Genomic DNA, 57,931 nt, shown 5'->3' on the forward strand with positions numbered 1-57,931 from the left:
CATGGTTGACATCCTCTTCCTCAGCAGGTTCCTCCCCATCTAAGTCTTCCTTAGCAGACGCTTCTCCTTCCCATTCATCATCTTCTCCATTATGACGCATCAGAATTTCCCTCCAGGTTGAACGTTGGCCATTCTCATCTTCCATCCAACCTTCATGTCTAGGTATCATAGATACATCATTTGAAAACTGATCTCCCTCACCTTTATTCCTCTTATTACTTCTTTGAAGAATGTCAAGTTCTTCACTTGATTTGCCAGGATTCTTCCCATGATCACCTTTCTCTCTCTCACTCATCGCTCAATCAAAAAGCATTGCAGATCTTGTCTTTTAAATATTGTTTGTGTGCCGTATCTTTAACATTAGCATATATCTTATGTGTGCCGTATTTTTTTTTCTTTTATTTTTGAGTTTTATGACATACCCTTTTATTTTTGTTAGATGGTATATAATATTATATTCATACAATTGAGCATGTTTTATCTCTGTAATTATTTATATCAATTTTTTCGTTTCTCTTTATATTTTTTCTATCACTTGGTCACTTTAAACAGATAATTATAGGAAATATTTATAAATAAATATTTACATCACATGAGGAAGGAAAACTTTATATTGATACATATTAATTTTTAAGTCATTAGAAATGTATACTTACATTACAAGTGAATAAAAACTTTATATGAAATAATATTAATATATAAATCATGATCAAATATGTACATCACACCGAGGTGAATATTTTACATAAAAATAGAATAATATCAAAATCAAGTAGATAAATATTTGCATAATAAAGAAATGAACAATTTATACGAAACCATAATAATATCTAAATTACAGGGACCACTATTTTACATCACTGTGAAGGTGTATTAGTTTTTTAAATAACATGAATAAATATTGATATCACACGTGAATAAAAATTTTATATAAAAACTTATCAATATTTAAATCGTGACTATATATATGCATCACACAAAAATGAAAACTTTATATCAAAACATATCAGTATTTACATCACTGTGAAGGTGTATTATTTTTTAAATAACATGAATAAATATTTACATCACACGTGAATAAATTTTTTATATAAAACCTTATCAATATTCAAATCGTGACTACATATATGCATCACACAAAAATGAAAACTTTATATCAAAACATATCCGTATTTAAATCATGGGTTAAAAACTTCTCATATATGAGAAAAATACATTCTCCTACACACACAACAAATATATGAATCTCATTAAAAAGAAGAAAGAGAAAAAAAATTAATAAAATATTTACTGTATATGTAGGAGAAGAAATTCTTTTTATATAAGATAAGACGAGTAAATATCTAAACGACACGATTAAAATTGTATATGAAGGCATATTAATATCCAAGTCACGGAGGAAAATATTTATACCACATTAGATGAAAACTTTACCTGAAATCAAATTAATATCTATTATGGACCCTCCTCATGTGTCTTATAACTCCTACAAGTAACATATTAAGATAAATGATAAGTATAAGAGATAAGTGATATGATACCTTATCTTATCTCTTAATAACGTGACTCCCATTAAGACTTTTCACATACAGATATATAATCTCTTCTATAAATAAATAGTTAAACCTCTTAGATATATATTCTCTAATTTCTAATCTCTTAGTTGTTGTACACAATGTTATCACCCCTTGTGGCATTTCTTTTATAATTAGCACGAGCGTATAAATCCCATATATTCCTCCATTCTGAATTCTATTGAATTGATCAATATATAAAACATGGGGGTAAATATTTGTATCGATCACTTTGGAGAGAAAACTTTACATCAAGGCACATTAAAGTCCAAATCATGGATATAAATATTTGCGTTGATCACACAAAGATAAAAACTATACATGAGAACGCATGAATATCTAAATTACGGGAATAAATATTTACATATAAATAAATAAAAAATTTACATACGTGTATTAATGTCTAAATCACATGAATATATATTTGAATTGTAGTAGAATGAAAAAGTATTTATGTCGAAATCGTGAAGGCAATATTTATGTTTTATGTCATATATGAGTTATGTTTGAATATATTCATTTATTATAAATTAATTTCTAAAATAAAATATCTATGTCGAGCATTATATAGATAGACAGTACCCACGCTGAAATAGAGTACTTATAAATTATAATAATTGGGGGCATGTGTAAGTCAATGGCATTAAATTCAACTAACACACTTCGAGGTGTTGTTAGTGGCAGCGGATAATGATTTAGCCATTGACGCGCATGCTAAGGATTCTGGAAAAATAAGGGTAGCGAGTCAACATATATATATATATATATATATATATATATATATATATATAATATATATAAGATATAAAAATGAATTTTTTTATGTTAAAATTTTACATTATATGATGATATAAAAATTTTGGTCCATCTCTTTTTATTAATGATAATTAGATCTCATTTATTTAATGTATATAAAAAGAATATATAAATTTTGCATGACTAGATCATATAAAATTTCAACTTGATAGTATCTACTTCCTTCATTCATATGGGAAAATATTTGAAAAACGATTCTTAAATTCTACACGTACGTTGTGCTTAAAAAAATAATTAATATATCACGAAATTGATTGTCACTCTGCCCAAAGAAATAATTAAGGGTTTTTGATTACGTAAAATATTCACTTAAATTTATATTTGTAATTCTATTATTATTAGAAATTAAATAGATTTATTCTTTAATTTTAATTACTTGGAATTATACCATATATAATATATTTGACTATTTTCAACTTTTAATTTTTCGCTTAATTTCTGATGTTCTTTCTCGCCTTTTAAACCCCATCCAATTCGTATATAAGCTTCAATTTAGCCCTTAATTATATGAAATTAAAAGCGTCTATTAACATGTTATTAGCTCATCGTCATTTCCAGCTAATTTTTTCTTTTGTTTCCTCAAAATGACTTTTGTTAAATAATTGAGCTAAACTAGTTATTGTTACTTTGTACTTAATTATCTAAATTTCGAAATATGTATTATAATATTTAATCATCCAAATTATAGTAATATTATCCTTTTTTTCAGAAATAAGGTGCCTTATGCAAAATAAAAATAAAAATGAATACTACAGTACTAGCTAACCTACTTAAAAATAAGAATATAGTATTATATCTAAAAAAAGTTAATTTAATACTACTCTTTAAATTTAAAAAAGAAAAATTAAATTATAGATATTTTAATTTTGTGAAATGATAACATAATGTACTATATTATAATATTATAAATTATTTTTATAAAGAAGATCGTCTTTACAAAGTAACTAATCTTCCAATGTTTCGGTGTTCTAATTTGTACAACGTTTATAATTTGATAAAAAATATATTTATAAATTAATTTAGAAATCGTTATTTATGTATTTGTGAAAATATTTTATGAGCTGTTTTATTAATAATAAATAATTTTTCCTTTGATAAGACAATTTGTGATTCGAATATTTATTTAGTTTTTGTTCTAATACATAAATTTTCTATTTGTTATATACAAATTATATTATCCGTTTTTGCTATTTTAAATTTTAAACATAAAGTCAATTCCTCTTTCTCTTGAATGAAATATTTGACTCAATTATTCAATATACTATTATTTTTTTGCACTATTTAATAAAAGGCATTTAAAAAAATGGTTGACAAAGAATAACAATGAATATATAAAAATGACATAAACACTCTTTATGATATTATACAATTTGCAAATGTCAGTTTGGCATAATGTGACGAAAGTATATACTTAGTCTAATGAAAATATAACACGTATGAAGATATTAGTACAATTTTTTTAATAATATTTAAAATATTAATAAATTATAAATAAAAATATGAAAATATTTAATTTTTCAAATGATAGTGTGTATGGTAAGCGTGGGAACAGGAATATTATTATTTATGTACGTTTGGAATTCGAACATTCCTTGCCCAAGGTAGGAGAGTGGACCCCATCTACTCCATGCAAATAATGCTGATTTAACAAAGGTTTTATAAGAGTTACGTTGTAGAAAAAATGATTGTGTAATATTATATTATAGAGATTTATTTTGAGTGCCTTAATTTTATTTTATTTTTGTTGCTTTAAAAATGAGGGTCTCACAAAATGTTGTATGTAAAAAATTTTGTGATGTTATATTAAAGGACAAACTATAACCCCTTCAACAAATTACTAACGTATTAATTTTTTATTTTTTTTGGTGAGGGGGTAATGTATTACTTTATTTGTTTTGATGTTTATCATATTATTAAAAAAAATATTTTTTACACATATTTAAAAATATATGGAGTTAATATGAAATTATGTGAAAGATAAAGAAAAAAATATAAATTCATATAGTTTTATGTAAGCATAAAAGATTAAGTTCATCTCCTATTATATGAAAAATATTAAATGTTACTTTATTTTGTATTATTTCTATTATTTTATTTTATTTTATTTTGTTCTCTTTAATTTTATTATAAGGTATCATGCTTTGTGACTTTGTGTTGTAGTGCAAGTCACCTTTTTATCATTTTCATGTTGTGGATAGGTCTCCGTCTCTCCCCTCAACTGAACTCACTATTTATCATTTCCTCGAAACGCGGCGAATGGATAAGACCGGCCCCGCATCCCCTCTTTCAACAACCAATAAGGCATCGTCATCACGTGCTCGCCACGCGTTATCACACCAACGTAAACGACCCCTAACCTCACGAACGGAATTTTTTTTTAATATTACGGAAATACCGACCTGTACTCCTTTTTATTAAAAATGAAAATTTTCTTTTCATTTTAATCCATATTTTTTTATAATTTTTTTTAATTCCTAAAAACTTTTTCTTTTTGGCATGGATATACCTACGGTAAGATTACTAAGGTTTTCTCCTTATATGAAAAATAAAATAAAAAAAATCTGAGGTTTTCTCCTACGAACGGGTACTGGGTCGCACCTTACACGTGCGATTCTATTAATATGCTTGACAGTTAGAACATGCGTGTCAGCGCGTGATTTGTACGCGCGTGCATTGGTGGGTAGTGTACTTGCTGGGACGAGGAAAATGGCAAGAGCCTAGTATTTTATGATTTTATCCCGCTTTCAGAGTTCACATAAACAAGTTATAAAATGATTTGACGTGGTGTCATATTGAATGGTCTTGATTTGTTTTTATTTTAATTATGAACGAATTAATTTATAAATTGGTAATGGTGACTACTTTTTTTTTGGTCAAATAGAAATGATGATTAAAAAAATTAAGTAAATATATTTAAAGTAAAACTATTAATGTTTTCATTTAGAATTACACTTAATTTTCATTATATCCAGCTATTGTTAGATAAATAAATAAAGAAGAATTATATTTATGAATTTTTTATTTACAAACTCTTATAAATTATACAATATATTTTTAAAAATACATTAAATTACATTATATATTCAAAAATATATAATATGATTTTAAAAATTTATAAAAAAATTATAAACAAATCATTTCTCGATGGTAAAACCATGAATCGCCCACCGGATTACCTTTTGAGAATTGACTAAAATGTTTTAGCCACCGGATTACCTTTCGAGAAAATTACTTTTTTTTTCAACCGCAAAAGCACTTCATCCTGCAGGTTACTGGCACCATAATTATTTCAACACTAGCCATTAGTCGTTATATGGTATATATTGTGGGTTTTACTTCTCTCATGTTGTAGGAGAGAAGCTATCTTATGTTGTGAGATAAATTAAGTGAGGTCTACTAATTTTTTTTAAAAAAGAAGAAGAAAGAAAAATGAGGCACGTCTTTTTATGTGAGTGTAAAATGAGAGTAGAGTCTTATGTAATATAAGAGTATAATTTTCCATATATAGTTACATACGCTAGTAATTTCGGTAAAAAAATCTCCATTTTCATTGGGAATGTGAGAGTTTAGAGTAAACCAAGTCCTATTTTTTATTTTTTAAAATGAGTAATTAAAATATCATATTTAACATATTAGACAGGTATGTGATTTTCACGTTTTTATCACTCAAGGCCAAAATTACATATACAAAATTATATGATTATCTTACATTGACATAAGAATAAAAAAATGTATCTTCATTTTAGTCCTTGAATTACTTGTACCCAAAACTCAAATGACTAATAAATTAAAGTTATTAAATATAAGTAAAATTAAAAATTGATTAAAAATATAATTTATACTAATATAGATAATTTTATTTTTTACATACACAAAAAAATATGTGAAGTTCATATTATTTCTTTATTTTTTCATATGAACCCACATAAACACACTTTTTTGTATATATAATAAATAAGGAAAATGATCTTTTTACAATTTTTTTTTTAAATTTTGTACAAATTACACTATCTCCTCTCGGAAGAACATAATGTAATCAGTGTTCTCCTAAAAAAAATATAATTTATAAAAATTTATAAACAAAAAAATTTATAAATATAATTTTTTTTTTATAAATATAACCTGCTCCAATAAATAATTTTATCAAACCTAAAGTTAATAAGGAAAATCCATTTTAGTTGGAAAGTGGGAGAAAGTTGTGGCTGTGTTAAATGGCGTATGGTATATGAGCATATGACAAGCTTATCGCAAAGGCAAGTCATAAGTGGTGCATTTTGGGGGGCAGTGGCGTGCTGTGTGACTCAGCTTCTCACGCTCCACGACGCGTATTTTCATGCCCTGTTTCTCGTTGCACGAGTTTCCAGCTTTGCCCCCTTTTTTAGTGTCAAATTTTGCGAGATCCAAATATGTAGTTATCTTATTTTTTTACCTAGCTGGCATTTACTTGCTCCCAGCTCATGTCCCATTTCACTTTCCAACTTCCCTTTCCCTCTTTTCTTTTTCTCTTTTTTTGGTAAATATTCTCTTTCCCTGTCCAGTTACAGGAATGATTCTTTAGGTTATATAAATTTTAATAATACTTAACTTATGAAGATGAAAATATGCATAATATATTGTATGAAATTCAGTAAATAACAATCATGTAAGATTATTAGTTCATTTGAGGTGGTTGCGACATGTGACTTTTATTCATGAACATACTATGATGGTGTGGCTGTTACCCTGGGTAATGATTTTAGTATAACATTAACATATTAGATAAGTAGTGGAATCTAGAAGTGGCAAAGTGGGCGGTCCGCCCTATCCCGTCATCAACTCACCAAAAAATGAGTCACTTCGCCCTGCTCTGCTTTTGAAAGCGAGCTGAAAAACTCATCCTACCATGTCCTGTTTGGCAGGTTGGGCCGGTTGGTCTGCCAACCCGAGCCTATTTTACACTGATCTGCCTCGATCCATCTATGTCCGCCGTCAACCCGTCAAAAAATGAGCCCGCCCAATTCCGCTCCATTTTTGAGATGAGTTGAAAAACTCAGCCCGTCCAGATCCGTTTGACAGATTGGACAGATTGACCCACCAAACCGAACTCGTTTTGCCAGTTCCAGTGGAATCTTATCATCCTCAACGGCCGTAAAATGGGCCACATGATATATCAGTTTGCGGTGTTAAATCAACATATATGCATTTCATGCAGGGCTAAGGCCAATTAAAGGCTAAAGCAGTAGTTCCTCTCCCCACATAAAATGTAATTAAATCTGAACTGGTTAAAAATTGGTTGCTATGATAATGATTGATTTGCCTAAAAGAATTACTTATCCGTATCTATATAATTGAAGGGGCTAACATAATTTTTTGTGGTAATTTAAATCTGAAGAGTTGTTTAGCCGAAATAATAGGAGGCTCTTCGTGTGTTCCATATTCGGATTTTTGAAAAGTCATTCATGACGTGTGAAACAGAATCTAAAACTCAGCATTGTTATGATAATTAACTAATATACGTTAAAAAATTGTATACTTTTGTGTTTTAAAATAATCCCTGCAAATTATAAGAACTTGGTTGATCCGATAATAATATTTGAATAGAATTTGACAGCGACTTTAAATGAATTCTATCGATAATGTCAGATATTTGAATCTTAGAATCATCATTTAAAAAAATGAAAAACTTAACTACTATATTGGACATTAAGAGATTAGTCCCGTAGTAATGTATAGTGAATATTTTAGTCAAAGAGAATAAAAAAACCTTGGTTAACAAAGGATTATATATTTAAAAGCCAATTAACAATTTTCTATAAAAGATACTAATTAAAAAGGACCACCACTATGTGGTTCTATGAATTTGACAATATTTTAAAATTGTTTGAGTGGGTTTAACAATTCAATAATTAAATTAACATGGCCAACACATGCCGCGTAGTAAAGAGTATATTAAATGGACGAATGGTGGATAATGTTTTTAAAATAAAATGTAAGGTACCAACTAGAGAAAAGTAGGTGGTGGTGTTGATGTGTGTTTTTTTAGTATGATGAACTGTACTTGCAACTCAGAATAACATAATTCAACCACGCTTATTGATAAGAATGCAGAGAAATGATCATTTAACTTGACATAGCATTGTATTACTACAGGGTCTTTCATTTTCATAATAATTCAATTATCATGTTAGCCAAAAAAAGGAAATCATTAATTTTATGACCAATAATCGATGCAAAATTCTTTATATATCTACCTAATCTAAGGTTGTAGAGTTTGCGAGGATTCAAATTTAAAATTTTACATATATTAATTGTAGCAGGCCAAGTGGCCAACTAAACATTATTAGGCTTTTATTATTTTAAAAATTAACCGGAAGCATTATAAGCAGACGGCTAAATCACTATTAATATTGTTTAAGAATAATTAAATATTTTTTATTACATCATTTTTACTTTTAAACATTAAATGTATTTTTATTTAGGAAAAGGCCTATTATTAAGATTGGTTACAAAGAATGTTCATATCATTCATATGAGACTTTTTTTTGTTATTTTAATTTGTTAACTAATATCCCTAAAATTAAAAAAAAAAGGACAAATCAGACAATTGACAATTGTTGTAAAGAAAAAGAAAAGGAAAAAGTGCATTATCTAATCCAGACATAAAACAAAAAGAAATTTTTATTTATTTTTATATTGAGTAAAAAAAAAGAAAAGAAAAAGAAGAAGAAGAAAATTATAGCCACTGAGGTCTACAGTGACCCCGTGATATAAAAATAATAGCTGTTAGCAATAGCATTCTGGTTTTACTTCATTCTCTAAAACTCTCTTTCTCTCTCTAAGTTCGTTTCGTTGTAAGTTGTAACACAGCCTCCAATCCATTTCCTTAACTCCGTTTCTGACTCTCTCACATCACTTGTTTCTTATTTCGCAACACTAACTCACCGGAATCTCGCCGTCAAATCCCTCACAATCACCGTCAAGGTGATCCTCCTCGAATCCCTTCGTTGCTTAACTTCGTTTTTCTTTTCTAGGTCTCTGCTCTGTCTGTTCTTTTAATGGAATCTTATTTTGGTTCTTTAAAACTCTTAGCACTTCTAGTTTCCTTCCTTTTACGCCATTCCCCCCGCAGCCAAACGCCTATTTGTTCCTGATAGTTCACGTTTTGAGCACTCCTTGTTTTTTTTTTGGTTTATGGTTTATTTTGCTCTTATTTTTTTTATATTTTTTGTGTGTGTATGATTTATTATGAATTTGATATTTCTGGCAGGGAATTGATGATTGAACAGCGTTGAAGTCTGGTAATGTGGTGATTCATAGCTTGAATTTGCTTGAGGTGCGAGTTTCCTCCAGTTTTAATTTTCAAATATCATGTCTCTAATTATTTATATATTATTATTATTATTTTTAGGGAAATGTTATAATTACGGTCTTTTTTCTTATTATTTGTTACTACCAGATTTTAACAGTTGATTTTCGCCAATCTAATGATTATAATTTATTGAGTCATATTTATTAATTAATTATTAATTTTAATAAATTATAACCGTTGAATTGATGGAAAACAATGATTAAGACTTGCTAGTAACAAGTAGTAAAGAAAAAAGTAGTAGCTATAACCTTTCCCTTGTTATTGTTATTGTTATTGTTATTTTGGTGGAGTATATTTTCTTCTATAATGATAAGCTTATTTTGTTTTTTGCATTTTTTTTTGGAGCACGCTCGAGTGATTTCTATTTTTTTATTTTTTTCCTATTTTGGCATGATTTGATTCTCTTGGGTTTGATACGGCTCTAAGCACTTTTTCAATAAAGGGCGTGTCGCTTCCATGTTTGATTTGTCTTTTTTATTTTTTTCCTCCCTATTTCAAGTTATGCTTATGTACCTTGTAACATTGAACATTTACGTTTCTGTTCAAAAATAATCTTAACTAATGTATTTTGGTTTAATTTTTTTGGACCGATATATATTATTACTTGAATGTGGTTATCATATTTCATCATACAGAATCAAGGGGTTTCAAGTTATTGTCATTTTGTGGTCCTTTCTATTCCACGCATGTTGTAAACTCATTTGAAATCTTAAAACAGTTCTTGCCTATTACCTGTTGATAATTGTACCGGCTTTGTTGTTTCAGCCGCGGAGTCAATTAGAATGCGCATGCAACAGTGTTATCAACATCTGTGGAATAAAATCTGTGTGCATTGCTATTAAGTATTAGCTGTTAAGTCGTGCCTATAGATAAGACAAAGATGTTGTAATCATTTTCAAAGTCAATCTGTATGCTCTTTCCCGTGTGATGATTCGTGATTTGAGATGTACATTTAGAATCTATTACCATTTCAGTAATGTCTTCTCTCCGTACTTGCCTTCACGGAATTCTTTGTTTTGAATGCCAAACATTGTTTTCTAGTTTCAGTACTCAGTAATGATGAGGTGCTACGTTTTGTTTGACTCTCATGCCAACGATATTCCCTTTTGGTAGATTAGCAAAGTTATGATGTCTCTCCATCTAGTGGAAAAGTTGCATCATATATGTAATAAATGGTCCATGGTTAATTTTTCTTTTTGGCCTTACTTTCCAGGGTTCACAAATACAGTTAGTTATTTGTTCATTTGCTTTTATTTTTCTTTGGGGAGCTGAGATGGAAATAAATGTTACCAAGAAAGTGCTAATTGCTTGTAGAGCTATATTGTCTTGTTTAGAGCAATGCTAATGACCCTTTCAATGTTATCTAAACTGTATATTCATATAATCCATTTATCAGTGTTAGCATTCCAGGCCGAATTATCGTTAAGCACCTTCTGGTGCATATTGTTCGTTAGTCTATGATTTGAACTACCTTGATTATGATTGTTCTGTTTTGAGTATCTTATGCTCTATGTTATGTACAAATATTTGAAGCCTGGAAATCCAAGTTTTAAGTTGTGACATATTATTATTATCTGCATCAATGAACGGTTTACTAACTCTTTTTAGCCAAAAGGAAATTTTTTTTTGCTAATTGCTATTGTTGAAGTAATTTGTCCAAGAACCTTTATAACTCTAAGAACCAAGCTAGCAAATGTGCCTGGAATGAATCACAAGTGAAAGTAACAGTAGATAATATCTGCACAATTATCTGTTAATATCTTGTATAATGCATGATGCCTTTGCCATTTTTTAGTTGGAGACTTGAAGGTCAATGGTATGCTGTTGTTAGGATACTGGATAGAATATATATTGTCTTCTTCCAAGTATTTATTTATTTATTAGCTAATTTTTTTTTATGGGTATGAATTGATACAAAAAAAGACATAAAAGAGAAGGTTCCCTTTGATCAGCATGGCATCCAGATCATATGCTACTCTACTAGACTTAGCTGGAGGTTTACTGGATATTCCTCACACCCCAAGAACTATTCCAAGGATTATGACAGTTCCTGGAGTTATTTCTAACCTGGACTTTTGTGGTAGAAATGATGGGGATTCAGATGTCAGCTCTTCTGGCTGTCTGGAGCGGAAAATCATTGTGGCAAACATGTTGCCATTGCAGGCTAAAAGAGATATAGAAACTGCTAAATGGTGTTTCAGTTTGGATGAAGATTCAATTTTGCTACAATTAAAAGATGGTTTTTCTTCCGATACCGAGGTGATCTATGTGGGATCTCTCAAGGTTGAAATAGATACCAGTGAGCAGGAAGAAGTTGCTCAGAAATTACTGGAGGAATTCAATTGCATACCTACCTTTCTACCCCATGATCTCCAGAAAAAATTCTATCTTGGCTTCTGCAAGCAGCAGCTTTGGCCTCTCTTTCATTACATGTTACCTATGTGCCCTGATCATGGTGACCGTTTTGACCGCTTACTTTGGAAGGCCTATGTTTCTGCAAACAAAATATTTGCAGATAAGGTTATGGAAATAATCAATCCGGATGATGATTTTGTTTGGGTTCATGACTATCACCTGATGGTTTTGCCAACATTCCTAAGGAAGCGGTATAATCGAGTTAAACTAGGATTCTTTCTTCACAGTCCTTTCCCTTCATCTGAAATTTACCGAACTTTGCCGGTAAGGGAAGAAATTCTGAGGGGATTGTTGAATTCTGATTTAATTGGTTTTCATACGTTTGATTATGCTCGTCACTTCCTCTCTTGCTGCACTAGAATGCTAGGTCTGGACTATGAATCTAAGCGAGGACATATAGGACTTGATTACTTTGGCCGGACTATATTTATCAAAATTTTGCCTGTAGGCATTCACATGGGTCGGCTTGAATCTGTATTAAATCTTCATTCTACATCCACTAAATTGAAAGAGATTCAGGAAGAATTTAAGGGTAAGAAGGTGATTCTCGGTGTTGACGACATGGATATTTTTAAGGGCATCAGTCTGAAGCTTCTAGCTGTTGAGCAGCTGCTGCAGCAGAATCCAGATTTGCGGGGCAAAGTTGTCCTAGTTCAGATTGTGAATCCTGCTAGGGGTTCTGGGAAGGATGTTCAGGAAGCAAAGAAGGAAACATATTTAATTGCCCAGAGGATTAATTATACTTATGGTTCAAACCATTATCGGCCAGTTATTCTCATTGACCGTCCTGTTCCTCGTTTTGAGAAGAGTGCTTATTATGCTGTAGCAGAATGTTGCATTGTCAATGCTGTGAGGGATGGCATGAACTTAGTCCCATACAAATATATTGTCTGTAGACAAGGAACTACACTGCTGGATAAAGCTTTGATTAGAAAAAGTGATTCTCCTCGTACAAGCGTGCTTGTTGTGTCTGAGTTCATTGGTTGTTCTCCTTCTCTAAGTGGAGCAATCAGAGTCAATCCTTGGGACATAGATGCTGTTGCTGATGCTCTGTATACAGCCATTACTATGCCTGATTCAGAGAAGCAATTGAGGCACGAGAAACACTACCGGTATGTCAGTTCTCATGATGTGGCGTATTGGGCACGCAGCTTTATGCAGGATTTAGAGAGAGCATGCAGAGATCATTACACCAAATGGTGCTGGGGAATTGGCTGGGGCCTAGGGTTTAAAGTTGTTTCTCTTTCTCCTGGTTTTAGGAAATTGTCTGTTGACCACATTGTTTCAGCATACAAAAGAACCACTAGAAGAGCTATATTTCTCGATTATGATGGTACTCTTGTATCACAATCTTCGATAAATAAAATCCCCAGTCCTGAAGTCATATCTCTGCTAAATGTTCTGTGCAATGATACTAAAAATACCGTGTTCATTGTGAGTGGGAGGGGAAGAGATTCTTTAAGTGATTGGTTTACTTCATGCAAAATGATCGGACTTGCAGCTGAACATGGATACTTTTTAAGGTGTGTATTTAAAATTTAGGAAGATTAGGTATCATACACTTCGTATCTCTCCCCCACACCCCGTCCTTCTCTACCATAAACAATAAATAAATAAAAATTATGGGTCTTCTTTTTCTGGTTGCAGGTGGACTCAAGATTCGGAATGGGAAACCAGCCACTTGTCTGCTGATCTTGATTGGAAAAAGATTGTTGAACCTGTCATGCAGTCGTATACAGAGGCAACTGACGGATCTAGTATTGAAATCAAAGAAAGTGCCTTGGTGTGGCATCATCAAGATGCAGACCCTGATTTTGGTTCTTGTCAAGCTAAAGAATTGTTGAATCACCTGGAAAGCGTGCTTGCCAATGAACCTGCAGTTGTTAAGAGGGGCCAGTATATTGTTGAAGTCAAGCCACAGGTACAGTTTTTTTAATTCTTTTCTGTCATCTTCTTCTATTTATATTTTTATGCGAAGATTATAGGCAGTTTTGCTATATTTGTTGCAGGGAATAAGCAAGGGCTTGGTAGCTGAAAATATTCTTTCCACTATGGTTAATGGTGGAAATTCACCAGATTTTGTGATGTGCGTTGGGGATGATATTTCTGATGAAGACATGTTTGAGAGCATATTAAGGACGGTCTCATCCCCATCATTGCCGTTAGCTCCAGAGATCTTTGCCTGCACTGTTGGTCAGAAACCTAGCAAGGCCAAGTACTATCTTGATGATCCTGCTGATGTTGTGAAGTTGCTTCAAGGCCTTGGTACTTCATCTCATCCTAAGCCCAGGCATCTAGCCCAATTCCAAGTTTCTTTTGAGAGCACAATTTGAGTTTGGACAGGGCAAGACATAATTATTGGTTCCTTGTGGCTTCTCTAATTGCGAGGATTCTTCGCCTGTGAATAAGGGAATGTTATGTTAAAAATCTTAACCTGACATATGGTGGGACCCTGGTGTTGCAGATCTGGTTCTTTGCACCTGAACCAGTTTGCATGGCTTCTGGAAGCTTTGTTTTTTTTTTTTTGATCAATTGTGCGGTTCATGACGAGCTGACAATTCTTCTCAGGTACACGGTAACATCAGTTGTATTTGCTGGTGCCACGTATAGCTGTAGTTGTGCTTAGTGCTGTAGGCCAATAGATGTTCGCATTGAAACAATGGGCACCAATAACTTGTACAGTTACACTGTTTTTGTTAACTATACATAATGCCAAGATGGTTTGAGATCTCTTGCTTCAACCTAATGGTCATTGGTCAATGGGTAATCCTTGACCTGACCATATAAAAAAACTCCTAGGAGTAATTATTAAATTACGCCCTTGGAATATACTTTAAATTAAACAATTGTAAATACATAAAAAGATTTTATTATTATAATTAAAAATTAGTAGTATTTTTTGGAGCTTCCTCATCGCAGGAATGAGGAAGTAGGAAACTTTTCAATCAAGATGACATGGACTCTGTCTTGTCTCTTTCGATTTCTCAAGGGCTCATACGGACACAACCCCCACCGAGTAATAATGTGTGACTGTGAAAAGTGCTTATAAAAGCTGGTTTGTTCCAAAACAATAGAGGAACAAATTCAGAGTAAAAAGTCCGGCCATTAGTGGTTTGGAGTCTTCTCAACATGGTCCCTTTCGGTTTCTTGTTTAACATACTTAGTCATGGGGCACTCATCACCACATGAACATGCGTGCTCTGGCTTAATTGCTTCAAGTTCGTCCCATATAGCTCAAAGCTGATTGTAATAGCTGACAACAGTTGTACATCGTTGCTTGATCGTTCTAAGAATGCTCTTCAATTGATACAACCTAGGAATATTATTCTCCATTGAATACCTTTCTTTTAAATCTTCCCATAATGTGTCGAAATATTTGATGAAAGGTTGAAGTTGCGGGTCAATGGTACTATAAATCCAACCATTGATCATTGCGTTACAAATTATCCACGCATGTCCTTCGTCGCAGAATTCATCGTTTGGTTTCGCAATTGATCCGGTTACGAATCCTAGTTTGTTCTTTGCTCTGAGTGCGTTTTTCATGTCTTTGGCCCAATGATGATAGTTGGTTTCTCCTCGTAGCAAGACATTACTTGTTTCCAGGATTATCGTAGGGTGAAACATAAAATGGCAATCTTTGATCTATGACTTCGAGTTGTTTGCTGTTGTTATGTCAATATTGGATTTGAATGTCCAAGTTATGGAGGAGACAAATCAGCAGTGTGTGCACAATGGTGACAACCGACATCGACACGAGATACGACATGATACTTTGGCACGTTAATTTTAAAAAATATTAAATTTTGATACGTTAGGACACGTTTTGATATTATATAATATTTTTAATTTATGTAGTGTATATTATATTTGATATTCAATAATTTAACAAAAAAATAAAGATAAACTTATAATACCTATCAATTTTGCAAAGAAATATAAGATATCTCAAATATTTATATTAAACTCAATAAAATAGTAATCGTAATCCAACGAATCTAACAGTTGGAACTCAAAATGCAACGCAACGTAACCTTTGAACTTTTTTTGAGTGTTTGCAACAAGTATTGGAATGTTGGGGAGTGTCAGAGTGTCGGTGAATGTCGGGAAGTGTTGAACACGACACGTTAGGGATTTTGAAGTGTCGATGCTTCATAAGTGACAGCAGAAGGAGAGGGTTTAAAATATGTCTCTTAAAAATATTGGAAGCCCGGCTCCTAATTCATTACTAAGGAATATTCTATTAGCTGTTAGTTCTTTTTGAACTTTATAGAATATGAATTTTTGTCATGTCCATAATAGACCCAATTATGCCTTGCTTTCTATTGTTCACAAGTGTTTCTTTTTTTATATAGACTCGGGTTACAAAATGATTCACGTAATCTTGTTTTCGAAAAGCATGGTGGTTCTTTTGTCTTCCACTTATTGTGATCCAACAAAATTCGATGTTGTTCGTGGATGATGGACCTGACTATTTTTCTCGTGGGTGTATGGTAACATCAATTGTTTGTATACCTGTGCTTAGAAGAATTGTAGACCATAAAGCTGTTTGCATTGAACATTGTACATTTACACTATTTTTATTACAAAAACATAGTGCTAATCAGGTTTGAGATCTCTTGCTTTCAACCTGATGTGTTATCCGTGGCCGACACCAAAATAAAGCAAAATTCCTAGTGGGTAATTGAAGTCCCATCGAGGAAGCATAATGTAGTCAGCTTTTTTATGCAATCAGTCAAGAAATGAATTCCAAACAATGCTGGAAAATAAGGGTGGAAAATTTAAAATATTGTGATGGAGTGAATTTCCCCTTCTTTTTTTAATTATGGTAGATTTTTTTGCCAATAGCCATAGAGTGGATTTTCTCAAAGAAAAAAAATTGAGTTCTTTAATTATGCTGTTAGTTAAAGCAACCAAACTAGCCAATATCAATATTATTATTCTTAGGTCTCAGCGGTTACCATTAACCTATCTACCTTTCTATCTATCACTTCTTTGTTAAAATCCAAGCGAGGCAGAGGGAATCACAAAAAGAGTAGAAGATAATAGTCACAAAAGGATACCACAGAATAAGACAAATCTATCGCACCAGTGGAGGACTTTGTATCTTATTTCAGATGAGTTGATCTCTTAGTAGTATATATATCCCAAAGAGTCGCTAATAAAAGGCAATACCAAATATTTAGTAATAGATTCATGGCTAATTATTTTAAGTTAAAAATGTACTTATGCAAAATGTAATGCCTGTCACACATTACTTGCACTAATATCTATTCTCACTTGTGTTAGTGGTTGTAGGAGCAGCACGTCATTGGGTCTGAGGGAACATCAATGCTTTATGGTTCAATATTTGTCATGTATTAATTATGGAGTAAATATCATTTTTGGTCCCTGGTAATATCTACGAAATTCTTTTTAGTCCCTGACAATAAAAAAGGACCAAATTGGTCCATAAAATTATGAAAAAAGGGCCACATTAGTCCTTATGTCAACTCCTCTGTCACTAACGTGGCTCTTTTTTCATACTTTTAGGGACCAATTTGGTCTTTTTTTATTACCAGGGGCTAAAAAGAATTTCGTAGATATTGCCAGAGACCAAAAAGAATGTTTACTCTTAATTATATTATTTTCCTAAAGACGGCTCCTCTTACTTTGGTGTTTTCAACATTGTCTTGCCATTGAGTGGTAGCATTAGTAGGCGAATTAATTTATGGTAAGATCAACTATACAATTAAATACTAAAAATTTGTGCATGTATAAACAAATGTGAACAGAAATGATATGTATACAAGCATTACTCAAAATGCTATTGGTACATTGATTTACACACCAAACAACTAGACTTCTATGAGGGGAGAAAAAACATGAGAACTCTTGATTATTTTTCATTTGCTACTAATAAGAAGGTTCAGCATTTGTACTTGAAAATATTCCATGTTTTCCCCAAAAATAAGAATCCGAATATAGGATGTCTGAAATGAACAAAAAAACAAAACAAAGGTTGAATGTACTAGCCACAGATGTGAGAGGATGAATGCTTTTGAAAAGAATTGGCCACGTTTGTCTTATATAGTCACTATTTGTTTTCTTCCTTTGAAAAGAATAATATACATTATATAAAATGTTCAATCTGATCTTGAATAATTTAAGCATCACTTGGAGGCAATAGCTATGCTATGCAACAGTCTCATCACGTGGCATGGTATAATTGCCAGCTTGCTCTGATGCACCTCTACATGAGGAGCCAATCTTGTTGGTAGATTCAATTCAACTTGGTCTTGAAATCAATCATGAGTCATGGATTGTGACTACTTGGCCTGTCCAAGAGAAATAAGTTGCATTACTGATTGCACCAATAGAGAAGATACAGAGGAATTTTGATTAGTAAGACATAGTGGTAAAAACATAACATCTATTATTCATTCCTTTCCCTAGAGATTTTTAAGTTACCACTGCTAGTCAGAGCTAAAAACATAAGAAAAAGTAACAAAGGAAAGGGACGAAACCTCTCATTCATTTGATGCTGCATGCGTGTCTGGACCACAAACCATTCATTTATGAAAAAGACTATAATAATATAAATTATCATTCGATATTAATACTTTTTATTAAAATAACAAAAGAATACCTATAAACGAGGGCATCATCACTGACAATAACGAAGACAAGAAATTATCATGTGATTAGAGCTTGAAAACTGAATGGTAATTAGTGTAAATTAGAGTCTTGACACGCAAATAAGTGCATGATGCTTCTTTCCAATTTTTTCTATAAATTTATTAAGGGGTTGATCATGATTTTATTTCTATAATATAACTTCTTTTTTAATGGAATTATATACTGTAATTTATGGTGCCTTTAATATTTTAAAGTATTGTGGTATATGCCATTGGCGTTAAGATTGCAAGATTTATATTTTTTTAATATTAGTAATATTAATGAACAGATAATAAAAGAAAGAGCTACTGATGTTTTATAAAAAATAATGGTGGAAAATTAGTGGATAAACCTTAATTAATGAAATCCGAGTCAAGAAGTAGGTCTATCGATTAAGTTGAAATGTATTTTCCTTTCATTTTCGATAACAATAGGCACAATATCTAAATTCTGAAAATTTATTTGTCTATTTGTAATATATAATATCTGAAACATAAATACGTATTGTAAAGCTGTTAAGGTGTGTTTGGTTGTAGCAATCTGATGAAATAGATAGGTATTGGGGAAGTGGGATTGTAGGGTGACCTTATTTGGTTGAATCGTTTTCAATATTTGTTTACCTAAATCAGTATCTCAGTTTACCAATTTGCATGTCTATTGGACCAAGATAGATGGCCACATATTTCCACTTGAGACGTGGTATTGTGGGTTGTCTACCTAAATGGTCATATTAGGCAATAATCAGATGACGAGCGTAGCTTTGCTAGAGCGCGTGAAAGTGAAATTTTTTTAAAAACATGATTATTTTTGTAATAGTAACTTTTTTTCCCATCTATATTTTGCCTAAAATCAAACATAAACTTTATAAAATTTAACTAATTTTTTCGGTAAATTTTTTTTCAGCCAAACAACTTTTTTTATATTTTTCTACCAAATTCACTTCGTAATCATTTCTCTAATAATAACATTTTTCTATTATTCATAAATTTTCTCTTCCAACAAAACCCCATTAAGTTATTTTAAGTTTGCCATGTGAAATTATTTTTAAATGACTTTTAAAATTTGTGCATTAATGATCAGCGTTGGCAGTTTTCTTGAGTTCTACCTTTTTATTGTTTTTTTCTTCCCGTCTTCTGTAACTATTTAACATCTCTTCCAATACAAGTTTCGAAGTTTGAAAATAAGAGATATAACTGTTCTGTACGATAATGATGTATGCCATCGTTTCTTTAAGACACACAACCCAAGATGCGAGTCTACGCTAGCTCTTAAGAACATATTACCTAAATCAACCAGTTTATGTACCTATATTATTCGGGAGAAGCATATCATATTTTAAATGATGAAAAATAGTATTATTTTACGTAAGAAAAAAAGATAAAGATACGGATAGATTTTATATCTTTGTGAGAATGAAATAAAATAAATTATGTTATTTAAAAAGATAAATATTTTTTCCATATTATTTATCCCATCATTAAGTAGTGAATCATCAATCAACAATTTTTTTTTTTTTTTTTTAAGTTTTATGCTAAATCTTAAAAATTATGACATAGTAAACTGAAAATCATCTGGAAAAAAAAAATCTTAAAGCCGTCACACTTTGCAGTGGTAACAGCAAAAAATTTGGGAACAAAGAATATTTGTTATATTCTAAAATATATAATAAAGACATTAATATATAATTGCCACTGGCCCACTAGTTCCCTCTTGCTTTTTTCTTGTCTCTTTTGCCTTTTCCATTCTCTTTTTGCATTCACTTCATTCTCACACACACTCATTCACATTCACTCAACACTAACCCAGTGTTTTGGTTTCTGTTAACAACCCAATGCACCCAGAAAAAACCACTCTTTTTTTTCATCTTTCTGGTTCAAGCTTTTTGAATTAGGGTTCTTCTCATTTCTGAGAGCTTGCATTTCCCTGCTCTAGAAGCTTCTCTGGGTGCTCCATTACGAACTAGGATCAAATGGGTAAGCTCCATTTGGTGTTGGGTTTCACTCTTTTGGTTCTACTTGGCAGTGTCTCAGCTGCACCATCAGCCACTACTACTTCACCAGCAAGTGAGTCTTCCCCTTGTTTTGTGCATTCACTTCCATTTGATCCAAGTTTTGTTTTTTACTTCAAATTTTCTACCTTTCTTCAGAGATTGTTAGTGGGTTTCTCTCAAATGCCGTGCCTGCTTTCACTAAATGGGTGTGGTCGTTCAAATCAACCACCAAAACGGGTATGGATCTATCTCAATGCTGCTTGCATTTTTTTTGTTTTCATCTATTTTGTTTAACATTTTTATTTTCTGTAACATGGAATTGGAATGTTGAATGGCAGCTATTGCTGGGAAGTCAATGATGAAGTTCGAGCATGGGTACACTGTGGAAACCGTGTTTGATGGAAGCAAGCTTGGAATAGAGCCTTATGCAGTTGAGGTGTTGCCCAATGGGGAGCTTCTGATTTTGGATTCGGCTAATAGTAACGTTTATCGGATTTCTTCCTCACTTTCTTTATGTAAGTGTGCCAATGTGTATGCGGTAGCTTATGATCTGATTGGTTGCCCATGTTCACGCTATTTTTCATTTGTTTATTTATTTTTTATTTTTTTTGGTAAAATCAGCATACCCTTTTAGAGATTACAGGTTTGGTTTTGTTGTAGAGAATTGTAATTCAGCCGCTTTTGGCCTGACTTTAAACATTATCAACAAGCTTCTTGACTGTTTGATCCCTTCATTGTGTCACATGTTCTAAGGTTTACTTGGAGTTAATCATACTCTGACTTTGAAAATTATTAGCTACTCAACTTTGTGCTCCCTCAGGCAGTAAATCCTGAATTTCTTACTGTGGGAAGTTTTGGCGTTTTTCCTCATATCTCACCACGTCATTCGTCAAATTGCAATCTTTTTAAGATAGGTCATACAAGGTCGCAGTCTTTTTTTTTTTTTTTTTTTGTGTAGTTGAAGTTCAATGCTGTCTTAGATTGAAGCATATAGTTTTATAGTAATTCTTGTTGCTACTTCCAACATTCTTCATTCCATTAGTTTGGGACATCTTAAATTGCTGCAACCAGTGTGACATTTTATCATATTCATGTTTCATAGACTGACAAGAAAGCATAGTTGGAAACTGTCATTTCTTATTCTCCATTCCCCCCCTGGTCAACTCCTTTTTGCATTGTAGAATAGAATCAGAAACAGTCAATGGAAGCAATGTGCATCTAAGAGTTAGTTTATGTCATTAGCATCAGTTTTATTGTGCTATGTACCAAGCATGATCACATGTCCCTCTAGCTCTTCTTATGAGCTTTACGAAGATGTATGTAATGCATTTTGAACTCCTTGAGTCTGTAATATAAGACTTCTCTTTTTAATGTAATTTCTCTACCACACTTGAACCCATTTGCATGTGTATATTTTCTTCACTTCAAAAAATAGCATGTTAATTGGAATTCTGCAGATAGCAGACCGAAGCTGGTGGCAGGATCTGCTGAAGGATATTCTGGACATGTTGATGGAAAGCTCAGGGAGGCTAGGATGAACCACCCAAAGGGGATAACGGTTGATGACCGAGGGAATATCTATGTTGCTGATATTATGAATATGGCAATTAGGAAAATTAGCGACTCAGGTAAACATTATGTTATCCTCCTTTCCCCTGGGGGACCCTTTTTTCATTTGTGTCTGTGCACAGGATTCCTAAATGATAACATCATAAAACTTTGCCTTGTTTGAAATTCAAGACCACTTACAAATGATGTTTGTATTTATTCTTCTTGTGGTGCTCTAGGCCAAGTTATCTTTGAAAAACTGTTCTATTTCTCACATTAGGGTCAGTGGTGGGAACTTTTTATTGAATTAAGATTTCTGTTTTCAGGGGTCACAACAATTGCTGGAGGAAAATGGAGCCGTGGAGGGGGCCATGTTGATGGACCAAGTGAAGAAGCTAAATTTTCTAATGACTTTGATGTGGTTTATGTTGGAAGTAGTTGTTCCCTACTCATCATAGACAGAGGAAACCAAGCCATCAGGGAGATCCAACTACACTTTGATGACTGTGCTTATCAATATGGAAGTGGATTTCCACTTGGTAAACTAAACCAGTCCAATTTCTTTACTAGAAATTCTTTTAATTACAAATTAAGAGTGATTTCCTTCAATTTACAGGAATTGCAATGCTTGTTGGGGCTGGCTTCTTTGGTTATATGCTGGCATTGCTGCAGCGTAGACTTAGTGCTATTGTAGCATCTCAGGATGTGAGTGCCTAGTCTTTTTCCTTGTGATGCTTTATATTAAATCAGATGCATATGGACATTATAACTTAATTGGTCATAAATAAATATGATTCTCATTAAAAAAACTTCTTCAATAAATTTAGATGCAGTTGATATCTGGAGTTATTTTGAGAAATACATCTGTTCTCAATCTTTCAATAAAAATAATTTGTTACTTCTTACTTCCACAGTTAGCTGCATGACTAGTAAAAATTGTCATTTCGCGCTATGCTTTAGTTTTCAAAAAAATTCAATTGTGCATTGCCTATATACTATTGTCATGACCCGTCCTTTGTTTTCTAAAACTGCATACTCTAAAGTTCCTAAAATAGATATCTGAATATATTAGAAAATTTCAGTCAATAATCCATCTCATGCTTTTGTAGGCTCAGGGTCCAGCAATGTCTGGCTTTTCACCAAGTCCATATGAAAAGCCCTTGAAATATGTCAGGCCTCCTTTAATTCCATTAGAAGATGAATCTGATAAGCAAGAAGAAGGTTTCTTTGGATCCATTGGGAAGCTTCTTGCCAATGCCGGGGCATCAGTAATGGAAATAATGGGAGGGTTATTTCCTGGTTTCAGAAAAAAACCACAGAGCTATGAAATTCAAAGCCAACCGCAGTTCCAGCAACCTCAAAAGCAAGTAAATGCTTGGCCTGTGCAAGAAAGTTTTGTGGTTCCACATGAAGATGAGCCCCCTTCTATTGACACAAGAACCCCCACCCCTCGGAAAACATATCCTTTCATGTCCAAGGATGCTGAAAAAATGCCACAATTGTGGCAAAGTCGAGCATTTTACAGTGGATGGGATGGAGATCTTCAGCATCAACAACAGCAACAACAACACCAACAAAAACATCATCATCGCCGCCATCAGTACCATTCATCAATCCCTCACACTTACTATGAGCAAAGCAATGAAGAAACCAAAGAGATACTATTTGGGGCAGTGCAGGAGCAGGATGGGAAGCAGGAATCTGTGGTTGTTATCAAGCCTGTGGAATATGGTTATTCTCTCTATGATCATCACAATATTCGGTCTCGAACCAGTTCAATGGGTTATATCCATCACTAGTACTGAGTATATACAGAGATTAGGAGTAATGAATCCTCATGCACAGGAAGTATAATGATTTCTTTTAAACAGTGGCATTTGAGTATGCAGAAGCTGGTCATCAGAATATATTAATAGGTTATTAAGTTTTGCCAAATTGTAGGTCGCTCTGGTGTGTAAGCAAATTGACCATCATTTGAGGGTAAGATCAAGAAATTTTGGCATGTTATTTCTTCAAATGGTGTTTTAAATATCCAGTAGAAGTTATCTGGAAAGTAAAAATATAATATATACTATTTTTTTTTCCTGTTCAATCGAAAAATTGTGACATGCTCCTTGAGGAAGAGTTTTTCTTCTAGAAGTATAATCATCATTAGCTCTGTTTTTTGTACTTGTTATGTGGGTACCACATTAACATCTAATGGTTGTTATCCTTGGGTTACTCATCCTCTTGGAGCATGTGAACCCTTCTGCAGCTTTTTCCAACTACAATCAATTCCAATGAAACATATTCTCTAAAGTTTTATTTTGAAAATGTTAACATAATTAGAAGGGAGTGGATCTTCTTATGTGAAAAAGTGATTATGTGATCATGTTATTTGATCACAAGCACTCATTAGTCCTAAGATAAATAGAGAAAAGTGTATAATTTTTAAATGAGTGATTATGATCAAATAATATAATCACATGACTATTTTTTCACCATATTTAAAAGTATGGTTTTGAATAGAATTTCTGAATTTAGTTAGATTGATAAGGACCCTGATGTTAAAAGTCGTTGCACATGGGTTTTTTTTATTTATTTATCAGAAATTATAAATCGAAAGTAAAGCAGCTATTGAGGATAGAAGAGAATAATGATCCCAAATTAATGCAGAGATATTATCAACCAATGAATTGTGAGAGTAGTAATAATTGAAGGCAGTAGCTGATAAGGGCATAAGGCGAGTGACCACCGACCAGAGTGTGTCAACTCTAAATTTCCACCCGATATGATTACGACATGACATGTTGGGAGTTCCCACTAGCCACAACATGTGTGTGACATTATAACAATTTACATTATTAAATTTTGAGGGAGTTCCCACTACCCATACATATGTGTGACATTATAACAATTTACATAGGAATGTTAAATTTACAAAAAAATTTCTTATAATTTATTACAATTAAATTTTAATTATTATTTTTTATCGATCTAATAGTTATAATTTATTAAAGATTAATAATTAATTAATAAATATGACTCAACGTTTAAGATTTAATTATAAGAGATTGTAAATATATCCTCCCTCTAAAAGTAATATATATATATATATATATATATATATATATATATATCATGTTTAAAACATAAAAATTACTCATTTAAATTCATTTACAAATTAATATGGAGCATTATTATGCTATTTATCTTCTTAATTTGATACTTAAAATGATTTATTCGGTATTTTATTGGCAAATATTTATATTTAATAAATTTTAAAATATTATTATAAATTATCTGTCATGATATAATTGATGTTTTGAGAAAAGAACCAATCATGCAAGATTATAAAAACCAGCCTGATCCAGCTGGTTGGACCAGTTGAATCGAGAACTGGACCACTAATTGGTCTGATTGAGTCAATTAACTATATAGCCCGATCAATAACTGGTGAATCGGTTATAAATTGGGTTCAACCGATGCTAATCCGACACCAGTTTTTTGGTTGAATCATTTGAAAATTATTGCACTCCTTGGATTCAAACTTAGCACTTAAAGAAAGGAGAGTGAAATGCTAATTACTAAGTTAGATCACTTTAACTAATATATTACTTCTATTTATATATTTATTACATATCTTTATATAAGTTCAATTTAAATGATTTAACAAGTGATCCACTGATTAAATCAGTGATCCACTGATCTGGTATCCCAACCGAGTCAATGACTCAGTTCGAATTTACTAACATTGCAATCACGTATTTAACAAAATATTTTTTGAAAAATACTAAAAATAAAAATAAATTATTACTATATAACAATCTTTTTTATGAAAATATTTTCAATATTAAGAGAGTATCAATTGCTCGATATACCATTTATCAAATATAAAAAAATAGATTTATTTACACTATCTTGATATTTATAATTATTTTCATCCTTGTTTTATTTTTTTCCCTTTTTATAACAGAGTAAATACTTGGGCAGTGAAAATGTGCTCTTATACAGACACTCTTTCTAGGTGGTGCTTCATTACGCGTGGTGACTATGTGGAATAATATCACCCATATGAAAAATAATAATTTTTTAATCACTCCCACGTAACTAAACCTAACGAGAAAAAATTCAGTGCACTAGGATTGATTTCGGTGGTCCCTTTTATTAAAAAGGAAAAAAAAAAATCCATTTTATCTATACCATTTTTTATATTTTTCTTCAAGTTGTAAAAATTTTCCATTTTAGTAAAAGGAACATTGAATTCGATAATCTCAGTGTACTAAAGTTTTTCTCAACCTAAAGAAAGGTGTCAATCCACGTGTCATTTTCCATGTTAGACTCAAAAAAAATTCTAGTCCTTGAATTACATATAGTCATAATTTTTGTCAAAGTAGTTTCAAATATATTTTAACCAAGTAAGTTTAACTTGAAAATAAGTCATTATTTAAGACAATGCAGCTCACAAAATGATCATATAAGCTCACTATCAGACAAAGAATATGTAGCCTAAAATCTTACATAAAACTGAGGTATTACATATATGACTTCTACATGTGGAGCAATTTAATTTTATACATACGGGGAAATTGTTATTTTCTGATTAACGGAGATAAAGATATCTCATATAATCCATAACGATATCATATTTAAATTACGGGAGGAAAATACTATACCGTACATATATTACCAATCAATGTTAATAATTATGTCTATTTAATTAACAATCTCAAATCATTTTCACTTCCAATGATGACTCTTGAAATTATATCCTTTTTCACTTTAGTATATTTTGAAAAACAAAAATAATTTAATATTAACTATTTTTTTAAAAAAACCACCTTAAATTTTTATCGCAAATTAGTATAGTAATTTAGAAAATAGCACTTTGATACTTGTCTACCAATTTAATACTAGGTAATTTGAAACTTAAAATCATGTTGAACATTTTCTTTGAAAAATATTGTATTATTGTTATTACTATAAACATTAAATTAATGTGTGTATCAATTAAGAATAGATAATTTTAAAAATAAAAACACGTTGCTATTTTCAATTAAAATAATTATCGTAATTGTTTTTTTTTTTAATGATAAATTAGTGTTTACTGACTATAAAAGACTAAATGTACGTTGTTATACATACGTTGTGAGGCAATAACAAATTTAAACCTACCACCAAGGGGTTGTTCCAAATTCCAATTATGAAAACACAACTGTATTAAAACTTTGCCGCGACGAATTAATGGATAATATAAAATAAATAATAATAAAAATCTTAATTATCCCAGTTACGTAACACCATGCAAATGATATCTTACAGGTAACCTAGCCCTTCCAAGGGCAGCTGTAAAAATTTATTGTCGTATTGTACTCGTTGACAAGAATTTCGAATTATTAATGTTTTTTACTTTGAGTAAAACAAACTGGATAATATTTTTGCAAACAAAGTCGAACGAATTCTTCCAAGTATAAAACTATGACTTTATTTATAAGATAGAACATCTGAACGTCCGAAATCAATAACAAAGAAAATATCATTTAATTTCTTTCTAGACATTCATAACAACTCTTTGGACAATAAACAAAATTCGAACTGAGGAAGGGAACGGATAGAACGATTGATGAATACTTGTATCTAAAACTAGAAAATTTTGAGCAATTCTTTGACATCAAATATTGCGCACAAGAAAAGCTAGGAATTCAGGTACTATCAGTCAATACTCCAACAATCAAAACATATCAAGCGACAGGGACCTCAATATCACTTGTCAGAACAGCAGCAGGCCGGATGTATTCTTCTTCCTCCTTTGGAGCATGGATAGTGACAATATCAGGGAGAGGAGTCTTGGGACCTTGTTTTCCTTTAGGATCCCAATCAAGCATGATCTTGACCTTGATACCGAGAACACCCTAAAAGACACAGGAAAAAATTATTAGCATCAACAATCCATTATAAAACAAAATGAATCAATAACTTAAAAATCCTAGTGCCAAAAGAAATTCTATCAGGTAAAGAATAGAAGCGAACCTGTCTGAGGAGCACATGTCTCACTGCAGAGTCAATGTAATCTTTGACTGGTTGCCCGGAAGAAATCATGTAACCATCCTTGAATTTCATGGATTTGGCTCTCTGAGCCCTCAATTTTCCACTAACAATGACCTGCTCAAATCAAACAGCAATTACTACCAAATCATTATGTAAAGCTGTACAAAAACAGGATATCAAAGTTGCTTCTGTAGATCAAACCTCGCATCCCTTGGCACCACTTTCCATAACAAATCTCAAAACACCATAGCAGGCCCTGAAACAAATAGTTCAATTGTTTATAACCACAAACACAGAATACAGAAATATGTCCGTCGAGAAAGACAGGTCTATCATGGGGAACTAGCACATACACATAAATCAACTCAAGGTAGACTTCCATTAAACGAGAAGATTATCTATACCATCCTACATGAATATATTTAAAACTGAAAAAACCTTCGAATATTACAATTTATCGACAAAAAATATAGGAAGAAGCAAAGGGGGTATAATCTCAGCCTTCCAGCATAGAGTAAATATTAAACACAGGTTACAAGCAAGCACCATTATCTTATCATGGCTCTGTATAGCTTTTTTTTTCCCGGTTACAGAGAGCTTGTATCACTGTGGGGATGGGGAAGTTAGGCAAAAGTGCAGGCAAAGTGGCATGGCTGGGATTCAATCTTGGGATGAAGTAGTCCCTAAAGGGACTTAATCCACTTCAGCTGAGGCCCCACATAGTATCTAAAGCTTGACATTATATCAACATCTCAAGACTAGGTATGCACCTAAGAACAATATGACGCAGGTTAACAGTTAAATCAATTGACAAACCATATGAAATTAAATGGTCATACAGCTTTCAAACTAAACCACCAATGCAAAACATAAAAACATAGTTGTCAATCCCAGATTGCTGCACAGAGCATCCAACCCTAAAACACCATAGCACGATAGCGATTAGGATCGCTGCTACGCCAAAGATTATAGATACAATATAAATAATTTATACTACACTCATATAAATGCTCAAAAATAAAAAAATAAAACTACCCAAAATTAAAGACATACTCATCATTAAAAATTATAAGTAATTGTCTAGATACAATGGCATCAATCTAAGGCATACTTATCAAGTCAACAGTCAAAAACAGCAAAATCAAATCAGGGAAGTGAGCATGATTGGAAATAGAACATGTATCCCCCAATGTAACTGCATGAATACAACAGAATTTCACGAGTTTTGATGGAATAGAGGACATAAAATGATTTAGTCATCTTCCGACACAAACTTGATACAGAAGCACCAATCTGCTTTGTAGATGACTAAAAGTAATATAGTCTCCAAGGAAAACAAAATTCAAATGGCCATAAAATCAAACATCCATAAAAAAGCCAAACAAAAACCAGTGTATTCATATAATAATTGAAACCTTCTTCAACACAACTTTGAGAAAAAAAAAATCCAAACCCATCCCAATCCTCGATGGCAAATAGTTAACTGAATCCAACACATGTTATTAAACGTGACATGTCAAACAAAATACAATAATACCATGGAGAAGCCATAATCACATTCACCCTCCAAGCACGCATTTGATCAACAAATCAACAAAACAAAAAATGAAACAATCCAAAACTACCACATACTAAATGTAAAAAAAAAAAAAAAACCACTCCCCAATAAACCCGACTAGCTAATGTGGGGTGTACCACATACTAAATGTAAGCAAAAATATTCATTTTCCATACCAAAATGATAAATTTAAAGCATATAATACCTCCGTACAGCAAGGCCACCAAGGAGCTTGTAGCGGAGAGACTCTGCCTGAGCAATAGCACAAAGACCACGGTTGTTAACCTTCTCAGCATATAGCTCCACACTATTCTCCGGAAACTTGAACCTCTTCTGTACCACAGAGGTAAGCTCCCTAATTCTCCTTCCCTTTTCACCTATATTTCAAATACCCAATAAATAAATGAATAAACAAAAATCAAAGCAATCAATATCAGCAACATTAGATTCCACGAAAGATGAGATCCTCGAAATTGGAGCAATGAATTTAATCACGCACCAAGAACGGCCTGGGTTCGAGTGGCTCTGATGATGATCTCAGTGCGCATCGGGGTGACCCTCACCTCCACACCCGAGTATCCATCCTCCGCGAGCTCTCTGGTCAGAACCTCGTTCAGCTCAGCGAAGAAAACCCCATCGGCTACGAACTATAAAAAACAGAACAAAAAAAATTAAGATAAAAAACAGAAAATGAAGTTTATGTTCATTACTGTGTAGGACAGACCTTTCTCTTCTTGCTCATTTGGGTTGCCATTGTCGCGAATCGGAAGCTAGAGAAGAAGCTCGAGATCTAAACACACAGAGTTAATGTTGAGGACTTGAGGTGGCGGTGACAGCAAACCCTAATTTTGCAGTAGGGCTTTTGGGCACATGAAAAATCGTTTTTATAGGTATATCCTATAATAGAGCTGTGAATTACGGTTAAAAGGTCCGCATAACCAAATGAACTTTAATAATAAAAATACACATAAGTCAAAAGCCCTATAAATTAAAGCTATTTCACGGGTCATTTAAATTTATAATTTCATAAAAAAAATTATTATATTCAATACATTAAAAAATATTTTAACAAATATATATTTAATATTTTCTTAACATATTTTATACAAAATATAATTTTTTATACTTTAATTTTATAATAAAATAATATTTGTATACAAATATATAAGTGAAAATATAAAAAATAATAATATAAGTGAAAATTTAGTTACTATATTTACAAAATTCATTATTAAAGTATGTCATCAAATAAAGATTTTCTCACCAAGAATCATAACAGAAAACAATAACTCTACTGGAAAACTGAAGGTAACGATTACAAAAAATCTTAATGCTAGTATTGAATAACTGTTTTTAGTATGCTATATATTTGAAAGTAAAATCATTGATTTTCTTCAACTATTACCGTAACAAAAAAAACTTTTTAGTTATTATTATCGATAAAATTAATAAGGTGTATTGTATACAATATGTTTCAATACAAATTTGGATAGATAATATGCTTATATATCAATAGAAAGTTTCATTTTTATTGATGTGCAAAGGAAATTTTCTATTGAAACATATCACTGTTGAAAAATTTATTTTTATTGTAAAATATTATGGATGACCTTTCGCATGGTTCATAACATGTGACTCCTTGTTTTTCATGACCTTTGATGTATTCTACAACCATCACACTAATGGTGTGTTGAATTGTAGAATATATCAAAGGGGGAGTGTTGTAAAATATTATAGATGACTTTTCACATGGATTATGTATAATATCCACATGGTTCAAGTTGCGAAGTCGGCAAGTATACCGTTCGTTTCAAGTAATAAAAGTGATAAGTAAATATCTTCCACGAGGATTAATGCAACAAGTATTAATTTAACTATTCTCCTTAAGTTGGAAAAGAAAATTGTTTTGATTGTGAAAGTGATTGATTGTTGGAATTTTAAAAACAGAATTTTAAAAACAATAATATTAAAACGCATGCAAGAAAAGATCAAGAACGTCAAGAAAATATAAGATTGATTGAAAGTTGTAAGAAGATTGTAGCCAGGTTGCACTTCACCTCCGATCCTCCCTTAAATTTTTATATTGTATTTTATAATTAATTAATTGGTTTGCTCAGACAATTCATTATTTCCCTATAAATTAGTTGAACCCTAATGTCTTAGTGATTTCAACCTCTAACCCAATTAGAATCCTAGTGTCTAGTAATTCCTCTTGAATCAAGCATTAAGCAAATGAATTATAAGTCTGCAATCTATGTAAGCCTATGTCTAGGTCATGAACAAATTGTTATTCTACCATTGTCCAAACTAAAACCCCAATATGTCTATTGTGAGTCCTAACCCTCAAAACTCTATAATTAGAGTGACCAGTTCTAATCAGGATATGAAAAAATTAACACAAACAGAATAAAACAAACTAACTAATTAACTTATAAAAACAATACAGGAAATATAAAGGATTCACATCGGATCTGTGATCCCAACTACAAAAAGAAGTTAGCGAGACATATTCATGTCTGACTTAAACAATTTTTACTTATGTTATATGTATAAATATTTAAATTTATATGATTTTTTGTTTTTTAAATAACGAAAATTTTGATTAAAGAAAAAATTTGGTCCATGGCAGCCCTAATCCAACCCATTAAATTATAGAGATTTGAGTGTTAAGGCTAAAAAATGTCATACCATTAAAAAAGGCCTTAATGAATTAGGGCTGAATATATGACTTTGCGGATTAACCTATAGACTTCAACTCGCTTTGACACCTTTAGCTCCTACAATTAATCTAACAGCACTAGTAATTTTAGGGTTTGGTATTCAACAAATCAGATTAGTTGAATTTATGATAGAAGGGTTGTGTGATTTATATTGAAAATGAATTAAAATGAAAAACATTTTTTTCCTTAAATTAAACTTTAAAATTAATAGTGAAACAAATTTCATTCTTTGTTTTAAAACAATCTTAAGTATTTCCCACTCTTTCCTTTTTTTGAGCAATTCTTTAACATGGAACATTGCGCACAAAAACAACTAGGAATTCAAGTACTATCAGTCGATACTCCAGCAATCAAAACATTTCAAGCGACATGGACCTCAATATCATTTGCCATAATAGCAGCAGGATAGATGTATTATTCTTCCTCCTTTGGAGCTTGGACTGTGAGCATGGACCTTTCTCTTATTGCTAATTTGGGTTGCCATTGTCGCGAATCGGAAGCTAGAGAAGATGTGAGAGATCTAAACACACAGAGTGGAGGTTGAAGTGGCTGTGACAACAAACCCTAGTTTTGGAGTAGGGCTTTTGGGCACAGAGGGTCGTTTTCATAGGTATAGGCGATAATTAATCCAACGACGCCAATGATTTTAGGGTTTGGTATTAAACGGATCAAATTAGTTAATTATATGATATAAGCGTTACTTGATTTATATTGAAAATGAATTAAAATGAAAAAATGTTTCCCTCAAATTAAACATTAAAATTAATAATAAAACGAATTCCATTATTTGTTTTAGAACAATCTTAAGTATTTCTCATTATCTCTTTTTTCACCCCTAAAACATTCTAACAAATATGTTAATTACTAGTATGTGGTGAATAGTTTATTAGAATATATTGAATATGTGATGAATAAGTACACGTTTATAGGCTTCCTCTAAAGAATTGTTTTTTTCAAAAAAAATTTAATTAGAGCATAGTTTCTAGGTTTCTAGTTATAGGTATAAAGGTAAGGGAATAACTGAGCAACTAAACATTTATATAGAGCTATTGAATCAAGGGTGGCTTGGGAGGTTCTCTCATTTCAACAAGAAAAGTATGATATGAAGTCAAATAGAAAGAAAGTTTCAAATTTAATTTGTTATGACATTACTCATCAACAAGAATCGGTAAAGCATTGTGGGCTAAAAACAGTGGACAAGTATGTGGGCAGTTTATGTATGTGGATTGGCTATTTTTTAACTCTCTTGGATCTAAGGAGCTTGATCCGATTAAAAATTGGGACAACTTGACCCGTTTATTATTTGATCCGTATGGTCCTAGGAAATTTTTGACACCTCTACTTCTGGAACACACAAGTAATAATTATCAAGTTAGTATTCACATTATTCGGAGTAAATATTAATATTAATCCATATGTTATTTTTGTTTAACAACTCAACTACTTCAATAAATATTTACGATAGAGTTATACATTACTACATATAAGAAATCTAGTCATTCAAATCCATAATATGTTGCAGATAATAATAAGAAGTCGATAATGTAAAATAACCCCAAAGAAGATCACCTTTTAAGAAAAGATGTACTTAATCACAGTCGACATCAAGTTTAATTAAAAAATGCCTACATTTCACAACATTTGCTTATATCTAATGTAACAATCAGGATCGCCTAAGATTAATGCTTGTTATTACCGTATTTATCAACTCTATCATTAACATTATAACATATTGTTCTAGACAGGTTTGCTATCATACATTATGTTATTAAGTACAATTAAAATAATTGAATTAAAATTACGGATAATTTTTTTTTTTCCGTTTCTGCTAATAAATCAATACGATAACCGTTGAACTCAAATACTTTAAACTTTATTCATACGTACTTTGGAATATACATTAAACTACCAACCCTCACTAGATAATATCATGAACCATAAGGGTGTAGAATTAATTTTTCTTGAACAGAAGTAGCACGCTTTAGTACCCTTGAGCACATTTTAGTGTGCTCCTGCACGCAGAAATTACTCTGATTTGCGTGCTTTAACGCTCTCATCTGGTATTTTCATCACCATTAGTACGCTTTAGTGTTCTCCTTGCGCGCTTTAGCGTACTCAAGAGGTTGGCTATTGCCTTCCTGATTTTGTAGCGTGTTTTAATGCTCACTAGTGCACGCTCTTCGAATAATTTCTCTAAAACACTAGCGCGCTCCCCAAAACCAAAAATGGTTTCATTGGTATCATACTACCAACTTAGGAAATATCTTGCCTCTCTTTAGGGTACCTAATTGACAAGTTATAAACTCTTGTTACAACTTGAAATGGTACTTTTATTATCATAAAATTTTCATCTATTTCATGATTGATAAACTCTCATTTAAATATTCATACATCCAAGTAGATCTTAACAAGTATAGTTCTCCAACTTGTACATTTCTTAGGCATCAAGCCATTAGCTTTAACATTGCTTGCATTCTAAGTTAACTCATTTCTTAACATTACATGCATGAATTAACTTGTACAACCTCATATATAATACCTCTTGATTCTCACAATTTCATACATTATATTCTAAGAGAGATCATCATCATGTCAATGTCTCAACTTAGTCATTTTTGATTTTTTTCATGCTTCTCATGATCATACATGAACTATAACATCTCTTACATGAGCATCTTATGCATCATATTAGATAACCTAGCCATTCTTGTGCATAGGTTATAAATTACATAATTCACATTTACATAATCCAAAATACATTTACATCATTGTAAATATAAGCCATATATATGAGTTTCTATCAATGTACTCCAAGACTTACAAATGTATATAGCCATTCTCTAGGCTTCTCAAAATACATCATCATATCATGGAAATATACTCAACATCAAAATAATAATCAATGCTCTTATGTTATCAGTCTTGCTCAAACTGACTTCTTGTCAAGTAATGCTCCAACACCATCATTGTTGGTACCTGAAATGATATCCCCAACACGGGGTGAGATAAAAATCTCAGTAAATTAAGGGTAATTGGAGGATCATTCCACCCTTAAGTTTACTTCATGTGCATAGCAACAAAATAAGCATAACATATAATACATCATACATAATCTCAACTCGCAGGGAAAACTTCCAGTAAATAATTGTGCCTCTTTGGTATTTGACCACAAGAAGGTCCCTGTCGAGCTGACTCCAATGAAAGTCCCTACAGTATGCTCTAAAGCACGGTCTCGTGCATTTTTTAAAAATGTGCGTGTCCGACACGGACACGCTCCGACACGTTTCGACACGCGGTCAATATTTTGGGACATGTGGTCAACTCTCCGACACGCAGTCAACTTTTTCCGACACGTGGTCAACGTTCCGACACGCTTTGACATTTTTTTTTTAGTCTTAATTTTATTTTATTAACTAAAAATAAAAAAATCATTTATAAATCAATTTTTTTCTGTTATGAAATTTGACATGAAAAATTAACAAGATACGAAAATTTATTTTTGTTTATATTAAAGTTATGAAATTTAAATATTTGATTGGTTATATGACTTATTATAGGATATTATATGTGTCAAATCTAAATTATATTATTTAATATCAAAACGTGTCCCAACGTGTCGAAATATGATATTTTTTATAATTAACGTGTCGGCGTGTCGTGTCCCGTGTCAGTGTCCGTGCATCATAGACAATATGGTCCTTTCAAGACAAAGCTATGTCTATTAGGCATTAAATCCCCAAGGAGTTCTTCAAGGGTTCGCTCCAACGAAAGTTCATACATGCAATATACTTTCAAGAGAAAAACTGTGTCTTTTAGGTATCTGACCTCAAGGAGTTCCTTAGGGTCTCGCTCCAAGGGAAGTAGTTGCATACATACATAAATCTACTGGCCAGATATACATCTTATACATACATCAACATCATATATCATTCATAACTCATCATCAATCTCATAATGCATCATACCATATTCTAATACTATAATGCACATTCATCACTCAGCCATTACTATATTGGAGCATGCGGAACAAACAAGGGGACTAACTCCAAAGTCCAGAAGTTTAGCTATCGTAGTCTTTCGTTCCAAGTTTTTCTTGCTAACAAATGAATACAATCACCAACTTCCACATCAGAACAACCTATTCCATAAGTGTGCAGGTGATCGTTAACGCATATAACACTTAAAACATTAAGTCAATAATTATAAACTCATCATAAATGCTCATTAAATGACTTACCGTATTATTGGCAAACCAATAACCTAGGTTCCAATCCAAGGAAAATTCCAATAGATACTCCTCGATCAAAATGTCACTTGACGAAATGCTCAAGAATTTCGAAATTCACTATTCAAGAAAACCCAATTTTCTTAAATCTCAATAAAAGCATGAAAAAGTATGAGTTTTTTTTTTTTTTTTTTTGATACATGAAAAAGTATGAGTTTACTTAGCACAAATCTCCTTAAAACCAAAAGATAAAAGATTTGCAAGCTTTGATGGGTCGAATCACTCATTCAACACCAACATCATAAAACCTCTCAAAACTTTGATAGGGGTGTTTGGTACAGGAGAAATTTTTATTTGTCCGGGAATCTCAATTTTCAAAAATATGATTTTTACATTCAGTTTACCATAATATCTAGAAATTTAAAATTTAGAAAAATTCAGTTTCCCGGGAATCCGGCCAAATACTGTGTACCAAACACCAAGCAAATAACTTTCTCTACAAAGCTTTAAAAAAAAAACAATTGGTAGATTTTGTTCCTATGGAGATTCTAAGCAATTTTCATCAAAGAACCTAAGCATTCCATCAACTCTTGCTCAAGGTAGGTTATCAAGCTTTCATTAATGGAAGTGGCAGTTTTGAGGAAAATGATACACGATGGGAGTGACTGTGTTTTCAGGAAATGATGGTAATTAACTTAATTAATGATGTTTTCTAAAATCAATAGTTTTTCTAACATGTGTTTTAACTCACAAACATCATATAATATACCTTTTCACAGGTAATTTTTGTATATTTGTATTTTTATTCTAATTTTTTTGATATTTACACTTTTATATGAAAAGTAACTTAATCCTCATAAATGATTTTTTTATCTAATTAATTTATCTTAATTATGAAAAAATTTGAATTTCTCGTTTTACGAATTTAGGTTAGGGATTTGCATCCATCATGCAATAGGAAAAAGAAGAAATTTCTTACATACACAACATTTTGTGGACCCCATATTTTTTGAAGCGAAAAAAAATCTAAGGCACAATACGAATCTCTATAATATGGTCACTTCACTTTTCCTGCAACATAACTCTTATAAAATCCTTTATCTTGTTATAAATAGCATGTCGGTAACACTTCACACATTACTCGATACAGATATCACTACTACTGGAGATGGAAGGATGCAAAGTAGTCTTCTCTAAATTGGAAATCCATATTCAGCAATCACGTTGACATGACATCCTACAAATGACAAACCCTTGAATCGAAATTTAAAAAGGTCGAGAAGTGAAACTCATGGTAAAACAAAAGAAAAGAAAAGAGAAGATTACCAAAAAAAAAAAGAGAGAAATAATCCCCAACTAAAATAATGTCAGTGCACCCAAATTCTGTGGAAGCATCTGTATCCAAAAAAATGCAGTACGTTACTAAGAATTAAAACGTTTTAAATTAAATTAATTATGAGTTTGTGAATCTAACACAAATAACTTCTTCCTTTACTGTGAGAAAAAGTATATATATATATATATATATATATATATATATATATATATATTTATTGAGTTTATCGTTGGTAATTTTAAATAATATAGAATTATAGGTTATATTTTTCGCTCATTTAAAATGACATCATTTTATTTTTTTTTAAAAACAAATACTTTTTTCATATACATTTCATAAAAGCGTGAATTTACGAAACTGTCCCTAATTGTTGAATTTATTTAATTTTTGGTCTCCGTCTCGTAAATTCAAAGACAAAAACACGTTAAAATTGTAAAATAGTTGCAAAATGGAATGAAAGAGGGTGAGGTGGTGTTGAGTTGTTTACCCCTGAAATTCACAGAACTCGCATACAGATAGATACAATAAACACTCCCTTCACATCAGATCCGAATCTCTCTTTTCGCTTTTTTCCCTTCGTCTCATCAATTCGGATCTCGGTTTCCGATTGATCTCCGTCTTCGAATCCTTCCCTTCGCAATTGGATCCGATTAAGCTTCGCAGCGGACACAGTCATCAACCATGAACCCTTTCTCTTCCGGGACGCGTTTGAGGTAAGCAATTAGATCCTGCTCTTCTTCCACTCGGTTTGAAAATGGATCAACATCAAGTGCACGCGCACACTCTCGTATCATCCTAATGCAATGCGTTCAAATACTTGTTCCTCCTGCTGGTTTTGTAGCTGAGCAGGGCTTTGTGTTTCGGAAAATCTTGAATTATCTCCGCATTTTTTTATTTTATTGGAATTTATTGCTCTTTTTAGTTCTAGTTGCACGATTTTTATTTATTTATTTATTAGCTTAAATTTGTGTTATTTGTTAAAAATTCATTTGGTGGCTGATTTTGATGTGCTTAGCTAGATCAGGGTTTTCTCACAGTATCTGAATCGGACATTGAAATTGAAATGTTAGCCTTCAACATATATAGATACTCCAATTCAACTTCTGCATCAAGCACTAAACTTAAATAAAATGTTATTTGCTATATTTCTAAACCATTGGAACAATTCATAAACATTCTATATTATCTATATTTTTAGGAAGAAATCCTTTGTTTGGCTTAAGCATATGTAGTTCCAATATCTTAAGCAACTGAATGATGCAAAAAAAAATGAATGAGGTTCAGGATCATAAGAATGCCTGACTAACACATTATAAGATATATCTTTATTTATCTCCCTCATCTGCGAATGTCACTGATGCTGTCTACAACCAACCACACGGATTAAAATCTGATGTTAATGCTCACATAGGTTGTTCATGTATTTGTGATTATTACGAAATTAGAACACAAATAGTTAAGAATAACTAGAAAGCAGATTTTGTTTATTTGCATTGTTTCCTGGCAGAAGCAATGAATTTGCAAAATAACATCCTATGGCTTTGGTTGCAATATGTGGCCAGTCTTGGGTGTCTCAATGAATTTGAAGCATTTTTTTACGCACTTAGCAGGTTTTGGGAGGGGAGCAATATGCTATGCCTTAAAGCACTCTTATATGAGTTGTATCAGTTTACTTTGTCAATAGTGATAGAATCTCTTGTCCTCCCCTTATATACTAACTTTATCTCATTGAGATTGCTCAAAAGAGTTGGAATTAATATCCTCCTATACAATCACTGACCCAAGCAGGGTTTTATTTTCTGCATATTCCTGCGGCTATGTGCATGTTTGTCTTTGTATATTTGTGATTGACTTTTATTTCAAAATGCCTTTTGTTTGCAAAATCAAATGCAGTTAACATATTGCCAGGTTTTCTTGCAAGTTTCAATGATGATAAATCTTTAATATTTAGTTTCAGTTTGAGTTTAATTATAATCAGTATCTTTTACTTATCTGGTTCATATCCCAACTTGTAGGGACATGATTCGGGCCATACGTGCTTGCAAGACTGCAGCAGAAGAACGTGGTGTTGTAAGAAAAGAATGTGCTGCCATTCGTGCTGCAATAAATGAAAACGATCAAGACTATAGGCATCGGAATCTGGCTAAGCTAATGTTCATCCACATGCTTGGCTACCCCACACATTTTGGTCAAATGGAATGCCTCAAGTTAATAGCATCTCCTGGATTTCCAGAGAAGAGAATAGGTTACCTTGGCCTCATGTTGCTTCTTGATGAAAGACAAGAAGTGTTAATGTTGGTCACCAATTCTTTGAAACAGTATCCATTTTCTAGTCAAAGTTTCATTTGTTTTTGCATTCCCTGATTTTTACTTTCCACTTTACAAATGTGTTAATTATATTGATCTTCTACTGAAGCCAAATGAGGGAAAAATATTAATAATGGGTTATACCAGAGCCTTAACTGAATCCCAGAGATCTTAATCACACAAATCAGTATATTGTGGGACTTGCGCTTTGTGCTTTGGGAAACATTTGTTCTGCTGAAATGGCTCGTGATCTTGCTCCAGAGGTTGAGAGATTGCTGCAATTTCGTGATCCAAATATCCGAAAGAAGGTGGCTTTTTCATTATACTTAATGTATTTCATCATAGTTCTATCTCTTTTGGGATATTTAGATTTCATATATATGTGTGTGTGTGTTGGATTTTTGTTATACATCGAGGGAGAAGAGGCCATGAATGCTTTTATGGCTTCATAGTGACAGTATCTTGTACATAGTGATAGTAACATATTGCTCTTCACTAATTAATTTTGTAATTTCTCTACTTTTATTCTTCTAAGTAAGGGCTTGTTACTTGTTTCTTAATTTCTTGTGTTGATGCTTGCTTCGTGAATCATAAAGATTTTTCTTACATGCATGTGGCAACCAATAGAGAAGAGACTATGATTTTACTGAAAAATTAAATGTCACATGACTCATGCTTCTGGTCCTTTTACTATAGGAAAGTTACTAGCCTCCATCTTTGTGCAATTGCTTAAATTACGAAGAGAGAATCAAGATTCAAGAGACAGTTTGTATCTACCCAACCATTTCCAGTAGGAAAACAATGGAAAGACATATACTGCACAGATATAAGGCCCCAAGTCAAATAAAGATGCCTGTTCTGTTTTGGTGTTTTCTGGCAAATGTGGATTTTCAGTCATGTTCAACCATTTTAGGAATTATGCTTTTGTTCAATGAATTTTTTCAATTATATTTGGATTATGGGAGTAATTCTGATGCACATCAACTATGATGCTTTATGTTGGAATACCCTTTTAAGGCCTCTTCTTTTGTGCTTTTTGTAAGAAGAAACACTTTTTTAATTAAAAGAGTTGTTTAAAAAATTTCATAATAATGAGATAAGTTTTTCCAATAAAAAAAATAAAAATTACAAACCTAAAAAAAAGTTGTTTTAGTAGCTTCTGAAAAAATGATCTTCAAAAAAGCTATATTCATAAATCCTTTTTTTTTCAAAGCTGAAACAAACACACCCTTAAAGAGTCTGCTCTTTCATCATGTGATGTTATTAACAAATGCTACCTTATGGTGGTTTGTTCTGCAGCTATTTGACATCACTAGAGTAAATTTTGGGACCTATAATCATGCATGATCATACAATGTTGTTTGTGTGTTCTTCTTTCTTCCATTTTCATTATTTTGAGTTACTTATTAGCATCCTTTTATGGACTTAACACTCTCCAAGTTGGTTCCATAGCCTAATGTTAGTCAGTGTTTTGTCATTGCCCTGCTCCCATTTTCTATGTAATTGTAACCGTGCAATGTAATTTAATGTTTGTGTTATTGACACAACTTTTCCCATTTAACTGCTTGAGTTATCATTGTTCATTCTTGTAAATTAACTGCACTCACTGTTATATAGGCAGCATTATGCTCTATAAGGATCATAAAGAAAGTTCCAGACTTGGCAGAAAATTTTATCAATCCTGCTACTGCCTTACTTAGGGAGAAGCATCATGGAGTTTTGATCACTGGGGTTCAGCTTTGTACAGATCTGTGTAAAATTAGCACGGAAGCTCTTGAACATATTAGAAAGGTGATTTTCCATATTTCTTGTAATCATGTTGCCAATCTCATAGTGTATTTTCCTAGAACCCACTTTGGATATTAACTGAAGTAAACTTATCTACTATAACTTAGCATAGCAAAATTACTCTGTGCAGCAATATCCAATTATCTATATATATGTGCATTCTTCTCAGTATTCGTGAGTTCAAAGCATCCAGAAATTCTTGGATTTACTTCTTGGCTATGTCATGAGAGATTTCATGAAGTTATTTTCTGGAATCTGGGTTTTGTTAAATATAATATGAAACTGCCTTGCAAAATTTGAAATGCTTTAGTTTATTGAGCTTTTCTCATGAGCTATTATTGTGGTGTTTGTAAACTCATGCTTTCAAAGACTAGTTTACAATTTCTATGGGTTTGGCACTGTGTGTTAATTTTTGCAAGCAATTCTGTTATGTATAAAATAGTATATACTTATGTGAACTGTAAAGGCTTATAAACAAGGTTCATATATGCAACTTTATGTTGTCAAAGTTTATCTCTGATGGCATTTGATGGAAGATCTCTACAAATTGAGCTTTGATTGTTGCCAGCTTCTGTTGTAACAAAATATTCTTTGAAAAATTGTTACAGAAATGCACAGATGGTTTGGTCAGAACTCTTAAGGATCTAGCAAACAGTCCTTATTCACCAGAGTATGATATTGCTGGCATCACAGACCCATTTCTCCATATCAGATTGCTTAAACTTTTGCGAGTGGTGGGTGAAGGTGATGCTGATGCTAGTGACTCTATGAATGACATACTTGCCCAGGTCAGTTGCATGTAGGTGAATTTATGAGATTATATTGCTCATGCCACAATGATTGGTTTATTTGTCATTTCGGCATGGCTTTATGGATGACTTTGTTGACAACAATATGTGCTTTTAGGATATTTTCGAAATTGAGATCCTACATTGCATGGGAAGGGAGTGTAAGACATGTAAAATCATGTGATCGTAAATGGATAGTAAGATTCTACCTATAATACAAAATCATATTAAAATGTATGTAGAATAATAATAATAACATAAGTAAACAAAATAACCTTAATTACTATTAATTAAACTCCAATTAAAATTATGTAACAAAGTGCTCTAATTATAGTTACAATTTATTACATAAAAAGCTTTCTACAGCACATATAACCAAAGACACAGCAAAAACAGCCCCAAAACACAGCTAAAATTTGGTGGGGACTCTTCCAAGGGTGAAAGATTGTTAATGTTTTGTCTTTTGGGCCTTGGTTCAGATATGTAAAAAATCTTTCCCCATTAAACCCCGATTAGTGAGGGCCAGATATGGATGTTATTGAAAAATATAAATAAATTTGTGGGTGCTTCAACAAGGTCACATCCAGCCACCCACAAGGGATGTAGACCTATGCAGCACCACCGAGATTGATCAACTCCATCTCAGAGGAAGGGGAAGACCAAGGCAGAGCTGTAGAATCACTCAGAGTTGCAGCATCACCAAAGCAGTGGGACAGCAACTCAGATTGACTGGGAACAGCTTAACAACAACTCATAATATCATATAGAAGGGGAACGGAGATGGGGAAACAGATAATAAGAGGTTTGGGGTTTTTAAAATATTGGGGTGGGCATTTCTTCCTCCCCCCTCCTGAAAAAATGAGTTCTCCACCACTTAAATGATGCCTCATTGAGATCCCAGAAATCGTCTGATTTCAGTGATTTCATGAGCTTGCTGACAATCCTACAACAATCTCACCTAACCGAGTTGGTGCGGGATCAAAGCTACCATACAAAAGCGTAAGATTGTGTGATCCTATGAGGAAGATTGCAATCTTAAATGCCTTGATCTTTTCCACTTGCATGCAATTTGATTACGGCAAACCTTGGTACCTAGACAAATTGATATGGCCATCCTAATAAAGGATTGAAAGTTTCTACTCGAGAGAAACTTTTTTTTTTTCGTTTTGTAGAAGAAAATTTTTATTAGAGAAGAGGATAAGTATAACTGGGGGTGGGAGAGGATATCCTCCAAAGTAGAAAAAACCTAGATACAACATGGAATAAGAAATATTCAAGAATTGCAGGGGCTGCCTATCATCTCTACATATCTGAAATGGCAACTTCCTTGAAACTTCCGTGAGCAGAATTCTCAAGAGAAGCCATGAATATAATCCTATCCCACAAACAAATTTAGGAGCAAATGCTCCAAAGGACTGTTATGATTTAGAAGGAACTAATCGTTATTGAGATTTTGGATGTTGGCTTGTTTGGATGGTACTGGTCAGATGTTTATCTATAGGTTTACATAATGTATGGTTTGTCAGGTTGGTTTTGCAATAAAGTTGGACAAAGTCAAGCAAATATTATAAGCTGAGCCATTATTTATTTCCGAACTGTAGAAAGAGAAAAACATTTCTTCTCCTATAAAATTAGTACTTGTGGTTTGAGAAAGTCGGGATATGTTACAAATGATCTGATGGGTACAGTATGGTAGCAATATGTTTGCACAGACTTCCAACTAGATACGGAAATGCATGAATACTTTATTTTTAATGAAGTTAGAATGGGTAGCTATGATCTAGAGTTATGAGTGTTTGAGAGTTTGTTCAATTGTTGACGTCATTCTGCATTGCTGCTAAATTTGCAAGCGGTTCTGAAGGTACTATGTTGATTTGCTAGATGTGTTGAAAGTGGATTTTTTAATCCTAAAATCAAAGTAGAGTAATGTTGATGATGAAAGTATGCTTTATAGAATATGCTTAAAGTTGATTTTTTTTTTATTAATCTTCTTATTTTTTCTTGTGTACATGTGTAGGTATGTATAGGGGGGTTCTTCTATTTTAAGTAGCCATTCAAAATGGAAGCCTGTTAAGAAGCTGGATTTTCTTTTATGTTCAGATGCAATTTTAGCTGTAGATCATCTATCTAATTCGTTGAAGAAGTGAGGGTTGCAATGGAAAGGAGGGGCTTTTGGTGTCTATGTATAATTTGTATACTAGTCTAATAAATTAGGTGTGTTTTTGGCCAGGGACTAGTCAAATATTTTGGCTGTGATTGTGTATGTTTTATTTGGTTACTGTTAGATGTTAGATGCTCCAATTAACTGACCAAGCAAAGTTTTTTTCATGAATAGTGTTAACTAGTTGCAGTAATCAAGAATTAGATCATTCATATCAATATTCTTATGATATTTTTGTTCTTTACAAATCTATGTTATACAGGCAAATGAGTTGATGAGTTTTAATCTACTATTGCTAATTGTTAATGGCTATCTTTTCTGAAATTTAAGGTTGATAATTTTTAAATTTGCAATTTGCTTTAGGTGGCTACGAAGACCGAGTCAAATAAAGTTGCAGGGAATGCCATTTTATATGAGTGTGTTCAAACAATAATGAGCATTGAAGATAATGGTGGCTTACGTGTACTTGCCATCAATATCCTGGGAAGATTCTTGTCAAACCGAGACAACAATATCAGGTTTATTTCTGCTCATTGCTTTTCCTTGATAAGTAACTTAAAAATTTGATTATGACTTGTTTCCCAACTTCCCTAATGCCTTTTGATAGGTGAATTGCTTATTAGATTATGAATTTGTGTGCATGCGCTTTGTGTAATAGTGTGCATGTGTGTGTGTCTTTGTTAGAAAAATATAATATAAAACCATTAATGTGGCTTTCATATAACAGTGTTGAAATAGTTCTATACATGGTATTGGAGCATCTTTGATCAAGTGACCATGAGTTTGATCCTATCACTCTCATTATATTAATAAATAATTAAATATTGTAGAGTTTCTTAATACAGTTAGGTGAGTTTGTGCATTGTCCATCTTTCTAACCCAATGGGCTCTTGTGTGAGGGTGCGTGCTAGAAAAATATAATGTAAAATTATTAATGTGACATTCACCTAACAACTTAAGCTTTTGTGTTGAAATGGTTCTTGTAAAGAACCAATTCAACCCAAAAGCTTAAGCTTTTAGGTGAGGCTACATTAATAGTTTTATATATCTCAGCATGCTCCCTCACACGAGAGCCCACTGGACTTGAAGGGTGGACGATGCACAGGTTCACCTACCTGTGCGAAGAAAGAAATTCCACTAGAAAGAAAGTGGGGGAGGGGGGCGGTGAGGATCGAACCCGGTACACTGAGACTTTCATACCATGTAAAGAACCAATTCAACCCAAAAGCTTAAGCTTTTGGGTGAGACTACATTAATAGTTTTATATATCTCAACAGTTCTTTATAGTCTTCAACATTAATAGCTATAAAGTTATTGTCACGAGGATTTGGTGGGATGAGTTATGCAAAAAATAATGATGATTTGAGAAAGAGTAGCATCATTAGGGGACCATGCTATTTGTTAAGGAAAATATAAAATAAAATAATCAAAGTGCTTTCACTTAATAGTTTAAGCTTTCAACTTGAATTGACGCTTTACATGGTAATACGGTGACCACTTGAAGTGGTCACGTGTTCGATCCTTAGGAGTTAGGACCCCTGTTTTGTAATAAAATTAGAAAGTTTAAATCAGCACCAGGTAAACAAAAAAAAAAATGGGTTTGTGCTTTCTCCGCTTCAAGCCCAAGGGCTATTGCACGAGGAGGCGCGTTAGAGATATAATATATAAAATCATTAATATGACTTTCACTTAACAATTTAAGCTTTTAGATTGAATTGATGATTTTCACTGTTCAAGCAATGGAATGATGTATTTGCATTCTATGTTGCATATGTATAATGATTGGATGCTTCCTGAGATGAGCTATAGTAAACTGGACAGTCAATCATTTGAGCAATCCAATTATTGTCTTACCAATTTCACTATTTTCTTGATCCAACATATCTAAAAAATATATATTTTTTAAAATGGGATCCCCAACCAAATACATGGACTACAACATTTGCTTGATATAACAAACATTGCTTGATATTTTCTTCATTATTCAAGTGAATCTTACGCTTCCTACCTTCTTTCTTTAGATATGTGGCATTAAACATGCTAATGAAGGCTGTAACTGCGGATGCTCAGGCAGTACAGAGGCACCGTGCAACAATTCTAGAATGTGTAAAGGTATAAGATTCATTGTCTTTATCCTTGCTTCTTATTCAATTACAAAGATGAGTTTTGTTTTACAACTTGAGAAGTTGATAACTTGACTCTTTGCTTCAGGATTCAGATGCTTCAATTCGGAAAAGAGCTCTGGAACTTGTTTATGTTCTGGTGAATGAAACTAACGTGAAGCCTTTAGCGAAAGAGCTTATAGATTATCTGGAAGTCAGTGATTACGATTTCAGAGGGGACCTTACTGCCAAAATTTGCTCCATCGTTGCAAAGTGAGTGATAAGGTTCTGAACAGTATTTATGTGCAATTTATTTCATTTATTTTTTTTAGTATCTAATAAATTTTGAAGCCACTTATGATATTTATTCCATCAATATAAGATGGTGTGATTTGTCACAGGAACAAGTTCTATTATCATTAATTCTTTTAGAAATTACATTACTGTTTTTCATTTTAGTAGTAATAAACATATTATGTGTTGGTGTTTCAATCTTTGCATTTTGGATACTGCTGTTCTTTCTTTCCCTTCTTCCTCCTTGGTAAAAATGAAAAAGATGCCATTTGGCCCAGTTTACATGGTCCTCATCTTTGTTACCCCATCAGTTTAGAACTAGTAATTGTATAGTTTCTTTAAATTGCATCCATATCTTGTTTGTTTGACTAGCATTTATTTGTTGGTGCTTCAGGTTTTCCCCAGAGAAGATCTGGTACATTGATCAGATGCTCAAGGTTCTGTCTGAGGTATAAATATAAGAGACAAACTTTTGTAGTGAATTAAAATCTCCAAGGCATAAATCCCAACCCATGCTAGTTTTTTTGGGGTATTCGTCATATCGGTTATGTGTGTTTGCATGTTGTTAGAGATATATAAAACCATTAATGTAGCCTCATCCACCAACTTAAGCTTTTGGGTTGAATTGGTTCTTTACATGGTATCAGAGTCTCGATGTCATGAGTTCGATCCTAACCACCCCCATTTAATTAATAATCAATTAAGTATTGTGGAGTTTCTTAGCATAGGTAGGTGGGCCTGTGCATTATCCACCCTTCAAGTCCAGTGGACTCTTGTGTGAGGGGACGTGTTAGAGATATATAATAAAACCATTAATGTAGCCTCACCCACAAGCTTAAGCTTTTGGGTTTAATTGGTTCTTTACACATGTGATAGTTCTGATGCTTCTCATCTCTACATTTGGTATGTGACATCCCATAAAAGAGTGATTTTTTATGGTGGCTTTTTTATATATTTGCCAAGAACATGTATAACTTTATTATCATTTTATGATTTTGTGTTTCTGGTATAAATGTTCATACTGCTGCATATATGTGATTCCATGTATCTTCGTCAATTTGTTTACACCGAAATTGTGCTGTTTTTATGTTTTAGTCACAAAATATCCACCTAATAAATTTGATGGTGTATTGTGATTATTGTTTGGAGGGTGTACCTTGTGACCTGGTGGTCACAAGTTCTAATCACAAAAACAACCTCTCCTCACGGGCATTAGGCTGCCTACATCTTACCCTCCTGGGCCCCTCAATGGTGGGAGTTTCGGGCATTGGGCTGCCCTTTTTATTGTGATTACTGTTTTGGTGCTTGTGGTCTCCATATTGAGCACATGTAGTGATCTTTATCCTATGTTAGTAGGCTGGAAATTTTGTGAAAGATGAGGTATGGTATGCCTTAATTGTTGTGATAAGCAATGCTTCTGAGCTTCATGGATATACAGTACGAGCATTATACAGCGCATTTCAAACGTCAGCTGAACAGGTGCTCACTTATGCTTTGACCTAATCGTGGCACACTATTGATTTTCTCTGGATGCCATTCATATAATAACATCACGTAATACTTTTCATCAGGAGACTCTAGTTCGAGTTACAGTGTGGTGCATTGGGGAGTATGGTGACATGTTAGTCAATAATGTTGGAATGCTTGACATAGAAGATCCAATAACGGTGAGTGAATGCTTCTGCTTAAAAGTTTATACATATGTTTGTATTTGTTGCTTCAAGTTGCATGAATATGATAAATCACTTGATGTTACGATCCAATTGCAAGGTATGAGACTTGAATTCCACATTGGTTATATGAGTGACTAATGTGAGATTTATATGGACTTTGGACTCTCCTATCTCTTGGGCTAGCTTTTGGGGTAAGGTTCTCCCAAGGTTTGTATCAATTAGTATCAGAACTTTCCACTATGTCTCTCGGTTGCAATCGAGCGGCGTGGGTGGTGACGCTGGCATTGCAGTGTTCGCCCGAGGCTAGTAAAAGACTAGTAAAAGACCTGCGGAGCGTGGTGGAATGTTACGATCCAATTGCAAGGTATGGGACTTGAGGGCCACATTGGTTATATGGGTGACTAATGTGGGGTTTATATGGACTTTGGGCTCTCCTACCTCTTGAGCTAGTTTTTGGGGGTGAGATTCTCCCAAGGTTTGTATCACTTGACCACAAGCAATAATTGAATAAGTTGATATATGTGTTGGTCTCAAAAGCTTCTAGTAAAAGATGTTCTCATGGTGACCTTCTGATGAGGCTTATTTTTTGTATGACTCCTATTTGGATGATGGATAATGACCATTAATGAAACAAGATCCATCAGTCTCAGTACCACTTGCTCACTATTGAAATGAGTTATCTAGTTCTTTTTCTGTTTCTTATATTATTCTCTATTGAATAACATGGAAAAAGGATGCAATGTTTAAATCTGTGGGTGTCAATAGCATAGTGGAGGCTCTATTATTGAGAGTGACTATAACAACTACATAAGAATAACATAACAATGTGGGATTTCTTATCAACCTATTTTCAATACTTCTAACATTCTCCATTATTGTAAGGAAGGGAGTGAGATAAGTGCTGGGATTTGTTTTACTTGTTTGATTGGTATAATTAATATACTTGCTGGCAGAAACTGCTCCAGTTCATTTGCTAATTTAATGAAATCTGGGCACCATATGTACTTGGAGCTAAAAGTATAAACATTAGGATCACAGCTTGCCTCTATCTTTTTTGATTCTTATGGCTTCGTTGGATTTTTTATAAGAGGAATGAGGTAATGCCCATGCCCATTGTGGCTTTTCTTTTCTTTGTGAGAGGATGCAGCTTAATTTAACAATGATTGGTCTATCAACTACTATGTCTCTATGTCTGTATATAGCAGCACATATGAAAATCTACAAAATTGGTCTTTTATTACTTACGATTCTTTTTTATTTATTTAGATAATGTTTTTTATTCTTAATTTGTTTCATGCTAGCAGGTGACTGAGTCAGATGCAGTGGATGTTGTAGAGATTGCTATAAAACGCCATGCATCAGATCTTACCACAAAAGCGATGGCTTTGGTTGCTCTATTAAAGCTCTCTTCACGTTTCCCTTCATGTTCAGAGTATGATCTGCTTTTCGTATTGAATTATCTATTACATTATACCTTAAATTGGAGTTTGTCAAGAACCAACACTCCCAAAAGCTTAAATTGTTAGGTGAAGGCTCATTAGGGTTTTATATCTAACATGTTCCTTTGCATTAGAGTTCTTTGGACTTGAAGTGCAGGCAATGCATAGGCCCACCTCATCTTGTGCTGAAATTCAACATTTATTTAAATAATGGAGGTGGCAAGAATCAAACTTATGACCATTTGATCATAGAGACTTTAATATTATGAAGAACCAACTCTCTCGAAAATATAAGTTGTTAGGTGAAAGTTCGAGAGTAGTTTTATATCCAAGTATCTAAAAATGTTGTTTTTTTATTTTCCTTCCTTCTTACTTTAAAAGAATTAGGAATGTAATATTCTAGTAGAAATTCTCCAGATCATGTTGAAGATAGTTTCAAAATATTTAATCCCTATGTATGTGATTTGATTTCTATGACAAGTCATGGGAACTTTTTCCATCTATGGCCCTTCCTCCTTATTACACATGCCAAAGACTTATGCACCTAGTACGAGCTTATTTCCTCGTGTTTTGTATCTTTGACATGGAGATTTAATTCTCCTTCAAACATGTATATAGGAGGATCAGGGAAATTATTGTTCAGTTCAAAGGGAACCTTGTGCTAGAATTGCAGCAAAGAGCTATTGAATTCAATTCGATTATTGCAAAGCATCAAAATATTAGGTGAGGTTAATTAAGTTGCTTATTATATAATATCAAGAGCTTGGGTTTCTACTACACTCTCATAGGAGGGATCCTATTATGAGAAACTGTCATTGTGCAGGTCTACACTTGTAGAAAGGATGCCAGTTTTGGATGAGGCGGCTTTCATTGGTAGGAGGGCTGGGTCTTTGCCTGGTGCAACTTCGACTACATCTGCACCTTCAGTTAGCCTTCCAAATGGAGTAGCAAAACCTGTGGCTCCTCTTGTAGATCTACTCGATCTAAGTTCAGATGATGCTCCTGCACCTAGCTCTTCTGGTGGCGATCTTCTGCAGGACCTTCTCGGTGTTGATCTGCCACCGGCATCGCAACAATCTGGTTAGTGCCTGTAGTGTATCTTATAAATATTATAATGCCTGAAAAACTAAATATTTTTATATTTAATAATTGGGACTTATGAATCTCCTGTTACAAGAGACAATTTGTCTCATGTTGTAGAGAAAACATGTGAGGCCCACCTTTTTCTTTTTTTTAAAAAAAGGGCTGGTGTGACTTTTGATGTATCAACAGTAGGTGAATGGTTTCTCCTGCAACAGGAGAAACTATTCACCCTTAATAATTACCATCTCTGTGTATATGTACAATTAGCTCTGTTTCCATACATACAAGAGTTGGTGGCATTGTTTTATGAAGCCTTCTCTAGTTTTTGAACCATTTGATATATAGGAAAAACCAGTAAGGACCTTGCTCAAAATAGGCAAAGGGCAAACCCCAGAGCAGATTTATTGCAAATTTAATCTTTGATAAAGCCCAATGACATTGTTTGATCCATGTAGCCAACCCCACCTAGTGGGATAAGGCTTTGGTTGCTATTGTTGTTATTTGGTTTTGTTGAGGAAGAAACATGCAAACTTGTTCACTTTTCTCTATCGTGAATAGTTCCATTTAACATATTCATAGCATGTCGGACTTTTATCTGCATTTTTAGGTGCTGGTCAAGCTTCAAAAAGTGGCACAGATGTTCTTTTGGATCTTTTGTCTATTGGATCACCTTCTGCCCAAAACAGCTCATCTACAGTAGACATCTTATCCTCCAATACAAGTAACAAAGCACCAGTTTCACCATTGGATGATCTCTCATCACTTTCACTTGCTTCAAGAGCAACTTCAAATGCTGCTCCTATGATGGATTTATTAGATGGTTTTGCCCCCAGCCCACCAAAAGGTTGTAAACTTTGTTTAATATTTGGGAATTATCGTTGATTGAGATTTAGTACAAATACTGATTCGTCCTCCTCTTATCTTGAATAGAAAACAATGGACCGGTTTATCCATCTCTAACTGTATTTGAGAGCAGCTCCTTGAGGTTGACATTCAATTTCTCAAAACAACCAGGAAACCCACAAACAACGGTTATCCAGGCCACCTTTATGAATTTGTCCTCTAATACATATACAGATTTTGTTTTCCAGGCTGCAGTTCCTAAGGTATGCCTACCAGTATGCTGTTGAGCTTTCTACATGTATTGCTAAGATTATCATCATTGTAATCATTATTTATTGTAATTTTAAAAGTATAATTTGAATTTACTGCTTTTATTAATATCATGATCTTCATTACTATAGTGTTAACTTGAGGTTCCATGTTTTCTAATTACTATTGACTATTATCTTCTCATTCTTTTTTCTCCGACATGTAATTGCAAAAATCTCACGACATGAAGAAAGAACTTGTGGTTGTTGCCTCTCTTAACAGAAAGATTCTCGCTATATAAATGCAGCTGTCAATAACTGAATAATTTCCTTTGTATTAGTCTAGTTAGTTATATGAACTTTTGAGTGCTGAATAATTAATTTATTCTTTGATGTTTGATAATCATGAGTAGTTTTATTGGTTGCTCTATTGGAATTTCGAGATCTTTTGAGCTTCTTTGGTACCTTCCCTCGTCTAGTACTTACATATATTGTTATTTTGATTTTCAGTTTCTTCAATTGCACTTAGATCCAGCTAGCAGCAATACTCTCCCCGCTGCGGGAGACGGGTCCATAACGCAAAACTTGAGAGTTACTAATAGTCAACATGGAAAGGTAGATGTTCTTTCTTAGAATTGCTTTACTGTAAATATTTTGTGCTTTACCATGTGCCCTTATATTATATAAATTCTAAACGGAATGTTGATCACTGGCATGTTGCTGCGAAACTACTACTTTATGCTTTATTGTGATATTTGATAGTACATTGTGCAAAACTCCTAGCGATTTGTTTCTAGGGGTTAATTGAGCGATCACTGCTTTGCAGATGTTTCTGCAAAGCCACCAAGGATATGGAGAATTAAACTCCAATATATTTTTACTTAACTAGACAAGCAGTGAAACTCTCATTAGGCATTACAAAAATCATATTTTCCTTTGTTGATTAAAGTCTAGACTATGACTTTTGATTATTAATGATCAATGTCTTTCATTTTGCGTTTTTTTTTTGGTGCATTTATTGTGATACAAATTATTTATCTTGTATCCATCATAATCTTTGGTATAGCAGCTATCCCGATATATTGTTTTTGGGGTTGGGCGTTCCATGCTGCTATGTGGGATTGACAACTACAGATTAAACTCCCCCCACATGCCCCCTCCCTTTTTTCTATTTATGCTTTGTATGTTTCCCGTCTTTGTGTGTGTATTAATTTTGAGATTATTTTCACGTATGGTCTTTTTTATGTATTAGTGCTTCTTAGAGAAGACTTGATTGCTAGCAACTACTCTTTTTTCAGAAATCTCTTGTCATGCGCATAAGGATAGCATACAAGATAAATGGCAAGGATACACTGGAGGAAGGACAGGTCAATAATTTTCCTCGTGATTTATGAAGCCAAATGGTCAGGGGTCATTAAGGTGATGCAGAAAACCCTTTGTTTTTGTCCGCACTCTATAGTTACTGGTGCAGTTTTCATATTTCATTCCTTCAAATGAGGAAGGTGGGGTTCGAGCAACAGGGACCACTTTTTTGGCTCAAATTTGAATTTTATTTGGTGGCTTCACATCTTTGCTTTACCTTTTTTTCTTTTCTTACTTAGGTGGTTTATGTACATTAGTGCAAAATATTCCTGTATGAAAATGTCAAAATCAAAATTTTCCTGAGGCACTGAGAGTTATGTGTCATGTTGAGAACTTGAGGTGCTTTCTTGCTATTTTTCTGGAGGTAGTCGCTCGGTGTTGCTGTCTAAAGTTATAGTGTTGAATGCAATTTGGTATCCCTTAGACGATTTCTATATTATATTTTATTTTATGTAACACATTTTCCCATCAAGATTAATGAAATGTAGTCTCAAAATTATGTCAACTTCTTTCTTGCTCAATTTCCTGTTTAATTGAAAGAGGATTTTGCATTTTGAAGTTTGTGGTTGATTCATCTTCATCCTATCCTGTGTGTTAAAATTTGGTAAGAGTTTGTTATGTTCCGAGCATCAACAAAACATTTTGAGCAATTTACTTACAGTTGAAAGGATTTAATTGCATTTTAGCCGGTACTATATGAACAACAGGCACAATAACTGAGCTATGATTGCTACGGCAGTGATCTGATTCGAGATTGTAATTCTCTTTGCATATTTGCCTTTTTAGGCTCGTTTGAATGGGCTTTAAATTTTTTTTAATGCGTTGTTATCTTTTCAATTTTATTTTATTTTTCAAAAAGTTGAGTTATATCGCATGGGAATTAATATCTAAAAGGTACTTATAACTATAAAAAATATAATTTTGACTTTTTTTAAAAGTCATAAATCTTAGCTTCCAAAAAAAGTAATTTTTTTTAGGGTAATACTTCTCTCATTTAACATGAGAGAAGTTTATTTTCCTACACTAACAAGAAATGTGGAGCCCACAAGTTAAAAAAAATATAAAAGAAAAAAATTACAAGCACGTCTTTTTATGTCTAAGTGACATGAGATAATTATCTCCTACAGTTGGAGAAAATTATTTCCCTTTTTTTTTAATTTCATAAAAGTTGTATTGAGGGGTGTAAATATGTTAGGTTAGGCTTTGGCTTAAATATGCTAGATCTGTGTAAAAAATATTGAATCTGGTCTGGCCTGTTAGTTTGTGTAGGCCTCAAATTATAAGTTTGACATGACTTATATTTAAAAAATAAAAATCTTAGCCTAGGCCTGTTAGCCTGTTTAGGTCTATTAAACATTTAATAATTAAAATAGTGAAAAATGTGTATCATTTTAAAGGATGTAAAGTTGTGTCATTTTAAGTGAGAAAAAGAGATAGATAAAGGAGGAGAGAGTGGACAGAAAAAAATAAAGGTGTAGGTCTCATCTCATTGTGAGATTGAAAGTATATAAGTTGTGTCATTTAAAATGACAAACACTTTTTTGATTAAAATAATATTACTTTATTATTCAAACTTATTAAAATAATATTTTATTTATTTTATTTAAAATAAATAAAATGATATAGACCGGCTTGTAGGTTTATAGGTTCGATAAATACAAAAAAGCATAAGACTTGTTTTCTAAATAAGTTTTTTTTAAAAGCTTAAACCTGTTCTATTTTATTATTTGTAGTAGGTCAAACCTTACTTAATATAGGTTAAACTGTAGATCTTTCTAAACCGATTTAGTCTATTTACACCGTATTCAAATACACACATAAAATGAAAAAAAATCCATCCGTACTTTGAATTGCTTTTTTGAAATCCCACTTCAAGACCGTCTCATGGCGATGTGATAGTTGTTGGATTTAAGAATATGGTGGATTCATAGTTCGTTAATTATTTGTAAATATCATTGTCAGACTGGGGGAAATATCTTAACTTAAAATTGGGTAACTTTGCCTTCCTAGAATTAATTAATTTTTTTATTTTACGGAGACAATCATTTAAGAGTTTTATAGATCCAAGGTGAATTATAAAAAGATATTTATTGCAAGAGCACTTAAGCACAGCACTGAAATATATATTTTTAGGTGTAAGATCAAAGTTATTGTTTTTGTAATGTAATTTTTTTTATTAATCTGAATTTTTAAATATACGAGTAAAGCAATTATTAATTTTTTTTAAGAAAAATAAATAACTGATATTTTATTTAGTAAACAGAAAAAATGCACTGGATCAATTCAATTGCAAGCTGCTAGAGTTAAATGAAACGTATGATAATAATTTACGGGAAAAATGTGTATTATTTTAAAGGATGTAAAGTTATGTTATTTTAAGTGAGAGAAAGAGATAGATAAAGGATGAGAGAAAATGGACAAAAAAATATAAAAATATGAGTCTCACCTCTTTATAAGTGTAAAAAAATATAAGTTATGTCATTTAAAAGGAAAAACATTTTTATCATAATTTACAACTTTGTAAAGTCAAATACTGGGGGCATAACCACCTCGTTGTTGTTTCTTTTGCCCCAACTTAGAGCCACCTCAAACAGTGTAAAGATTGTCCTCGATCACTGAATCGAGTTGAGAGAGACAATGTCGTTAACAGATATCTGACTTGATTGAATATCTCTTAATTAATAGATCTATATGGCAGAGTTGTTATACTAAACTAAACTAAGTTTCTTTGTTGTTATTTTTGTCCTCCTTGAATTTCAATTTGGGGTGGTCTTCTGCCTCTCTGTCATTTTGCTAAGGTAAAGTCGGTGACCATCTAACAGATGTACCACATTATTATGGTCAATTATGAGAAGTTTGACAACCTTCGAGGCCCCATCATCAAGGTGCACTGAGTCGTTGCCTTTATTTAGCCTTAGAGAGTTGACCCCAAAATATAAAAAAGAAATATGTTGTCAGAGATATAATAAAATTATTTCCGCTAACCGCTTAAATTTTGAAAGAATTAATTGCCTAACATATGGTATCAAAACTTATGATTAACTAATTAGAGCTTGATCCTTATCTTTCCATTCTTCCAGTAAAAAAAAAAAATTGAGCATAAGAAAAAAAATGAATTTATACATTATTCACACTTTGAAGTTTAAATGGTCCTCGCTTGAGCGAATATGTGAAAATATATAATAAAAACATTTGCATCCTGTTAAATTCTAAAAGACCGTATTACTATACCGAATAATATGTGCTTAGAGATACTTAAAAGGTAGGTACCGTAGTTGGCTTAAAGCCAGTATCCCAATCACTGCGCACAAGACGTAAGTGTGTGCACAGTGTTGGCAACAATAGTAAATAAGTCAAAAAGTGTGTACCTGGGATCTTTAATCTCTTATTTATAAGTGTTACCTCTAGGATTTATGTAGATCTCTCAATTATAGTAGGATTCAACTTCATTTCTGTTGAGATAAGGATTATATCCTAAGTATCTTTATTGTTTAATATTGTTAGGATAATGAGTATCTATGCTTTAGTGGACTATTGGGTGGATAGTTAGGATATGATATATATCCATAACACATCCCTTCACCTAACAACTAAAATGTTTTTGTTTAACATGAAACAAAACATCAAAATTT

The 57,931-nt window shown here is 32.7% G+C and overlaps 4 protein-coding genes across 5 annotated transcripts; 3 read left to right on the forward strand and 1 right to left on the reverse strand.

Annotated features, from left to right (window-relative positions):
* The first annotated feature begins 9,185 nt into the window (after positions 1–9,185).
* On the forward strand, positions 9,186–14,870 carry LOC133312894 (probable alpha,alpha-trehalose-phosphate synthase [UDP-forming] 10). 2 transcript variants are annotated; one of them, XM_061514165.1, is made up of 5 exons: positions 9,186–9,350; positions 9,637–12,463; positions 12,554–13,676; positions 13,801–14,074; positions 14,163–14,870. In XM_061514165.1, exons 2-5 carry the CDS (start codon positions 11,692–11,694, stop codon positions 14,484–14,486), a joined length of 2,493 nt encoding a protein of 830 aa, XP_061370149.1. In that variant the 5' UTR covers positions 9,186–9,350; positions 9,637–11,691; the 3' UTR covers positions 14,487–14,870. The 2 variants fall into 2 exon arrangements, with proteins under 2 accessions (XP_061370149.1, XP_061370148.1); XM_061514164.1 differs by having other exon boundaries at positions 9,637–13,676.
* A 5,906-nt stretch (positions 14,871–20,776) lies between these two features.
* LOC133312916 (uncharacterized) lies at positions 20,777–26,738 on the forward strand. Its single transcript, XM_061514198.1, has 9 exons — positions 20,777–20,870; positions 20,954–21,034; positions 21,136–21,312; positions 22,255–22,425; positions 22,672–22,884; positions 22,962–23,050; positions 23,461–24,127; positions 25,766–25,826; positions 26,630–26,738. The coding sequence occupies exons 1-9, from the start codon at positions 20,777–20,779 to the stop codon at positions 26,736–26,738; spliced, it is 1,662 nt and encodes a 553-aa protein (XP_061370182.1).
* A 1,068-nt stretch (positions 26,739–27,806) lies between these two features.
* On the reverse strand, positions 27,807–30,812 carry LOC133312896 (small ribosomal subunit protein uS3x). The gene is made up of 6 exons (XM_061514170.1): positions 30,655–30,812; positions 30,430–30,577; positions 30,136–30,307; positions 28,574–28,628; positions 28,355–28,486; positions 27,807–28,236 (listed from the first exon to the last, which is right to left on the reverse strand). The coding sequence occupies exons 1-6, from the start codon at positions 30,682–30,684 to the stop codon at positions 28,066–28,068; spliced, it is 708 nt and encodes a 235-aa protein (XP_061370154.1). The 5' UTR covers positions 30,685–30,812; the 3' UTR covers positions 27,807–28,065.
* Positions 30,813–38,672: 7,860 nt separating this feature from the next.
* Positions 38,673–54,602, forward strand: LOC133312901 (AP-1 complex subunit gamma-2-like). The gene is made up of 18 exons (XM_061514175.1): positions 38,673–38,924; positions 40,227–40,529; positions 40,685–40,826; positions 42,136–42,309; positions 42,915–43,094; positions 45,619–45,773; positions 47,277–47,367; positions 47,467–47,630; positions 48,046–48,100; positions 49,008–49,130; positions 49,223–49,318; positions 50,629–50,756; positions 51,382–51,486; positions 51,587–51,843; positions 52,454–52,690; positions 52,777–52,952; positions 53,448–53,552; positions 54,236–54,602. The coding sequence occupies exons 1-18, from the start codon at positions 38,893–38,895 to the stop codon at positions 54,329–54,331; spliced, it is 2,619 nt and encodes an 872-aa protein (XP_061370159.1). The 5' UTR covers positions 38,673–38,892; the 3' UTR covers positions 54,332–54,602.
* The last annotated feature ends 3,329 nt before the right edge of the window (positions 54,603–57,931 follow it).

This window comes from Gastrolobium bilobum, unplaced genomic scaffold (genome assembly GCF_033153095.1).
Source record: "Gastrolobium bilobum isolate Gb01-03AN ecotype WA unplaced genomic scaffold, APGP_CSIRO_Gbil_v1 utg6455, whole genome shotgun sequence".
Classification (NCBI taxonomy): domain Eukaryota; kingdom Viridiplantae; phylum Streptophyta; class Magnoliopsida; order Fabales; family Fabaceae; genus Gastrolobium; species Gastrolobium bilobum.

What these genes read in the sequence shown, in the direction of transcription:
- LOC133312894 (XM_061514164.1), top strand. Translation starts at nt 11,692, where the DNA reads ATGGCATCCAGATCATATGCTACTCTACTAGACTTAGCTGGAGGTTTA. An exon ending in GAACATGGATACTTTTTAAG is followed by an intron (nt 13,677 to 13,800) that starts GTGTGTATTTAA and finishes TTCTGGTTGCAG; the next exon opens with GTGGACTCAAGATTCGGAAT. An exon ending in TTGTTGAAGTCAAGCCACAG is followed by an intron (nt 14,075 to 14,162) that starts GTACAGTTTTTT and finishes TATTTGTTGCAG; the next exon opens with GGAATAAGCAAGGGCTTGGT.
- LOC133312916 (XM_061514198.1), top strand. Translation starts at nt 20,777, where the DNA reads ATGGGTAAGCTCCATTTGGTGTTGGGTTTCACTCTTTTGGTTCTACTT. An exon ending in CACTACTACTTCACCAGCAA is followed by an intron (nt 20,871 to 20,953) that starts GTGAGTCTTCCC and finishes ACCTTTCTTCAG; the next exon opens with AGATTGTTAGTGGGTTTCTC. An exon ending in CCGATGCTAATCCGACACCA is followed by an intron (nt 25,827 to 26,629) that starts GTTTTTTGGTTG and finishes CTCAACCTAAAG; the next exon opens with AAAGGTGTCAATCCACGTGT.
- LOC133312896 (XM_061514170.1), bottom strand. Translation starts at nt 30,684, where the DNA reads ATGGCAACCCAAATGAGCAAGAAGAGAAAG. An exon ending in AAATGAGCAAGAAGAGAAAG is followed by an intron (nt 30,578 to 30,654) that starts GTCTGTCCTACA and finishes TGTTTTTTATAG; the next exon opens with TTCGTAGCCGATGGGGTTTT. An exon ending in GACATGTGCTCCTCAGACAG is followed by an intron (nt 28,237 to 28,354) that starts GTTCGCTTCTAT and finishes TGTGTCTTTTAG; the next exon opens with GGTGTTCTCGGTATCAAGGT.
- LOC133312901 (XM_061514175.1), top strand. Translation starts at nt 38,893, where the DNA reads ATGAACCCTTTCTCTTCCGGGACGCGTTTGAG. An exon ending in CAATTCTAGAATGTGTAAAG is followed by an intron (nt 47,368 to 47,466) that starts GTATAAGATTCA and finishes TCTTTGCTTCAG; the next exon opens with GATTCAGATGCTTCAATTCG. An exon ending in ACATAGAAGATCCAATAACG is followed by an intron (nt 49,319 to 50,628) that starts GTGAGTGAATGC and finishes TCATGCTAGCAG; the next exon opens with GTGACTGAGTCAGATGCAGT.